Genomic DNA, 56,357 nt, shown 5'->3' on the forward strand with positions numbered 1-56,357 from the left:
CTCAGTGCATGCGGCCAAAATAAAATCAAAATAATAATATACTTTGTGTGTTCAGCTAATGTATGTGTGTAAGTGGTGTGTGTGTTAAGACTGTGACTCTGTACCGCGTCCGGTACGAGAAAAGTTTTCCAACTGACTTTATATCAGTAAGAGGGAGCAGACGGTAAAAAAAAAACAAAAAACGCTGTGTCGTCAGTGAGAGACGCGACGCCAGTCGCATTCAGCCCTAACCCCTGACCCTAACTCTGCTCAATAGCAGCGCGTCTGTTACCAACCAAGTTTAGCAGAAACTCTACTGACTATCAGTGATTACAGACCGAGGAAAGAGCGAGCTGGAAAAAACCTGAAGCGACTGAAGAGAGACGCGACTGACACCTGAGTGAGTGACAGCTGATGTTGTCCCTGTGTGTGTGTGTGTGTGAGCGGGGCACACGGCGTAGGGGAGGGGCGCTGTGTGTGACTGGCCTATCACACAGCGTGGACACAGTCAGCTACCTAATGAAGATTTTCATTCATCACGAGCACGGATATTGACTCATATTACTCGGATCATACTCATACTCGGCAAAAGTGCTATATCCGTACCGGATACTCGTTTCAGCCGAGTATCCGGCTCATCCCTAGTATTTTCCCCTGGAGTTTCCAGCATGTCATCGTGTGACTATTGTTAACTTTGTGAATTATTACCGTGACGTTATAGCTTGTTAGCGTTAGCTAGCGCTAGCATGCTAGCTAACGCGAACATGCTAGCTAATGTGTATGTGTACGGCGGCTCGCTCAACTTCGTCGGTCGCTTTGATAAGATAGCGATCTGGAAATCCCACAATCTAGTGTGTTTGAGGCGAGCAGACGATGGCGTGTTCTTAATTTTCATAATTCGTCCAGATCATCTATGTATTTTCTTTTTCTCAGACATTTAAGGTTAATTTATTTACCTGACATGTTTCTGCGTTTGACTTCCGCCTTCATCAGAGTGTCACTGGGTGTTGGTGTGACGCATCTTTATCAGCTGTTGTTTTTTGGAAGGCGTGACCAACCTGTCAAATTTTGACAGGTCGGTCACGCCTTCTGCTGACTGCTCGCCCCCTGCAGGATGCCGCTCCAGGTGTGGGAGAGCATATATGCTCCCTCGTCCCTGTTGATGGTCCTCGGGCCTCGCTTCCTGATCTCAATTGCTTCCCTGATCCAGCGCTGGTGTTTATTTTCTTCCGTGCGGATGACTCTGGCCTTCTCCCAGTCCATGACATGGTTTTCCCGTTTACAGTGATCCGTTATAGCTGATTTGTAGTTTTCTTGTTGTGCCTTTTCTTTTTTTGTTCTTGTTTGTCTTGTCGCTGTCTCCTTCTCACATTCCTTCTTGTGTTCCGTTTTCCTTGTGATGAACCTCCTCCCTGTCTCCCCGATATATGTTTTATTGCATGACTGACACGGAATTTCGTATATGGTATTGCATTTGTTTTCCGGTTGTATTCTGTCCTTGGGGTGAACCAGTGCCTGGCGGAGAGTTGTGTGTGGTTTGACCAGCGTGTTGATGTTGTGTTTTTTAAATGCTCTTTGGATGCGCTCTGTGATCCCCCTGACATACGGTAATGTGACGGCTCCTCTGTGTTCTTGTTTACTTTTTTGTTTCTTCTGCTTCTTCTGTGTTTTGCTGTTTCTGACCTGTTGTGCACCTTTTTCTATTGCCCACTGTGGATACTGGCATGTCCTCAGTGCGTGTTGTATGTGTTTTTCCTCCTGTGTTCTATCCTCCGGGTCCGTGATTATTGTTGTGCGCTCGTGTAGTGTCCTGACGACCGATAACTTGTGCACTGTGGGATGTTCTGATGTCCAGAGAAGATATTGATCAGTGTGTGTGGGTTTTCTGTGTACTTTTATTTTGATGTCTCTGTTGTCTGTGTGATGTCTGTTCAAGTACAAAAATGATATTGATTGTTTTATTTCCTTTTCGTGTGTGAATTTGATGCTGCCAGTGGTGTCTATGGTGTTGAGATGATCCGTGAGCTGTTGTGTGTGTCCTGTCTTCACTTTCTCCAGGATGTCATCCACATATCGTTTCCATAGTGATGGTTTGTATTCCTCCGGTGCTGTCGACAGTGCTTTTTGTTCCAGGTCCTTCATGAAGAAACCACACATAATGGCTGATAGTGGGTCCCCCATGGCAAAACCTTCCTTTTGACTGTAAATGGTGTTTCTGAACTGGAAATATGTGGATGTGGCGATGAAATCAAGGAGTTGAGTGATGTCCTGTACTGTTAGGTTTGTGCGTCTCTTGAGCGTTCTGTCCGCTTTGAGCCTGTCCTGTACTATCTGTATGGTGGCCTGCGTGGGTGTTTTTGTGAAGAGGGATATGACGTCGTGTGATATTAGCACTGTCAAAATTTGACAGGTTGGTCACGCCTTCCAAAAAACAACAGCTGATAAAGATGCGTCACACCAACACCCAGTGACACTCTGATGAAGGCGGAAGTCAAACGCCGAAACATGTCAGGTAAATAAATTAACCTTAAATGTCTGAGAAAAAGAAAATACATAGATGATCTAAGTAAGAGAAGACATAATGAACTCAATCAAACATAATTCGTCCAGGTTCGGAGTGCGGGCCTCACATTACACATTACAACGCGCTCAAGCGCGATTGCCCCCGGTATGTGTGTCATCACGTTGAAATACGACACATGCATGGCCCGACGTCATCATTAATCAATATAGGCCTAGTTCAAATACATTCATCATGTCTTCCTTTTATCTAAAAGACGTTTTTGTAAGCTACCTTGTAATCAGACATGGGATGTTTATTTACCTTAAGTTTCGGAGGTAACTTCCTCCTTCAGAAAGGTCCAACTGACAGCCGGAGCGGCACCTGTTAGATCCGGCAGACTTGACCTGACCGTGTGGCCGTGCACTGTGCGGTGCCAGCCAGTGCCGGCCGGCATCAGGTCTGCTGAATCTGACTGAATCTGCACCATGCACACAGACTGCCGTAGGCTACTTTCATTATAAACCGACTTTTGTTTATACGCGGTTGCAGCAGCACAGCTGACAACACAGACAACATGGTTGATTATTGATTGCGCAATGCGGCGATTCGCCAGTAATCGCACTGCGTGCATTAAACGATTTTGCGGAGGCAAGAGGAAAGTTGCATGATTTGCACCGTATCCACGTTCGCGCTGCGTACGTGACCGTGCATGTGCTAGAGCATGAACGCTTGGGCGCGGTACAAACTTTGTAATGTGAGTAGCCTCTAACTCATTCATTTCATTTATTTAGATGTAATAAAAATGTCTTAAACTTCATTAAATTTGTAATTAAAAAATTAGCTGATACCTTGTCCATTTGACATGGTACACTTTACACTTTAGCACACTAACCACTTTCTCCATTATCTATTCAGATTACCTGCCTGGCATTAGTCGGAGGGTCCAACTCGGACATGATGATCCAGCGAATGCTATCCTCTACCGTGACAAACAGTCTAGCTGTGGACTGCATGTTTGGTGAGCCTGCATCTCAAAAAACTATTGAAGTTAATTTATGTGTATTTTAAATTTGATTATCACAATTAAACAAGATTGGATGCGTTTTCCTCACCATGAAATGAAACATAATCTACATAGATAAAAGAGTCATTCCATGGTGAGGGAGATGCATCCATTCTTAAGGCCGAGTGAAAATCTAGTACAGTAAAAACTACACTGCCTCTCTCTCTCGCTCTCTCTCTCTAGATAGATATATAGACACACACACCTTTATAACAAGTCTCTTTTTTTTTTTTTAGCGGCTGTTCGCCAATTTGACCACAAGTTGCTGGAATTCTCATACAGCGAGACTGTGAAGAAGTGGCTACATTATCCACCAGAGAGGAGTGGTGGAGTACCAAGGAAAGAAAAGAATTAGTTGTTTTCCTATCTGTTTTGTTCATGTTGAACTGGGTCACATAGTTCCTAGATTACCTGTTGAGCTGCAGTGGAAGTATAGTAACAAAAAGAGGGACTATAAAAACTGTTACCTTGAAAGATATTTGGCTTGTTCAGCCCATGTCAGTTTTCATTTAGGCACTGGACTATTGCTTTAGAACTGTTTTTTGTTGTGGACTTCCGGTGGCGCCGAGCACAATATGGCAGCATAGACAACGAGCTCCAGCAGTGGCCTAGCAAAATCCCCCCAATTCAAGAAATAACACTTTGAAACAGCTTGATACTGCACAGAAATGACCGGGGGGAAACGAGGAAAAGGTAGTCAAACACGAAGAAGGGACCCAGAGCGAGATACGGAGGGAGAAATGGACTCGGATGAAAGTGACACACGTAAAGATGGCGACCATGGCGGAAAAAACACTTCACTCGATTCCATTCGGATGGTAATGGACGAAGTCATGTCTAAAGGGATGTGTAAACTCCAGTCTGAGGTGAAGAAGGAACTCGCTGAACTCCGCTCGAGTTTCTGTGATGATATGAGAAAACAAATGGAAGAACTATCCTCCGACATCAACCAGAAACTACAAGAAGCGACTGGACAAATCGAGGGAGCGATCGAGTGCTTGGGAGAGGTGGAGGATAGAATGGCAGATTTGGAAAAGTGGGAAACGGGTGTTAAGGATGCCCTCATTCAGCTACTGAACAACCAGCAGACTTTGCAAAACAAAATCATCGACTTGAAGGGCGCTCTAGGCGCAATAATATTCAAATCTACGGAGTGACAGAAAATGTGGAGGGCTCCTCCATCGCCAAATGGGTCGAAAATATGATAAAGACTGAGTTAGGAGACACATTGGGTCTCGGGCAGACGGACGACCTGGGCATCGAACGTGCACATCGGTCACTCGCCCCACAGCCACCCACAGGAAGGCCACCACGCTCCATCGTGGTCCGCTTTCTACAATTCTCAGTCAAAGAGAAAATCCTGAGTGCGGCCTGGAAGAGGGAGATTCGCGTTCAAGGCCAGCGTGTGTATTTCGACCACGACTACACAGAAGAGGTGATGAAAAAGAGAAAGGAGTACATCCCGATCAAAAAGAAGCTGAAGGAAAAAGGCATTCGCTTCCAAACTCCACTGACCAGGATGCCCGTCCACTTCAACACCGGAGCAGTCACCTACCACACCGCGGCACAAGCAGCAGAGGACCTAACAAAACGGGGTTTTACCTTTGATGAGTCCTTCCACCCGAAAAAGACGTCGGACATAACAGAGGAAACCCTGCATAATCTCATGCAATGGAACACAGTAGGAGCAAGCAGACGCGAGAGCAGGAAAGATCGCCAGGAACAAATTCGAGAGAAGCTCAGGGGATTCCGCAGGGCAGCTCAAACCGACGACACAATGGATGGGTAAAATATTCCCCCCTCCTCACTAGTGGGACCTGAGTAAGTTATGTAATCATTAATCTGGCACTGAGACTTATTCTGTTAACATCTTCAAAGGAAAGAACTACCTTTCTCTAATGGATAGTTTGTAGCCATAAAGAGGCCATTGCTTACAGAAAGTGTGCCACAACCTTTTTTTTTTTTTTCTTCACATTCTTCTTGCTGAGGGGCCCCACTTAGTGGCCTGTTCCCCTCATTACAAAAGGTGAAATGTCAACTTTTACATTGGAAGTTCTGTTTGATACAGTTGTTCACTTATTGTATTATAGTTCATGTAGTTTCTTTGTTCCATTTGATGTTTACTTTCTGAGGTCAGGATTTGGATGTCAAAGACACAGTGTTCTTGGAGTGGGTTGAATGCACGGTCTATATTACAATATACTTTCATTGAACGTTAATGGGCTAAATAATCCAATTAAGAGGAGCAAAATGATAGCAAAAATGAAAAAGGAAAAGATAGATATTGTACTCTGGCAAGAAACACATCTGCCTCCGACCGAACATGAGAAACTGAAGAAATTGGGCTTTAGAAATGCTTTTTTCTCTTCTTATAAAAATGGCAAAAAGAGAGGAGTTGCCATACTGATTTCAAATTCCCTCAATTTTGAATGCGTATCGGAGATAAAAGATAAAGATGGCAGATTTGTTCTTGTTAAGGGTAAGCTGGAACATAAAGAGGTAACCTTTCTTAATGTATATGCCCCTCCCCCTGGAAATGATGTGGCTTTTTTAAAAAAGGTGTTTGACTTAAGAGCATCAGAAACCTATGGTACCCTAATTTGTGCAGGAGACTTCAACATGCTTCTTAACCCTAGACTCGATACAACTAATAAGAACAGGAAAAAGAACTCTGCAGAGAAAATGGTTGTCAAGATTCTTCAGGACCTGGGATTAATAGATGTATGGCGAAACATACACAGATGTGAAATGGGGTATACTTTTCATTCAACTCGTCACGGGGCTTACTCCAGGATTGATTATTTTTTTTATGTATAACAGAGATCTACATAGAGTAAAGAATTGTAGAATAGGCCAAAGGGATGTCTCAGACCACTCGGGGTGTATTTGACCTTAGATTTAGAAAACAAACAGAAAAACACAGTATGGAGGTTAAATACCAGCCTGTTAAATGACCAAACATTTATAAAGGAAATGACCACACAGTTTAATCTATATATACAGGAAAATGACAAAGGAGATGTAAATCCAACCATACTTTGGGACGCTGCCAAGGCAGTACTTAGAAGATCCATTATAGCTAAGACATCACTCCAAAAGAAACAAAAGAACAAAAAGTTATTTGATTTACAAGAACAGCTTAGGAATTTAGAACAGATACACAGTAGTAGGAGGGATTCTATTACCCTAGCAAAAATGAAACCAATCAGGCAGGAAATTGATAAAATACTTAGTGAAGAAATAGAGAAAAAATTAAAGTTTATGAAACAGAGGTTTTACAAGGCAGGCCCAAAAGCTACAAAATTACTAGCCTGGAGACTTAGAAAGCAACAGGCGGAGAGGGCAATTTATAAAATTAAAGACGCTGTTACTAATAAGATAACAAATACTCTAGATGGGATCCAGAGGGCCTTTGAAACTTATTACAAATCTTTATACACACAATTAGACAAAACTAACAGAGACACAATTGAAAAATTTCTAAATTCATTAGATCTTCCTTCACTTGGTGTTGAACAAAACAAGGTGCTTACCTCCAGAATCACACTCGAAGAAATTGACAAAGCAATCTCAAGTCTTAATAGTAACAAAACACCAGGCACCGATGGGTTCCCACCCGAGTGGTACAAGGCTATGAGGAAAACACTGTTACCTCTACTTGAGACCTGTTTTAACTATATTCTGAAAGAGGGTGCCTTGCCTCCATCTTGGAGTGAAGCTTTTATATCGGTCATTCCAAAAGAGGGTAAGGATAGGACTGATTGTTCAGGGTATAGACCTATCAGTGTTTTGAACACTGACTGTAAACTCTATGCCTCCATATTGTCTAAAAGGCTGGAAGCTGTGATGCCTTTCTTAATCGATGAAGACCAGACAGGTTTCATAAAACACAGGCAAACCCACGATAATATAAGGAGAGCCCTTCACGCTATTCACCAAATTAGAAAAAGAAAAATCTGTTCAATTATGCTTAGTTTAGATGCTGAAAAGGCTTTTGACTCGGTGGGGTGGGAATTTTTATTTTTAGTTATGAATAGATTTGGTTTTAGTAAAGATTTTATACGCTCAATACAAACACTCTACACTTCCCCTACAGCAAGAATCAAGGTCAATGGTAGTCTATCTAACCCCATATCCATACAACGTGGCTGTAGACAAGGCTGCCCAGTCAGCCCTCTCCTTTTCAATCTTTTCATAGAACCGTTGGCCCAAGCAATTAGACAAGAAACATCATTAGAGGGTATTTATATAGGAGGTGAAGAGTATAAAATTTCATTGTATGCGGATGATGTGCTGGTCACAGTCAAGGATCCTGGCTCCAGTGTACCGTTGTTGATGGATATTTTGAAAACATATGGGCAATATTCAGGATATGTCATTAATATGCACAAAACACAAGCTTTGATATTTCACTTTACCCCCACACAAGAACTCATACACTATATTACCAAAAGTATTCGCTCACCTGCCTTTACTCATACTATGAACTGAAGTGCCATCCCATTCCTAACCCATAGAGTTCAATATGATGTCGGTCCACCTTTTGCAGCTATTACAGCTTCAACTCTTCTGGGAAGACTGTCCACAAGGTTGAGGAGAGTGTTTATAGGAATTTTTGACCATTCTTCCAAAAGCGCATTGGTGAGGTCACACACTGATGTTGGTCGAGAAGGCCTGGCTCTCAGTCTCCGCTCTAATTCATCCCAAAGGTGTTCTATCGGGTTCAGGTCAGGACTCTGTGCAGGCCAGTCAAGTTCATCCATACCAGACTCTGTCATCCATGTCTTTATGGACCTTGCTTTGTGCACTGGTGCACAGTCATGTTGGAAGAGGAAGGGGCCCGCTCCAAACTGTTCCCACAAGGTTGGGAGCATGGAATTGTCCAAAATGTTTTGGTATCCTGAAGCATTCAAAGTTCCTTTCACTGGAACTAAGGGGCCAAGCCCAGCTCCTGAAAAACAACCCCACACCATAATTCCTCCTCCACCAAATTTCACAGTCGGCACAATGCAGTCTGAAATGTACCGTTCTCCTGGCAACCTCCAAACCCAGACTCGTCCATCAGATTGCCAGATGGAAAAGCGTGATTCATCACTCCAGAGAACGCGTCTCCACTGCTCTAGAGGCCAGTGGCGGCGTGCTTTACACCATTGCATCCGACGCTTTGCATTGCACTTGGTGATGTGTGGCTTGGCTGCAGCTGCTCGGCCATGGAAACCCATTCCATGAAGCTCTCTGCGTACTGTACTTGGGCTAATCTGAAGGTTACATGACGTTTGTAGCTCTGTAGCAATTGACTGTGCAGAAAGTCGGCGACCTCTTTGCACTATGCGCTTCAGCATCCGCTGACCCCTCTCCGTCACTTTACGTGGCCTACCACTTCGTGGCTGAGTTGCTGTTGTTCCCAAACGCTTCCATTTTGTTATAATAGAGCTGACAGTTGACTGTGGAATATTTAGGAGCGAGGAAATTTCACGACTGGATTTGTTGCACAGGTGGCATCCTATGACAGTTCCACGCTGGAATTCACTGAGCTCCTGAGAGCGGCCCATTCTTTCACAAATGTCTTGTTTCACAGTCTGCATGCCTGAGTGCTTGATTTTATACACCTGTGGCCAGGCCAAGTGATTAGGACACCTGATTCTGATCATTTGAATGGGTGAGCGAATACTTTTGGTAATATAGTGTAGATAAATATAATTTTAATTGGAACTCATCACACATTAAGTATTTAGGTATTAACATACCAAAAAACATTTCATCACTATACAGCATTAACTATAATTATATCAACCAAAAAATACGTAATGATCTCACTAGATGGAGCCCGCGTACACTTGACTTTGGCAGCAGAATCAGAGCAGTTAAGATGAACATCCTGCCACGAGTGTTGTACTTGTTCCTATCCCTCCCAGTAGAGATTCCTCTAAAACAATTCAGAGAGTGGGACAAGCATATATCTCGTTTTATCTGGAATAATAAGAAACCCAGGGTGAAATATTCAACACTTCAGTTACAAAAAGAGAAGGGAGGTCTGGCCCTTCCTTACTTAAGGGATTACTATTTGTCAGCCCAGTTGAGACCTTTGGTAAACTGGTGTAATCCTACTTATGTGGCCAAATGGAAGAGCATTGAAACATCTTTAATAGACATACCAATACAGTCATTACTTAGCTGCTCTAGAGATAAAGACGAGTTGTCATTGAGTTTAAACCCAGGGATTAATTTTTCACTTAAAGTGTGGAGGGAAGTAGTTAAGAGATTCCAGATCCAAAAGGAAATAAAGTTGCTTAGCTGGCCAGCTTATGATCCAGATTTCACTCCAGCATCTCAAGACTCTAGGTATAAGCAATGGTCTCAAAATGGAATTACAGCATTCTGCAGAATTGTTACAAATTGGAACCTAGACAGCTTTCAAAATCTATGTCAGATATATGAGTTAGATAAAACTGATTTCTATAGATACTTACAGCTCCGTAGCTATTTTTGGAAGGAGGTAAAAGGTTCAAATCCAAAAGAACTATCAACACTTACCACAATATTTGTTGATGCCTATAATTCAGGAAATAACAAGGGCATAATAAGTAGGTTGTATTCTGGTTTTTTATCACTGAATAAACATTCAACAGAGTACATAAAACAAAGGTGGGAGAAGGAAATGCAAATAGAGCTAACTGAAGAGATGTGGACTGATATCTGGGAAACCCAACTTTCTTCCACAAACTCGCTATCTTGGAGAGATTTTTGTTGGAAGAGCGTGGTACGTTGCTTTATCACCCCTAAACAGAAATCGAAACAAACCAGGACTCCATTGCCATGTTGGAGGGACTGTGGGTCAACTATGGTGGACCATGTCTTTTCTCTTCCTTTACCTTGGACTCATTCTGAAGGATTTAAATGCAAGTGATATTTATCTCATAAAGATCTTCATGGCTGCCAGCAAGAAAACCATCACAAGACATTGGCTCCAGAAACATTGCCCCCCAGTGGACACTTTTATAAACATTGTGAACCAGCTGCATCAAATGGAGCAGTTGACTTATAACCTGAGATTACAAAAAGAAAGAGGAGAAAAACTCTGGGGAAAATGGGTACTTTTCTTAGCTCACAAGGACTGATGCATTTTTCTTAGCTCACATGGACTTGCAAATACCCTACTCTAAGATTAATGTGGATTCAATTGTTGTTGTGTGTACTGTGGCCTCTCTGACCTCATGTTCGGTGTTTTTTTTTTTTTTTTTTTTACTCTTTTTCCCTTGTAAAAATTACACATAAAAATAAAGTATTAAAAAAAAGAACTGATTTTTGTTTGGTAAATTTGGAACATTTCTAAACATTTCTTGTTGAGAAATTGCAGAGAGCCCAGTATTTGTAGCTGTTTGGTGAGGCAGCAAAAATGACTTTCAAATTAAAGTACTAAATAAATAGTAATAAAAAGAATGGTCTTTTCTTTTCATTCATCGAGAATGCAGTAAAGCAGCGGTTCTCAACCTGATGTTCAGCAAACCAAATGTGGTCGCAGAGAGGTGCCAGTTGCAAGTGTGGGGTCCCCCAAAAAAATGTCCTTGTAAAATGGGGTCCTGGTATAAAAAGGTTGAGAACCACTGCAGTAAATCATACTTAAAGGCCCATTTCAGCACATTTCAACCTTCATCTGTATGTTTTTAATATGCCTCATTCAAGCCAAAAACAATCACTTTATTTTTTTGGTTGTTGTTAGTTCTGTAGGGGTTGCTCCAAACTTGTCGACCAGTGAAATCAAGCTCACTAATTCTAATAACTGCCATATGTTTGAACCGTAGTGATGTCACTGGTACACAAGTTTTGAGCAACCCCTGCAGAACTATATAACACCCAAAAGAGTAAAGTGATTATTTTGGGCTTGAATGAGGCATATTTAAAACCTACAGATGAAGGTTGAAAAGTGATGTAATGGTCCTTTAATAATAACACTGTTGCAATGTAGAATCAATGTAATTTCAATGCATTTATAGATGAATCAATATTGATTCAATGTTCGGATTGATTGACAATTCTACATTATTTCAATGTTGAACATAATGTAGTTGAATAAATATTGAATAAGTGTTGAGACTGATTGAAAATTCAACATTATTTCAATGTTGAACATAATGTAGTTGAATAAATATTGAATCAATGTTGAGACTGATTGAAAATTCAACATTATTTCAATGTTGATCATAACGAGCGCTTTCAATGTTATTTTCAACGTCTGACATCAACATTGATTCAATCTTAAGCCATGACCATATCTCAATGTTGATTCAATGGATTTTTGCTTTCTGGGGTGAGTACAAGAGAAAGGTGGAGGAGAAGCTGTCTGGAGGAAATGCCAGGGAGGCATGGAAAGGTCTCAACATGATGATGGGCAGAGCACAAGAAAAACACAGTATACAACATAATGATCCCATTAAATTTGCAAATGAACTCAATTCCCTCTTCGGGCGCTTTGACCAACGGCAACACACAACAGCACAATTCAACACAACTGCGAATGGAAATGAATCAGTTCAAATAACAACAACTGAGGTGGTGGCTGCTCTTAAGAGGGTGAACCCACACAAGGCTAAAGGACCTGATGGACTAGAAGGGAGAATTCTTAAAGACTGTGCGGAACAGCTGGGTAATGCAATGACTAGACTCTTCCAGCTGTTTATGGACACACAAGCTCAGTTCCAACAATTTGGAAAACATATACAATAATCCCTATTCCTAAGAAATCAGGAGCCAAAGAACTGCAAGAGGAGGATGCCAGCTTGACTTTAATACAAGCAGTAACTGAACATTTGGATAAACCGAAAGCTTGTGCATGGATTTTATTCATGGACTTCTCCTCCGCATTTAATAGTGTAAATACAGACATTCTGTCATGTCTTTCTACTCTGCAGGTAAATTCAGCTATTTTCTTCTGGATAGAAGAATTTCTATATAGCCGACCACAAAAAGTTAAGGTGAATGATTTCATGTCTGACAGTCTTGTTCTAAATACTGGAGTCCCCCAGGGTTGCATTTTGTCACCGATTTTATTTTCAGTTTATACAAATGAAATTAAATGCGACATTGAAAATTTAACATTAGTTAAATATGCAGACAATATGGCCTTGGTGCCACGCCTTACAAATGTACAATAATTAAATGTGTATGTTAGCTATGTAGCAGAACTCACAACACGGTTTGATGACAGCCATCTTCTGCTGAATGTAACAAAACTAAAGAAATGTGTCTAGATGGTAACAGGAGCAACAAACTGTCAAACACTCTTTTTAAACCCATTACAATTAAGGGCCAGGAGGTGGAGCAAGTGAGTTCCTTTAAATATCTGGAGACTGTGCTGGACCAATCTTTCACTTTTACAGAGCACGTGGACTACATCTATAAAAAAGCACAGCAAAGACTTTTTCTGCTGCGTAAATTAAGAAGCTTTGAGGTCAGCCAGTGCACCTTAAAAAGAGTATACCAATCTTTAATTGAAAATATACTCACATTCAATATTGTGACTTGGTTTGAGAATCTGACTGTCAAAAACAAGACAAAGCTCTCTAAAGTAGTTAAGCTGGGCAGCAAAATCACAGGCTGCAAACAAATTCAACTGTCCCATCACTATGACAGAGCAGTGCAACGGTTGAGTAACAAAATTTTAGATGATTGCAGCCATCCTTTACATTATTGTTTTCAGTTACTCCCGTTAGAGCAGAGGTATAGAGTCCCCAGTGCAAAGAAAAACATTATGAAAAATCATTTGTTCCAGTTGCCATAAAACATCTCAATCAGTAAGAATAACCACCTTTAATATACAACATTCTATGTAAATCCCACCTCAGCACAATGCACTTTATATATATACAGTATTATATTTATTTGAAGCCAGCCTGCTACCCCAGTATGGAACATCTTATTTAAATCCTACCTCAGCACAATGCACTATATACTTACAAGAGTTCAGTTCTTACCATCAAGCTCTTGGCGCTATTTAATGTTGCTCTATTATGATTTATGTTACTTTTTTTAAATGTGTCTTGTGATGTACTTAGTATGTTTATGTAAATTTGTTTTTAATGTATGCAAGTCGAAGACAAATTTCTGCCCTCTGCACGCAAAAGGTAGACAATAAAGTATTTCTATTCTATTCTATAGTGAACTAAATGGTTTATAATGGTGTCTGGTGTGCTGTTGGTCACATTTACAAGGATACAAGGATACAAGGAAGTTTATTTGTCATTATACAACAGGTTGAATAATGAAATTCAAGTGTGGTTCCCTCTTGATTGATTAATTGATTGTATAGAAAATAAAATTATTAAACATGGAGGAGTGCAGATGGTGCATTTAGTAGTCTCACAGCCTGAGGGAAGAAGCTGCTCTGTAGTCTGGTTGTACGGCAGCGAATACTTAGTGAAAGACTTTAGTGAAAGTTATCACCACAGATTGATAAGACATGGTGTTACAATAGAATGTACTCGTTCATTCTCAACGTCAAGACGTCAAGACGCCAAAAACAACAGTACAGTGCTGACGGGTGCAGAGCAGCGCGCATGTGCGTAATAATTGTATGACTATACTGCATTATCTTTGCAAGAGTAGTGCATATCAAATGATGTAAGAAAGAGTAAGCTTTGGACTTTAAATTAAAACAAAAATCAGATTTTTTAAGACATTCCCACATGCAGTTATGGGCCAATGAAAATGTGACCTGAAAACTTTTTTTTGGATTTGGAGAAGCTGCCATCCAGAAACCGATGCATATATCTGACGAATCATTAATGCTTTGAACAGTCCATGTATGTATCTCAAAGCTCTGAAAAAAATCAAGAAGCTGGGGCAAATACAAAGTTGTTTTCTGAAGGCCCAAACATGGCCGACCACAAAACCTTTTTCCATTTTTGAGATGCTGGCATGCCTACCAGTTATAATGTATGACTGATGTTTTTGTATATTCTGAGAGAGTAGGTGGAAGTGTATTATCGTACCAAATTTCAGTTTCCTATGTGGTGTAGTTCCTGAGATACTGACACCTGAAAATGGAGGAAAAATAAGGATGCGCCAAAATCGCACCAAAATCGACACATACTCCCCTCACTAAATTGGCCGTATCTCAAAAAGTATTCATCCGAGCAAACTAAAATTTTACAGTGTGCCTATTGGATAAATAAGGAACAACTGGTGAATTTTTCAGAATTTTTTGAGACCCAAGTGCGTGGGATGTCCTGAAAATTTGGTGAAATGACCCATATATATATATTGTTTATTGTTGTTTTTATTTGATATGGACATCACAAATACATTGACACTGTCGCAGTGGACAGACCAGATGCTTTGCTTGGGTGATTATAGCACACGTGCTCATTTTCAACACCAGTCCATAGGCGGCTTTTCTAAAACACACAGAGCATATGATCAGCAATAATAAAAACAGAATTCATGTTCGCAACAGTGATATGTATATATATATATATATATATATATATATACAGATATAGAGAGAGAGGGCTATAGTATAATATATAATAGAATAGAATATAAGATTATATAGAGATGTGAATATGATATGTAATTATCATTTTATAGTGTTACGATAGAGATATGCTATTATATAATATATATACAGTACAGGCCAAAAGTTTGGACACACCTTCTCATTCAATGCGTTTTCTTTATTTTCATGACTATTTACATTGTAGATTCTCACTGAAGGAATCAAAACTATGAATGAACACATGTGGAGTTATGTACTTAACAAAAAAAGGTGAAATAACTGAAAACATGTTTTATATTCTAGTTTCTTCAAAATAGCCACCCTTTGCTCTGATTACTGCTTTGCACACTCTTGGCATTCTCTCCATGAGCTTCAAGAGGTAGTCACCTGAAATGGTTTTCACTTCACTTCAGGTGTGCCTTATCAAGGGTAATTAGTGGAATTTCTTGCTTTATCAATGGGGTTGGGACCATCAGTTGTGTTGTGCAGAAGTCAGGTTACTACACAGCCGACAGCCCTATTGGACAACTGTTAAAATTCATATTATGGCAAGAACCAATCAGCTAACTAAAGAAAAACCAGTGGCCATCATTACTTTAAGAAATGAAGGTCAGTCAGTCCGGAAAATTGCCAAAACTTTAAATGTGTCCCCAAGTGGAGTCGCAAAAACCATCAAGCACTACAACGAAACTGGCACACATGAGGACCGACCCAGGAAAGGAAGACCAAGAGTCACCTCTGCTTCTGAGGACAAGTTCATCTGAGTCACCAGCCTCAGAAATCGCAAGTTAACAGCAGCTCAGATCAGAGAGCAGATAAATGCCACACAGAGTTCTAGCAGCAGACCCATCTCTAGAACAACTATTAAGAGGAGACTGTGCGAATCAGGCCTTCATGGTCAAATAGCTGCTAGGAAACCACTGCTAAGGAGAGGCAACAAGCAGAAGAGATTTGTTTGGGCCAAGAAACACAAGGAATGGACATTAGACCAGTGGAAATCTGAGCTTTGGTCTGTCCAAATTTGAGATCTTTGTTCCAACCGCCGTGTCTGTGAGACGCAGAAAAGGTGAACGGATGGATTCCACATGCCTGGTTCCCACTGTGAAGCATGGAGGAGGAGGTGTGATGGTGTGGGGGTGTTTTGCTGGTGACACTGTTGGGGATTTATTCAAAATTGAAGGCACACTGAACCAGCATGGCTACCACAGCATCCTGCAGCGACATGCCATCCCATCCGGTTTGCGTTTAGTTGGACGATCATTTATTTTTCAACAGGACAATGACCCCAAACACACCTCCAGGCTCTGTAAGGGCTATCTGACCAAGAAGGAGAGTGATGGAGTGCTGCGGCAGATGACCTGGCCTCCACAGTCACCGGACCTGAACCCAGTCGAGATGGTCTGGGGTGAGCTGGACCGCAGAGTGAAGGCAAAGGGACCAACAAGTGCTAAACACCTCTGGGAACTCCTTCAAGACTGTTGGAAAACCATTTCAGGTGACTGCCTCTTGAAGCTCATCGAGAGAATGCCAAGAGTGTGCAAAGCAGTAATCAGAGCAAAGGGTGGCTATTTTGAAGAAACTAGAATATAAAACATGTTTTCAGTTATTTCACCTTTTTTTGTTAAGTACATAACTCCACATGTGTTCATTCATAGTTTTGATTCCTTCAGTTAGAATCTACAATGTAAATAGTCATGAAAATAAAGAAAACGCATTGAATGAGAAGGTGTGTCCAAACTTTTGGCCTGTACTGTATAATATATAATAATCCATTGTTAGTATTCAGTATCTATGAATGATTCATGCTGGCCTTCTGTTTGTTTTCAGCATCTCATATTCACAAGTTGCAGGGCAGTCTAGTCACGTTCATGCACATTCGGCAATGGGATTACATACAAATGATCAACTTCAACCAAAACACATTTCTTCTGAACCATATTTGGCCAGATCGCACAAATATTACCAGTCTTCTCAACAACATGGATGAAACTACTCACTACCCCAACTTGCGGGTCTTTACACACTGGCCTTCTGTTTGTTTTCAGCATCTCAACTAAAATACAACAATTTTTCTCACACTCACAAGTTGCAGGGCTTTGATGTTCACAGCTGCTTTTAAAAACCACAAGGTCGCCAAGCAGGCAAAATGTGCCATCATTCAAGCGTGCTGCATTGTTAGATCTTTTTTTTTGCCTTTCATACCTTTCACTGTGGTACAGCACTCCATCAATCAAAAAACGTCTATATGACCAAAAGCAGTCACCAACAGTAAAGTGGTTACCCAAAGATCGACACAAGTTTTGTATAGCATGCCTATTTGTCACATTTGCTCTCACAGGGGGGTGCCCAAACCCTGTAACACTTTCATTCAGTACCTCGCATTTTTCAGTTCTTCGTTCATTAAAGTGCATTTTTTCGACAAAGGACTGAAACTTTGGACATCTTATCTGTTTGAACCTTTTTGGCAACTCTCTCCACAAGAGGAACTTAGAAGCAATTTGGGAGGGGACATATTGGGTTCCGTGAAAATACTTTAGCAGAGTGCCCAAATTAGATTCAAATACAAATGTCGACGTAGCCCATAATGGACCCCAATGTCTTACACTCTGGTGGACATGTGTTAGCAAATGTATGTTGAATGACATGTTGTGTTCGCCATAGAGTCTCTGGAATTGTATCACAAATTTCTTTAGAGACAGTTCAGACATGAATGTACAGCTAGACTTGACCTGATCTTGTAGTAGTGTATACATGCTAAAAACGAGTAAGAAAAAATGGTTCCAAAACCGGGCAGGGAGTATGCCTTTTAAAGCAGGCAGAGCATAAAAGAGGAGAAACGCTCGCCACTCCGAAGCTTTCCAAAATTTCCTCTCATTAAGCGATCTTGGGGTCCTTGTTACCTCAACAGGAGGTTTTATTTGTTTCAGTCGTCAATTCACTTCCTCTATTTGTCTGCCGGTATACCAGGGCCTCTCGTGGTTTTCAGTATCAAACCACAATGAAGCTATCTGACGAGTGACTCCCAAGCACACATTGTGTTGGTACTCTGGGACAAAACCATTTATCAACTGAAAATGCTCAAGCTTCATTAAAGGAGATGGCCCTTTGACTCCATACACTGGGGTTTTCTCTGTACCAACCATTGCATGCCTGTAATGATCTTTTTCATTTCTAAGTTTAGGTTCTGGTACGGATAGTTTTTACCGCCTTCATGGTAACAAAAGTCACAACCATAGCGACCATTGAACTGCCTTGTGTTACGTAGCATCGGACGAGCAACCGAGTCACAGCTCGAGATTAGAACAAACACTTTTGAGATGCGATTGTTTCCCTGAACATCTTGCCATTCAACACCTTTCTTCTCCAACAGTGAGGCCTCTTTAACAAAGGGTGTTAGTAATGTAAATACAGATGGTTTACCTGGCCCAAACCACAACGCTGACACCAAAACATGTTATTTCCTCACTTCTGGTTTTAGCTCTATTATCTGACACTGGATGGGCCAAATGCTACATTTGGAACTCTTGAAGACTGGTGCACCATCACAGTTCCAAATAAGAGACAAATCATCCTTTCTGAGAACTCCAGTGTCACATAGTTTTTGATATTCTTGACCAGACTCTGTGTCAGAAAAAACCCCAGTGGTTGTAGTTTTCTCATTAAGAGTTACATCATGTACTTCTAACAGTTGCTTTATCTGTCCATAAAGTGGCAAAACAATTAAGTAAATGCCCTTCTTTAAATTTGCTTCAGCGTCAAAAACTGTGTTGCATGAGTTACACTGAGAAGGGCAGTCTGCTCTAATGCCAAAGTATGTCAGACAGTTTTCACAATAGAAGTGAACATCAAAATCAGAGTAACTACCAAATTCTTTGTTGAAGAGGTAATGTGATGCCAGGATAAGACCTGGGAACATTATGTTAAACATTTCCAATAAGTGACTTACTGCTTCGCTGGTTAAATTATGCCGTAACACATAAGACATCAGCATCAATACAGTCTCTTTTTTTGTAAAACTTGCCCCAGGAAACAACAGATCATCTGTTGGTTTGTCTTCTGAAGACACAGGCATGCTGTCCGCATCAGCTTCAACTTGAATCAAATCTTCCTCGGCTCCTTGACTTCCAGCAATCACACCATCATCAGACAGGTTCTCTCCAGGATCTGATGGATCGTCCTCATTCTGCATGTTGACAAAGAAAAAAAAAGATTTAGTTTTATTCTTTATTTAATAACTCTATTTCTGAAAAAGGCTGTATAGCCAAGAGATGTTTATTCACATGAGATACCTCTCCACTCAGCTATTTTATTCAAGTAAGGCTATGCTAACTCAGTGGCCTAGTGGTAGAGTGTCCGCCCTGAGACTGGGAGGTTGGGGGTTTAATCCCTGGCCGGGTCATACCAAAGACTCTAAAAATGCTACCCATTGCCTCCCTGCTTGGCACTCGGTATTTGGGGTTGGAATTGGGGGGTTAGATCACCAAATGATTCCCGGGCGCGGCACCGCTGCTGCCCACCGCTCCCTCAGGGGATGGGTCAAATGCGGAGAACAAATTTTGCGTCCTTTGGGATGTGACCATCAGATGGACTTCAACCTTTTTAAGATTACATAATAGAACATTTTGGCTCTACTACTGAATGACTGCGTTGAAATGTAAGCCAACTGATGTGATTAAGATTGTGAAATCCACATTTTTAATCCTGTGGCCTTCTAATGGCTTTCCTATGTCTCCATACCATATATGTTTGTTCAGAAATTGTGTTATATTCTGCTTTGTTAAAAGGCATTTTCATCTGAACTGTGTCTGTCACTGTCTGATTTCTCTATGCATAGGGAGGGAAACTGAAAACTGCACGCCTAGCGGTTTCGTTCCTGCTGTCAGACACATTTCGGATAAAAATGCATTTTATTACATTACGTAGTAATTAGTACATTACATTGATTTGAGCGTTTATCCAGACATAAGTCTGGGAAAACCCGTAATCTAACACAAGAACATGAGTAGCTGTGCCAGGCTAGGAAATTTTCTCCAACAGATATTAGGTCTCACAGACAGTCTCACAGACAGTAAGACAGTCTCACAAGCAACAATGATGACACTAACACTAACACACTAACACTATTACACACTACCAAGGCTATTGAAGCCAAATATAAGTACATACCACTGAAGGCCCAGTCATGCTTTCTTCATCTGAATCTCCCTGCGTCAAGTCTCTACTGGCTCCTTCGTTTTCACCGCCCGTGCCCTCAAGATTCTCCTCATCAGCCTGGCTCTCCTCAAAACGAGATGCCTCTTCCTCACTCTGAGGGTTAAAACAGAAAACAATATGATTTACCGGTAGTTTTGTTCCATTTCATTTCTAAGCTCTCGAGTTAGTCTCAATAAGGTTATCTTTCTATGTTACCGGCTTACTTTACATGAGATATTGTTATAAACCGAGTCGAACCTGCCCGTCCAAAAGAATCTGATAAATCATGCATGTAATAAATAGGGATGGGCACCTAATAGAAGGGATGGTACCGAAAGTACAGATTCAAATAGATACTACCTAGTATTGATTCACTTATGATAGAAAAGGTGCCTTATTTATGTACCTACGATGACTGAGAGTGCATGAAAACGAGTAAGTATGAACGGAGTTGGGGTCCTTTTTATTATCCAAACAGATAATAAAAGTGTATGATTACAGGTAATACAAGTATCATGAGTGAAATTTGAACGTGGCTGACAATACTATTATACTACTGAAGCAAAATCTAAGTACATACCATTGAAGGCCCAGGCATGCTGTCTTCATCAGAATCTCCTTGCATCAAGTCTCTACTAGGTCCTGTGTTTTCACCGCTCATGCCCTCTTCAGGATCAGATGCATTTTCCTTTGCCTGCAGATAAACATACAAAAATATCACATTTTATATTCCATTTCAACACCAGCTGTTCTAGTCTATGCAGGATTATCTTTTTGCGTAGTAGTTGACAATATGTTTTTTTTAAGTATTTTTTTTGGCTTTTTGCCTTTATTTGATAGTAGACAGTGGACAAGAAAGGGGGAGGCAGAGAGAGAGGGAATGACATGCAGGAAAGGGCTGTCCGACGCGGGATTCGAACCGGGGCGACCTGCAGTGAGGACTGCAGCCTCTACATGGGGCGGCTACTCTGCTCACGGCACCACTTGCTGACCTGACAATATGTTTTTGTCATGGTATCTATTTTTAACTTGGAACAACGTGGAGAACACAAAGTTAACCTACCCTTTTGGAAACTGTATTCTATTTACCAAAATCATTGCACAGCTTTAATCCCCCACATTGCATAGCTCACAGTTATGTTTTCTTAACAAAAATATTATAAGGCAGGTGTAAGAAATAGAGCCAGATATAACCCTATATGACATAGAAGACATAGAGCTGATGTGATTTGGATACTAATGAGCTCTGTTCAACCAGCTGGGCAGCTGTAGGAACATAGGCTAAGCGCATAACTGCAGTCCCGTTCACTACTTCCTGGACGAGGCGTACACATTGGTTTCCTGTGAAATACTATTGGATGAAGTGATTAATCAGATGTGGTACAAAACCCTGAAATAAATCACTTCATCCAATAGTAACCAAAGTGAGCTTCCTCCTTGAAGTACTGGAGCTGGACTACAGTTATGCCGTAGTCTAATTAGTCTAACCATACAGCTGGTTAAAACTCATTCCTTAGATCAAATGTTCTTTGGAGGAGCTGGTCACCTCCAAGTCGGAGGTGCACGACTGAAGTATGTAAGCACTAACAAGATACACTGTGAAGGTGTCTGAATTGTAACAGATTGACAACATACCTTTGAAGATCCAGGCATTGCAACCCTGGAACCCTTGCCCAGGTTTTCTTGGGAATGCGCCAAGTCCTCCTCTCTCTTTCTCTACAGGTTTACCAGTGAAAAGAAAATGAGTTAAAGAAGGTCACTTAATTACAAGGGCATATGAATGGCAAATACAGAATCCTACCTTGCTATACTAGCTTGAAGCTACCTTACTTAATTCAGTTAGCTGGGAAATTTATCATTTTCATTTATTGACAAGACACTTGCCAACTGGTACTACTTTCGAATAGAAAGTTCTGGAATAAAATATATTAGGGCCATGGGTGCAAAAATGCAAACCCATCACCTGTGAAAAAGGTGACAAAGAGCCCTTACACACGGATCAAATTAATTTGGATTTAAAAAGTTTATTTTCACCAAAAGGTGACAAATTTGCACCCCTGCATATTCAATGGAGACCAATATGTCCTTTTCAGCCAAAGTCCTAGCCATTTTAGTCACATAGTATGAAATGAATTGATAAAATGGTGTTCTTTGCAGTACTTAGAGAAATGCACAAATTCTTGTATTTACATCAGCAATCACACCATTTGATGAGTAGATGACATACAGCTGATTGTGTATTCATTTGTGTGTCTGGATTGGCTAGGTGTTTGTATGTTATAGGTTACCGATACTGATGTGAGATGTGTTGAGGTAACATTAGTAAGAATCCCCGGTTTGTTTGTCTACTACAGTGACATATTCTCAACCATTTCAGGCCGTGAACCCCCAAAATCATATTTGAACTTGGGATCCCCCCAATTTGTTTTACTATTTTCCACAGATAAATATTGTGAAAATAGCAGATCTACAGGCTCACAACGCCTCGTGTTGCATGGCATTGTGAGCCTGCAGATCAGCTATTTTCAATTTTTGCCATCATTATAATATTATTAAAATCATTATTATTATTATTATTGTTATTATTACTACTACTACTACAATTTGGCCAATGTTTTTAGCAGTTTGTTGATTGCTTAATCACTTTTGAAGCAGTATTTTTCTTTGAGGGTCTTACAAGTCCCTAATTTCCCTGCTAGAAAAACCAGCATAGACCAGCAAGGCTGGTCACCAGCAAAACCAGCATGGGGTATGCTGGTTATACCAGCAAAACCAGCATATGTTGTGTTTTGGTGCTGGTGACCAGCATCCCATGCTGGTTATGCTGGTCACCAGCATTCCATGCTGGTTATGCTGGTCCAGCATCCCATGCTGGTGACCAGCATAACCAGCATGGGATGCTGGTGACCAGCATAACCAGCATGGGATGCTAGCCCAGCATAACCAGCATGGAATGCTGGTCACCAGCACCAAAACACAACATATGCTGGTTTTGCTGGTGACCAGCATCCTGTGCTGGTTATGCTGGTCCAGCATCCCATGCTGGCGACCAGCATAACCAGCACAGGATGCTGGTCACCAGCACCAAAACACAACATATGCTGGTTTTGCTGGTGACCAGCATCCTGTGCTGGTTATGCTGGTCCAGCATCCCATGCTGGTGACCAGCATAACCAGCATGGGATGCCGGCCCAGCAAACAGGCCTGCAGTGGCCCTTTACAAGCCCACTTAGGGCAGCCTTAAGGGCCCCCAGTGGGCTGCCCGCGCAGGTCCCCTGAGAATTTGCTCATTGGCAAAATGTTGGCCCCTCAGTGCTGGTCCCACATGGGCAGCCCTCATTAACCCCTAAGGAAGCCTGCACTGGCCCACTTAGGGCTGGCTAGAGGGCGCCCTCGCTAGGCCCACACTGATTTTGCAGTTAAATCCCCCTAATAATCTAAAACAATAAATCAGTTCCACACATAAATGTATTTCAGCTAGTAGTGTAGTTTCTTTTGGGAGTTCCATACATCTGAAATGGATGTGGTCATTGATGTATGCATTGTCAAAAATGTACAATAGTCAAAAGGATTCCAATCAATTCATTTATTAAATACAAACACATTACACTGAATGAAAAATGCTCTACTCTGCACATTGCAGCCTTATTCATTTAAGACAGGGTTGTCAAACTGGTGCCATGGAGGGCCAAGAGGCTGCAGGTTTTCATTCCAACCGAAACCTCCACCAGGTGATTTCACTGATTGGTTCCTCCTTTCTGATACAAGGTGAGGTAATCAGTGAAATCACCTGGTGATCTATTGATATCTATTGTTCGTGACCCCCTAGCTCTTCCTACTAAACATGGTCAACGGAACATGAGAGGAACTGCAGTCAAAATTCAAATATGAATGATTCAAATTCAGTTACTAGTGACACATTTTTCAGCCCATACTTCAAACAAAGAAAAAGCAAAAACTGCAAAAACTCTGACCTCTGATGCTGAAAATATATTCTTGTGTGCTGCTAACATGTCCATACTTCAATTGAGGTGATGTATTGATTGGCAAAGCTCACTCTTCCCCCAAAGTCTCTTGCTAGCGCTCCATTCGTCCACCCGCTGTCTCTTGAATTCCGTAGCCACACCTTAATCTCATCCTCAACTTCAGAATCCTGAGGACTTGGCTGGAGGGAGCATTTTCTTACAGCCTCTGAAACATAAAAGTAAAGGGGCCTATATAAAATAATGTGTGTAGTGAGCAGTATCTATATGCTATTTCTAATACCAGTGTTACCAAACAGTCATTTATTTTTGGCGGGCCGCCACAATATCAACACTGTCCTCCACATATTAATTTTCTATTTCCAGAGTTGCGCACCATGTTCAATCACTTAGACAGCGTAGCAGTGAATATCATGTTAAATATGCTGACAGAGTGGATGTATTCCTTCTTTGTGTGTGTGTGCTTGAGTGAGAGAGAGATATACCTTAATCTCTCTACTCTGTGTCACAAACCAGGAAGTCAAGATCAACTCCTCTTCTGTCTGTACTTCTTGGTTTTCTGTCTCTGTTCTGGAAGAGAGTGTAGGGTGGGAACAAAGAGGGAGAGAAACAGAGGGATGGAGTGAGAGAGAAGGAGAGTAGAGAAAGAAGGCCAAGACGTGGGTAATTTTCCTTGTGAAAGACAATAAAAGCACATTACAGTATCTGTTTATTCTAGAATTCACATTGTTTGTTTGAAGATAACATTTGACATTATGAGCATATTTGGGTGTGTCATTTGTTGTCATTTGTTGTACAGGGCTCCAGACTGCGACCAAATGGTCGCTTTTTGCAGCGACCCTTGAGACAGCGCAAGCATATTTGGCAACCACTTGCACGTGTGCAACTTGTAAATTTGCCGACATTTTTTTTATGTCTAAAAATGTCCAGGAACTAGCGGTTATGAAAGGAAGGAGTTTTAGGGAGGTGTCGTTCGGACCTGATCACATCTGGATCAGCTGTCAGTCAGTTCAATAGCTGTTTGTGTCTGAGCACATCAGTGCTGTAATATTAGGCTCACAGCCATCTGAGTTTCTCTCTCTGTACTGTTACCTGATCAACAAACATCTGCACTGAATAAAAACCTGCATGCAGTATTTAAACTGTGCACTGTGTCAGGCAGAGGCACACAAATAAGTTTTACTGAAAAGAAACGTTCATATTTTTGATTATTAGTATTGTCTGTTTTCACTGATGTCCTGATTTTAAAGTCACGGTTTAATAACCCATAATTTTATAAAAGTGTCTTTTGTTCATCACACTTTATTGAGGCTAAATGCTTCAGGAAATTTTTTCTTTTATCACTTTTATCAGCGCTCAATGGTCAGCCTGACAAGTGTTTTTTTTCCCCCTAGCAAACAGACTCATCTACTCTCTCTGACTTAAGTCCATAAAAATAATCCAAATCCATAACAGTTCACATGGGAAGTAGCTACTGATGAAAAGAAAACTATTTCTGATTAATGCAGTCATTTAAAAACTGACTGGTAGTTCTGGAAAAAAAAAAACAGCTGCTTGGTAATATTATCTCTGCTAATACTGACCACCATGCTGCCCATTACAAGTCACTTACACGCATCAGACACCGGCCTCCAAGTATCACTTCATTTTTAGCCAGAAAAAAAGCTGTGTACGTTAAGCCTTGACTTCTAATAGTCTATTTTAACGTACAGTAGCCTTTAACGTACAGTAGCCTACTTGGTACACAATACATTTCTCTCGCTGAGTTTCTCCACTGTGCTTGCCTCCTCACTCTTACACGTACTGAACTCCGTTTTACACTGTGGACCCTCCACGACTAGCATGAGTAAACCGTGAAGTGCCGTGAGGATGCGCAAACCGGCGCAAACAAAGTGGACTTGAGTAAGTAGAGGGTGTAAGGCCATGTTTAACAAATGCCCCCTCTGTCTCCTATCCGCAAAAACATAGTACATACGGAGAGAGTGTGACGTTAGCTGAAAAAGGCAGACCCACACCGAGGAGTGTAGGTGGTGTGACCCACGCAGCTGACAAATTATTCCCGGACCCTCAGCCTTCCTCACGCACACACTCAGACAGGTGAACTCTCTCCCCCTCAACATGGATTATTAAAATTATAGTAAAAGAAAAACGTCGGCAAATTCCACGCACAACGACGCGCGTGCTTTGCTAGAGAAGCTGTGAAAATATTGGCGCTGTCTCAAAAACGGCAAAATGCCACGATCTGGTCTCAGTTTGGAGCCCCGACTGTTGTCAGAAAATTAAATACTCTCGCAGGCCACTGTGGTAATCGGACATGAGGAATATGAGAAACAGGATGATAGGGACCACTAGCCCAACCTTATATTTATTTTTCGCTGAGTGAAGTTTAAGCTAAGCCAACCGTCAACGTCAAGGTTTGCTAGCTGACAAAGATAGCTAACATTCGTCAACGTTCGAAAAAATGGCTAATGGTCTGAATTAACTAAAACCATACTCAAATACAATCCCAGGTGAACACACACTATGACAATATTTGCTGTAACATTAAACTTTAAGATGAAACATTACAATTAAAACTTACCTCGGGAAAACACCACCTTCAGCCAGAAGAAGTAACGGTCGCGCTCTGTTCCGGTGGGGCATGTGAAGAGGCTCAAGTGCGTAGTGATATATGGCACCTCTTCAGCAGAAAATAGTTCCAAGCACGGACGTAATTTGGGGAGGGGGCAGGGAGGACATGTCCCCTCCACTTTTTCAAAAGGCAGTTTTGGTCCCCTGCAGTTTTTACTGTCCAAAAACAATGTTACGCTATATTAAATGGAGACCGGTCAAGCACTGGGACCCAGCGGAAAACGGCCGCTCAAGCTGAAGCCTGTTTCCCTTGAGACCGCCCACAAGCTCTTCGATTGGCTCTGCCGTTTCTTGCTAATGTGTGATTGGCCGTTCCCGCTGCCACTCACTGGTTGTAAACAGCGCCTGGACTTGCTCTCCGGTGAAAAAAGGGGAAAAAAGCGATGCGCATCACCGGTGTTTAGCTCGTTAGCCAGGAGTCCGTCTTCATCTGCCACTGTAAGTCCAATGATCGACGACACTATGTGTTTGGAAGCTTTGGCTAAATTGATTATGTTAAATGTTAATAGTTAACTATTCTTTGGTCTTTGAGTCAAACTGACCCGTGTTCACTTTTCTTTTATATTTAAAATTATATTTTCTTCCATATAACTGCCTGAAAATGGCAGATGGTTCTCTGTTACACTCACTTCAAATAAAATTGATGATCACTACTTGCATTGAATTATGGATATATATATATATATATATATATATATATATATATATATATATATAATTTATTTATATATATATTTTTTTTTTTCAGTTTCTCCCCTCCTGTGATATTCCCTGGTCAATTTGATCTGCCCATCACTGGGTGGTGCTGGGTGGTGGTCCAAACACTTGAAATGATTTCATTTCATTTTCACATATACCAGTCTGCGATAATCCATCCATTTATATGCCTGAGTTTAACTATTGTCAAAATAATTCAGAATTTCTGCTTTTTTTTTTTTTTTTTTTTTTACTAAAAAATGAGGTATAATTTTATGTAAATGAGGTCTATTGACCAAAAAAATGGTAAACTGTTCATTTTGAACCCTGCTAAACCTTTTAAAACATCTATTATCTATTATATTATCTATTAAAAATTATAGGCTTTTCTTGTTAAAAACAAAAAATAATATTTGTTGATGAGTTTTTAAGTGATCATGTGTAGACACAATCCAATTCAAATAATGGATTTTTTATGCATTCTGTGCAGAGGCTATAAATGCAGTCTCTCTCTGAATTTCAAATTACATTTAAAAAAGGGCTGCCTGCACAAAACCAGCATGGGCCCAAAGGTACAAAACTTGCTCTGGACCCAAATGGGCTGGCCCACACTGGGCCAACATGGGCTTTCTGTGGGCAATCCACTATTATGGGCTGCTTACGGAGAGCCCGTGGTGAGCTCAGAGCTCTGGGCCTTGCCTGGGCAAGCCAGCACTGGGCCGGTGTAGGTTTGGTCTGGGCTGGCCCTAGCCCACAGTGCCCACAAAAAGCCTGCGTGGGCCCCACTGGGGCATGTTTGCTGGGGGATGCTGGTCACCAGCATGGGATGCTGGTCCAACAACATGCCATGCTGGTCCAACAACATCCCATGCTGGTCCAACAACATCCCATGCTGGTCCACCAGCATCCACCAGCATTTCCATGCTGGTCCACCAGCTACACCAGCATCAGACCAGCACTAACCAGCATTAACCAGCATAGACCAGCAAAGAATCCATGCTGGTCTATGCTGGTTTTTTTTAGCAGGGTTATCAGTTCACTGTCATCTGGGGACCCACCCATAATTCTGTGGCGACCACCCTGGGAGTCCAGACCCACAGGTTGAGAACCACAGTACGTCCTTTTCAATGTTGGTTTTCTCCGGAAAATAAACTTAGCTCACAAAATGTGGCACAGGTCGCTGGCACTAGCTGGCTAGTAATAACAGACAAAAACGACTGGGTTTTGTAATGAAAATAATGTTTGATCGTTGACACCGATTTTATAGGATACCACACTTTGGCATAAGACCAGGCCGGCGCTTTCGGACGGTGTGTGTGTGTGTGTGTGTGTGTGTGTGAGAGAGAGAGAGAGAGAGAGAGAGAGAGAGAGAGAGAGAGAGAGAGAGGAAACACACACTCTGATCTATCGGTCATGTCACCTGAGTATTATCTACGTAACTTACCTGTCTTTTCCATCTGTACTTGGTTCTCCTTGGAATCTCGTCTGATTCGCTCTCCAAATACTTCTGATAACCTCCACGTTTTTGAGCCATAATAAACTGCTCTAGTAGGCTAGGCTGATACATCTACGGCTAGGCGAGATCTGCGTGCCTGGTCTTGTGCACTGCGCATGCGCGCAGGGCGTGCCGCGTCCCCACGCATCCCAGAGTCCTTTGCTACGAAGACGGTTATCTTCTAGCAAACGCGCCAACTAACGTTAGCTAGTTCAAACGTGAGCAGTCATGGAGTATGCGCTGTTTTATTTCAAAGTCGACAAGACTGTGGAGGTCGGACCAGTAAAATCCATCAAGGATGAGGATATGAGTAGTGGTGGGCAGGTGAAGCCTCATGAAGCACTGAGGCTTTCCTAACAATTGTGCCGAAAAAGATTCAAAGCTTCAAGGCTTCAGTGACGGTGACATCTGGTGGACAACTGAAGCCATAGCAACCTCTCAAGAGCACGACTGAAGCACTGACACTGTTTCAATCCCGTGTCAGCAATTAAAGTTCAGAAAAAAACTGCGTGGTCATTCAAGTGTTTTGTTCATTCATACCAAATAATGATTACATCGTCATTATACATAAGTGCAACTAACATCTTTATTAAAAGGAAAAAAAATATGCAGACACTCTCACCCTTATTCTAAAACACATTCCAGATTAACCCAAAGAATAAATCTAAATGATATGAAGGGTTAAATGTTGGTTAAGGATTTATTTAAAGCTTTAAGCTTTATTTAAAAACTGTACATAACAGGATCAGAGATCCTTCCTACTTTGCAAATGATCATGGTGTTTGAACTCAGAAACATTGTTGTTTTTTTTAACTGTTTTATTCCAGTGTTTTTAAGGAATACCTTTAAAAATAATGGTTTGTCATTTGGGGACTTGTATGGTCGATTTGGAATGATTATTCACAGAAGCACACAAGTTATTTGTCTTCACAGATTTTTATTTAGAAATAAGAGTTTTTCCACTGTGGCAGGCTTCAGTCTGCTCCTCTTCTGGCTCACCAGCTCCCCAGCTTTGGAAAAAATCCTTTCGCAGGGAACAGATGATGCTGGGATGCACAGATATTTGCACGCAAGTTTCCACAGCGTAGGATATAAGGTCCTGCGTGCCACCCAGTATTTCAGGGGATCTTCTGCTCTTGCCAGAATTTGTTCTTTCAAATACCTATGACACAAGAAGACAAGAATGACTAAGACATTGAATGACTGAATAAAACAACTGATGTTTCAGCAGTAATCAACATGCATATCTCTGGATCTCCACTGTAGCGCTGGCAGATGCACTGCTGGTGCGTTGCTGAGACTCTACATAGTTGTCCAGTAAAGCCCACAAGTTGTACTGGTCTTCACCAGCACTGGCAGATGTTGTTGCAGTCTCCACTGGCACATCTTCTGCTGACCCATCAATAAGACTGGCACACTCTCGTGTCAGCCTTTCAACAGCAGCCTGAGCATTGCTTGGATTTGTAAAGCCAGCCTGTTTGAACCGTGGATCCAAGATGGTGGCCACACACAGGGAGTTCACCTTTTCCAAGCCACTGAATTTTTCACTCAGATTATTTCTCAGGTGGTTAGCAAGAGTGGCACCAACACAAGGAGCCATTTGGGCACATTCAGCAGAAATTACATGTCTCAGCATTTTGGCAATAGGAATCGCCTTTGACCCTGACACTCTCCTTTCCTCAGACAGCTCAACAGTTGCCTGGTAGAATGGCCTTAAAACTGTCAGGCACTGGTTAATTGCTGCATAGTCATCAGCAGTGAAAGGCACTATGTCAGTGCTAAGGGATGCTAGGGCTGCCCCTAATGGTTCTCTCTGCTCATAAAGCCTATGAAGCATGGCATAAGTGCTGTTCCATCTTGTTTCCACCTCTTGGACAAGCTTTTTTTGTGGCATGCCCATATTTACCTGAATAGAGCACAACTTTTCTTTCGCTTTTGAACTGGACTTGAAGTGTCCCACTATTTTGCGGGCCCTACTGCGCATGTTTTCCAGCTCAGAAGTCTGACAGAGTGATTTTTTAACAATCAGATTCAGCATGTGGGCAAAGCAATAAATATGTCTAACATTCAACTGACTAACACTTGCCACAATATTGTGAGCCCCATCAGTAACCATCCCACAGACCTTTTCAGTGATTCCCCACTCAGTCATCAAATTTGCAATAGCATCTGCAATATTAGCTGCTGTGTGGGTCAGAGGAAAATACTGCACACCTAAAAGCACAGTAGCCAGATCTAGGCTGTCTGACACATAATGGCAAGTGACACCAAGGTATGCATCCATGTTGACTGATGTCCACATGTCAGCAGTCAAACTCACAGCTGAAGCCTGCTTAATTTCTGCCAAGGCCTTCTCTTTGGTTACGGTGTACCTTGCTTCCACCATTGCCTTTACAGTTTTGCGGCTTGGAATGGAGTAGGATGGGTCCAGGATTTGAATTAAATTTCTGAACCCTTCATCCTCAACGATAGAAAAAGGCTGACTATCTTTAACTATCATGTCCACCAAGGCCTCATCCAGCTTCTGTTTTCTGGACACTGTGTGGGAGAAAGGTTGCTATATGAACATGATACACAACATCTACAGTAAACAGACACACACAAACAGTATATTAGCTTACTGTCAGGATTTCTAGTGTTGACAGGGTCACTGGTTTGCTGGGCATGACTGTCATCATGCCTGGCACGCAAGTGTCTCAGCATAGATGAGGTGTTGTTGCTATAAGACAACTCTTGTGTGCAGAGCAAACACCGCACCTACAAGCAGGGGCGGACTGGGACAAAAAATCGGCCCGGGCATTTTGGACCAGACCGGCCCACCACATTCGATAACGCACACCTTTCCGGTCTTTTTGCTCTCTTAAATGTGTATACCAACTGTGCAACTCTTTAAAACCATAATGCCATGCAATTAGTTAGCTGTCATCAGCAGTGTTGGGCACGTTACTTTGAAAAAGTAATTAATTATAGTTACTAGTTACTTCTACTAAAAAGTAATTAATTACCAGGAAAAGTAACTATTACGTTACTTTTTAAAAAATTGTTCAAATATGTCAAATTACTTGGCTGCCCCAATCATACTGGACTATAGTACTATAGTGGAACAATAAAATACAATAGATGAATAGGAATTGAACTTTTTTATTCTATTGAACAGGCCACAACTGGCCAACACCTTTTGGGCATCTATTTCAGATCAGTAAGTGCAGGTGCCTGTCAACATGAATGGAGAATGAGCCCAAACTGCACATAGGAAGGTCATGGCGACAAACAAAGTATACCACACAAATCCTTTAAATCTGAATCTGATTCGATTGGTATATATATCTCCCCATAAAGTTAGAACAAGGCATTAAAAAAGGCAAAAAAAAAAAAAAAAAAAAAAAAAAAAAAACCAAAACAAAACAAGGCAAAATAATAATAACAATAATAATAATAATGATAATAATAATAATAATAATAATAATTTAGCACCTGGGTTACAAATTCACAAAAAGAGTACAGAAATGAAAATTACAGAAACCCTAAATGCCACTGTGTGTGTCATCTAGCCAGTGACAGGCAGAATGATAAGAATCACTTCACTGTCATGGTTAACAACAAAGTGAGGTAATAAAGTAAAATCCGACTTTTGTCCGGGTGGGGAATTGAACCGAAGATCTCCTGCATGGCAGACGGGGGCACTATCCGCTCTACCATCGGGAATTGTGTTCCTCTGGTATTGTTTGGGCTTGTTCTTCATTCATGTTGATAAATTACGAAAAGGCGAAAAAGTCCGATCGGTTTGAAAATTGACAGCCGCTTTTTTTCTCGCAGTTTCTCTGCGCCACTTTTGCGTTTTCTCTCCATCTCAGTAGATCCTATGAGATAACGTTCGACTCGCGTTGCACTGCACACCGGCTCACCGAGCCACAGGCTCGTGATATGATTGGGCCAGCCCCGTGTCGGTGAAGAAAAATAACCAATGGGCTGCAGAGCAGCGTGTCTCAGGGGCCGGCCCGGTGCTGAGTAAACAAACTCTTGCAATGACTTTATTTACCGAAATCATTATGCAGGCGGGACCAAACTACGCAAAAGGGGTTGTTTAGCAATGTGATTGGGCCAGCCCAGTGTCAATCGGGCCGCTGATCTACTGATCTTACGGTCAGCTATTTCAATAATAATTAAAAAAAAAAAAAAAACTGAATGGGACTGTCGGCCCACTTAGCACATCGGCCCACCGGGCAAATGCCCGGTGTGCCCGATGGCCAGTCCACCCCTGCCTACAAGTAATTGTAATTTTGAGACCCATTTAAAAATGAAAAATACAATTCAATAATGGAAACATAAAATGTAGGCCATAAACTGCAATATACCTTATTTGGTGGTATGAGATCAAAATGATCCCAAACTTTTGAACGTCGTTTTCTACTCGCCATGAAAACTGCCAAAATACATCAAATTCTCTCCAAACACTCTCCAAATTTCTATCTCCTCACAACCCCATTTTGAAGAATAATGATCCATCTTATATAGCTGGCATGGCGCCAAACCATTCAAATCTGTCAAACCTGTCAAGCTGTCATTGGCTCAGAATGCATTGAAACACTATGAGTCACTGAAACGTACTGAAAGACTATGAGCCAATGAAAAGCTTCGAAACATTTTGAAGCAACGAAAGCGCGAAGTGATGCAGCGATGACGTTCGAAGCTTCAAACGTCATCGGTCACGTGCCACTAGTGTTTGATACAAGCTCCGACACAGCTGCTCGAATCACTTCGCTTCAGGAGGAGTGACACAAGCTCCGAAGCCTCGGTATCATTTGCCCATCACTAGATATGAGTAAAGTTGACACATCAGAAACTATAAAAGAATGCCCTGATCTGACGGATGATGAAGGGTGGATAAATGTTAAGTGGACCAGCAAGGGGAAAAAGAAGAAGAAGAAGGAAGAATATTTTCTTGCCAAGGTCTTGCTGTTCAGTGGTAAGTAACTGAATATCGAATATTATCTGACTTAACTTATCGTACTAGGGTGACGAAAAAGCTTTAGCTAGCTAAAACGCTTAGCTAGCTAAGTGTTTTTTTTTGTTGTTGTTTTTTTTGTTTTTTTTTAATACATTGTGTTCTCCCTGCTCTTCTCGAGAGTGGGGCAACGTCGAATTAAAGCTGCAAGCAGCGTTGGACGGGCCCTCGCACCTGTGCCCCGCGTCCCCCTTGTGCCCGTCGGGAACAGTTGTGGACACTCTGACTTTGAGGCCTTCTAAAACGGTTCAATTAATAATTTGAGTGAAATTCATGGACATTTCAGTATTTTTTTTTTTTTTTTTAATTTGTGATGCAAAGAGATTATTCAATGAAATGACATTTATTGCAATTGAGTCAGGGAGAACTTACAAACAAGGTGGCGCCACATTCAGTTCACTTCGAAGCAGCCTTTTGCCCCCTGGCCGCACGTGCAGGTCCAATTGTTTGTAACGTTACACAAGAAATCCGTCTATTGGGTCCTTCTTCTTTTTTGAAGCAAGTCTTAGTTCTATGGTGTTACTTTCCACGTCCAGCATCTCCATCAGCTCCACTGCCCTCTCTGCCCACACTGAGAGTGAATGCCTCCTGAGTCTCTTGGGCTGTGTTCAGACTGCAGGCGAATCTGATTCAAATCAGAGTCCTTCTCAAATCCGATTTTTAGGGCTGACTGTCCACACTGTTTTTAGCAAGTGTCCAAATCGGATCTGGCTCTGTTCAGACTGGGCCACATCATTGAAAGAGTCCGCTTGATGACTGGTTAGTCGGATCTGCATGCTGCATTTGGATTTAATAACTCTTTTCTTCCATCCAGATGACTACAGTGACCTTTGTAAAAAGAGGGAAGACTGGTGCCAAAGCGGCGCAGATATATGGGCAACCCGTAAAAGAAAAATAACCCCCCCCCCAACAAGTTGGCTGACCAGGAGGACAGACCAGCGGAAAAAAAGGTGATATACACTGTAAAAACTGCTGGGTTAAAAACAACTCAATTTGGGTTATTTTGGTAACCCAGTGCTGGGTCAAAAAGGGACCGACCCAGCACTGGGTTGTTATAACACAGCACAGTTGGGTTATTGGTCTGACCGAGCATGTTGGGTTATGTTTTCTACCCAAAAAATGGGTAGAAATGACTATATTGATGGGTTAAACTTACCAAAGAGTGGGTTGAAAAATACAACCCAAATTCTGGGTTATCGGTATTATTTAGGTTAAAATGACTTTTTTCACATTCACACACACAGTCATACCTAGGACCAACTTAGCTTTTCCAATTCACCTAACCTGCATGTCTTTGGACGGTGGGAGGAAACCGGAGTGCCCGGCGGAAACCCACGCAGACAAGGGGAGAACATGCAAACTCCACACACAAAGGATCTTGGGTGGGAATCGAACCCAGGACCTTCTCACTGTGAGGCCACAGTGCTAACCACTACACCACCGTGCCACCCTCATTTCACATTAACGATCCTCATACCAAACTTTCTTTTGGCAAACAATTGTACATTGCAAATTAAAAAAAAAAAAAAAAAGTTTTCAGTAACGTTCATGGACTAATTATTTTTTCCACTTTAAAATCATGAAAACTTGAACCATTGAGCCAGAGGTAGCTGAAATCTTTGTAGCTTGTTTAGCTCACATAATAAACACTTTAACCATCAAACCTAGTAGTCTAGCCTAGGGGGCTGTGCATCCACAGCATAGACATACAAAATGTTTGTTTGTTTGGTAGATTTTTTTTTTTTTTTTTTTTTTTTTTAGCTCACTTTGACAGTTGTAGTTTCACTATCTAACCGTTTTCAGTTACATCCCGGACCCGGAGCAATGCTGCTGCGTGCTGCTTGGTCAAGTCGTGTCGTCCTCTGCTCAAAAAAGGCTGGCTGGCTGCAAGCATCTCCAACCCATTGCGTTGGGTCACCATTTTTAGATTTGAAACAGTGACCCTTTGGTCTATCATCTTCATCTACCTTCATCTACTATCTTCATCTACCCGGTTTATAATATTGGATTATGTGATTGATAAGGCACTTTCAAAATAATCCAATCCAAATGTCTTTCTATAGCAGCTGAAGGTGTTTAAACACCCCATGCATTTTTTGAAACACAGTTTCAAAAAATCCTAGAGGAAACCCTGCCACAGGTGATACTATAGCACCCAATTGAGAACTTTAAATAAACATGTTTCAGGCTCTTTTTGACCTACCGTCATGATATTTTTGCACGCATAGTACATTGCCTCCAGGGGAACAAATATGCATCATAGCAGAAACCACAACCACCCTCAATTCTGATTGGTCCACACGTTTTGCTCAATATCTGCAGACCTTTTTCTAGTTATTGTTGTTATGGTGTAGTCCATTAGGGAAGAGGATTCTGAGATGCAAGACCTCCCCGTGGAAGACATCTCCATGTCAGATGATGACCTGGAGCCTGACCTGAACTCTCACCCTACCTTCCGGACCTGGGGCACAGCGATGCTCGAAATAAGACAACTTAAAGAGGAGAACAAGAGGCTGCGGGAGGAGAACTTGATCATGAAGGGGGAATTACTGGATGCAGTGACCCGTAATATTTCGATTATACATTTTCCAGCTTTCCCAGCATGGTAGACTGGCTTGGTATAGGCAGAGTCATTTTATGCAAGTCAGCCCAATCAGCTAGGGGTGTCCCATGTCAGATTTTGAGTATCTACCGATCTGCCGACTCCCGATCTGATACTTCTGTATTTTTTCATATTGGATAATCCAATCAAAAGCGACCATTTGTATGTGTAAAGGAAGCATTGTGAGCAGTTTTCAAACTAAAGGTATCAGGCTAAAAGCACATAGAAGGTCATGCATCTTATTATGGTTTTCTTTTTTACATGGATTTTATTTTGTGCCACTGCCACTGACTGAAAAGGTTGGTGGCAACTGTGCCACCAGTGTAAAATGTTCGAGCTCTGGCAAGGATTTTCTATGTCGCCGTCTGAGCCGTTTAATGGCAGTCGTGCTTTTCCATAGCCAGTGAACCACAAGGGTGTGTTCAGGTTAGCCGCAAACGTTTGTTGTGCTCTATGGAAAATAGTTTGTAAATTTAATGTTCACTGTGTTGCTGAAGTTGAAAGCACCCCAGCTGTTTGTGAAAGAGGTTGGGATATCTGCCATCTTTTAGCGTTACATTGCTCTCTATTGTACTGGACCATCTCCCATTATGATACTCTCTGGTACAGGTGAAACTGAAGCCTCATCACTTTACCCTCCTGTATATTCATAGATTCTAGAGTAGGCCTACTCTAGAATCTATCAGTATACATACAGTCATGGTTTTGCACCCTTATCTCATAATTTACAATTTTCACTGTCTGAACAGAGCTCTCCGGGGTTGCGCGGCAGCTAAAGAAGGTTTTGCACGGAACTGCTTCCACAACAAATCACCCAAGGTATGGATTGTGAGGCAGCATGCTTCTACTGATTGTATTGATGGGAGAAATGATGGCAGGAAAAGTTACTATCAAACCACAAAAAAATTTAAGAAACAATAACAGGCTGGTTGGGCTGGTAGTCTGGCAGCCGAGGGGGTGAACCTTGTTTAGTCAGAGTTTTTTTTTCCTGCTGTTTCTTGTAGCTTTGGGGTCCTTCTTCAAAATCCTAAAGGGTGTCCGGTAGAGAGACCACCTAAGGGATCAAAACGACCCCATGCTGTCTGTCCTCTATAAACCCCGAAAATGCTAACCGGGCACTGTCCAAGATTATGAAGAGGGACCCCCAAGCTAAGATTTCCTAATGAGATGACTCACAATGTCGCGGTTTGCACCATCCTCCCAAATTGATTTGGAGAAATGGGTTACTGATGAAGTGTTCTGATTTCTCCAGCACTCCTATGCGGCCCGCCTCAAGGCCCACAACATCTGACATACCAGCACTGCAGGACACTCCCCCAAGACCACCATCTGAAGGACTAGAGTCTGAGATGACAGTAAGTATCACATGTACAGTATTCCCCTCATTAGGGTAACAATTTTAAATTGTCTTCATGGGAGCAATATGAATTTGAAAAGTGGTTTTGAATGTTGCATTGTTTGTACAAAGAGTGTAGCTGTTTACAATTAAAATAAATTGGTAAATATTAAAAATGTATGAGGCTGGAGTTTGGCCAAATTATTCAAATTGCATGAACTTTTATGTTTCACAAATAATATTAAAAAAAAAAAAAATTAGCTTTACATGTGCACTCTTTTAGAATGCACCATGCAGAAGATGGGTAATTGTTATACCTTTTGTAGACAGAGCTCTTCCTTCTTACAGACTGAATGTCCGTTCCTAAAAAGGGGCTCTGAAAGTGCAGCTGCCTCCACTGACCGAAAGGATTGCCTTTAGTGTTGTGTGTATAGGATTCCCCTTGGTAGGGAATCCTTGCATTAAACAGGTCTGCTTATCAAGTCATTAAGGGATGGTCCTATGACAGTATAAGTGGAGCGATTAATAGTTGCCCTTCCCTACCGGCGTCTAAGGTCATGACTGCACTGACACTGATGCTGACTCTTAGAGGTCTGTGACGACTGTGTTTGCAAGAATATGGACTCTGTTCTGTAAGGAGATACCTATTGCATATCTATCAGCATAGTACATTCTACAAAGAGTGCACATGTAAAGCTAGAATTATGCATTTTCATTATTTGTGAAACAAAAGTTCATGCAATTTGTGACGAATAATTCTGCCGACGCCAACCTAATACGTTTGTAATATTTTACTTTAAACTTTAAAATTGTCAATGTAATTAATAATTACAGACACTGCAGCTCAACACACATAACTGTACGCACCTATCCTTTAATGTTTTTAGAAGTACAGTACTAATCTAGAAGCACAAATTGGAGACCTGTTACTTCACACTCCTTCCCCACCTCTAATCCTCCGCCACCTCTAACCTTTCCGTCACCACTTGACATACAGTACATGTACATACTGCACGTGTGTAGAGTATCTAAATTTTATACATTTTTTACATTGTTTTGCAGGTCGATCTTGTTCCGGGCTCCGGGGTTCGAGTTCCCAAGTGCAAGTTAAGTGCCCTTAGGACAAGCACTCCTGCCACCTACATCGGGGACCTTGCCATCCTCGTTTTTGGAAAAGAAACTCTTTCAGAGTCGAGCTTGACCGGGAAGCAGTCTGGCGCCCACAAAGATGTGGCGTCAAAGCGACCACTGGATGAAAAGAAGCTTGAGGTCATAATTGGTGAGCTCTTCAGTTGTGATTTATAGCCCAGCTTGCTTCACATCAATTAGTTAATTGCTCTCTTGAAAGGATTTTTGGTTAATCTGGCTCAAATTTGTGTGTGTGTGTGTGTGTGTGTGTGTTTAACAGGGCATGTTAGGTCCAAATACCCAAACACCAGCGTCCAGGAGGTCAGAAGGGTAATCCGGAAGAAGATAAACAACATCAGCTACAACTCTAAGAAAAACTAAAGATAGAGCCATTTCGAAAAATGTTGCACTGGCTGGGCACTTTATTTTGATTTTTTGATATTTATTTTAAGTTTTATGCCCCCTGATCTGATGCCCGGGGATGTCTTACCCCCTCTGTCCTGATGAAGACCATGTAGGTATAAAAATAAAAACCTCCTCGTTCTTAACTGAGTGCCCGGGTCTCCCTATTTTTCTGTTTTATAGTGTTCAAGGTCAAAGTTGTTCAAAATTCAAGTTGTTCTAAATTTATTGTATTTTTGACACAGATTAATTAAATGGTAATTGTGTATGAAGGTTCAATGTCTGCATTTGAATATCTTAAAAGGTAAACAATCAGACTTGTGGACTAGTATTAAGATGTTAATTTGCTGTATATGAGTACTCTGCATTCAAGTAAATTGTAAGTAAAGGAGTAGTGTACTATAATTACTGTAGCAGTATTTATTGCTAGTATAAGAATAGCGCAATTCAAGTGCATTGTAAGTAAGCGGGCGTAGTATATTTTGAGTATATAAATGGTATGCTTCAAGTATGACAACAGTTTAATTCAAGTATGGTTGTAGTATGCATCAAGTATAAGTAAAGTATATTTCAAGTACATTGCAGGTAAAAGTAGTGTACTTATAAGTTTATAAAAGTGCAATGTAAGTAAAGCAATAGTGTACTTCAAGTACAACTCAAGTACAACTCAAGTACATGAAATAGTATAATTTAAGTATACTTATATATACTTCATTAATACTTAAGGAAGTCTTCAGTAGTGTACTTCAAGTACACTAATGAGTATACGAATGGTTTACTTTAAGTACAACTCAAGTACATGAAATAGTATAATTTAAGTATACTTATATATACTTCATTAATACTTAAGAAAGTCTTCAGTAGTGTACTTCAAGTACACTAATGAGTATATGAATGGTTTACTTTAAGTACAACTCAAGTACAACTCAAGTACATGAAATAGTATAATTTAAGTATACTTATATATACTTCATTAATACTTAAGGAAGTCTTCAGTAGTGTACTTCAAGTTCTTTGTAAAAGAACTTGAAGTAAAAGTGGGCCAAATCAGGGTACTTTTAGTAAAAGTATACTATAGTAAGTATACTAACTAGTACATATGTAAGTACACTACTAGTACATAAATACAAGTATACTTGGTAATGAAAGTATACTTGATAAAGTATACTCAAACTCCACTTAAGTATACTTGGAAAGGTAAACTAGAAGTTTACTTCTTTTGGGTAAGGGGAGCTCTGGGAGCTTTCCTTAAGGAGTTATGGCTGTTTCTTTCCCTGCGCTCACAAAATGGCTCTGTTCCATAAGCAAATGGTGTAATAAGGGGCCTTTTGGGCTGTTGGTCACGTGTGGGGAAAGTGCTCACTGCAGGTTGATCACACATGAGTTTTAATACCTACTTTAGTATTTCTACGTCCTTACCCCAAAATATTCCTGATAGTTTCACATTACCTGTGTGACATCCTCACTGTCAACATGATGCCAACTTATCACAATATTCTCCTCATCACCAAGGTCATCTTCCGCATCCCACTGAACTGTATGTGCCTTGTCTACTTCTGTATCTTCAAAAGTTCCATAGGTGTACTCAGTTTCGGAGGTAACTTCCTCCGTCTTCAGAAAGGTCCAACTGACAGCCGGAGCGGCACCTGTCAGATCCGGCAGACCGGGTGACCGGGTGGCGTGGCCAGTGCCGGCCGGTGCTGACGCGGTGCCGGCCAGCACCAGGTCTGCCGGATCTCCGCACACAGACTGCTGTACTTTCATTATAAACCGACTTTTGTTTATACGCGGTTGCAGCAGCACAACGGACAATGACAGACAACATGGTTGATTATTGATTGCGCAACGCGGCCATTCGCCAGTAATCAAGCTGCCCACATTAAACAATTTTCAGTGTTGTAATGTAACAAAGTATAAATACTTCGTTACTGTACTTAAGTAGAATTTTCACATATCTGTACTTTACTTTGTTATTTATATTTCTGACAACTTTTACTTTTACTCCACTACATTTCCGAAATAAAATGTGTACTTTTACTCCGATACATTTCTCTTAACCACCTTCGTTACTCGTTACTTCAAAATAAAAGTTGAGTTGGTGACGTAATTCCTGTTTGTTATCGTTGGTTTCAACCGCGGCCGCCAAGTGCGAAGAAGAAGCTCCGCCACCGGACACAGTGGGTAAACGGCTGCCCATATATGAATCGCCACAGGCTTTCTATGTTTTTTCGGCAGCATCTTTGTGATTTTTTGTGCATTCGTTCGTGAGTGCTGAAGGAGTCGGTCTTTAATTTGCGGTTGCCCTCGTTCGCCCTGCGTCCCATATGAAGCTGCACGTCAAACCAGACTTTACAGACAAGCCCCCAAGGTGTGTTTGAACTTGGTGCCTGAAAGTGCTTCATCTTCTGGCAGTCTGCCTCGGTTATGGCTTGGTGGTGGGAAGATTTGTCACGTCCTTCTCGGCGGAGTTTCTTTACCACACCGGCGAAAACACTGTTGCTGGTGGTGAATTCAGCATCATTTAACAGACACCAAGCACCTCCTCCAACCACTCATCCAGGCTCAGGCCACCCAGCAAATCAAAATTCACCACAAAGTCTGACATTTTGTTCACAAAAGTCTTGAAACAAATGTGATCTAACGAGTAAGTGGAACGCAGAGTAGTTGTTTGCTAGGCAACGCTATGACCGTTTACACTGGCGCAGGGATATTTTGTGCTGCGGTCTGCCAGTGGGTTACCCTGATTTTACAACGGCATGGAACGCGGCTCAGCCAATCACATTTAAGGATGGGAAGCACCCGTTTTATAATTTCAAATAAGAACTCGCGGTCGTGACAGTTGTTGCCAGTTGCCAAGTTCAGTTTGTCCAAACAGGGAGGCTGAGTGACAGAGAGCTGTTGATGGTGACAGAAGTTTAACAGTAATGTTAAAAAGTTGAAGCTTTTTTCTCCTGTACCCGGGTTGCTTTTACTGTAAGGAAGCCACAATAAATTCATTATCAAAATTCTAACCGCTCACTTTGTTTAAATACTTTTACTTTTACTTCTAATATTTAAGTACAGAAAATATCAGAAAATTACTTTTGATACTTAAGTACAATAAATGTCAGGTACTTTAAGACTTTTACTCAAGTAATATTCTAAAAGGTGACTAACTTCTACCAAAGTCATTTTCTGGTGAGATACTTGTACTTTTACTCAAGTATCGCTTTCAAATACTTTATACAAGACAATTTTGCAGAGGCAGGAGGAAAGTTGCATGATTTACGTCCGCGCACTGCGTGCGTGACCGTGCATGTGCTCGTGTATGCGCCCGTACCGCGCTGAAGCACACCCCCTCCAACCGTGCCAGAGCGGGGGAAGTGTGCTGTATTCAAGCACAATACGGAGCGATCACACTGGTCAAAGAATCCGGATTTTAGGGGCAATCGTGCTTGGGCGCGGATCAAACTTGCCAGTGTGAGTGGCCTCTCAGACACTGGTCTTTGTCTTTTGGATCTATGTTGCATCTGTAAACAAATGAAAATCAGAAGGGTTGTTGTCAGCAGTAAAAAATTAAAATCATAGCAAGAAACTCTTTTGCCACATGTAATATTAAATGGTGTGCAAAAAACATATGGCTCAGTCACTCCACTAAAGTCGATTAAATGAGTAAAGCCTGTACAAATACAGTGACCCAAAACTTTGATAAAAAAAAAAAAAAAATTTAAAAAATTGTGCATTATCTGTTTATTAAGTTAGCACCTGACATGTGATCTTCAAGCTAATTCTTTCCATCTTCCCCAGTCATTATCATAATTTTATTCATTAGAATTATATTTGCTGCTGCCACAAACCTGATTTCTTTTGTCACTGTCAGATGACTGTCTACAATCCTGCAGATCTGTGATCAAATCTTCTGTATGAATGTGAGATCCACCTTCAGTCAGCTGTGAATCTGCTCCTTCAGCGATGCTGAAAGATTAATCCTCAGATAACGATATTCACTACATTCGTTCAGTTCACATGAGGAGTGATCTGTTGTAGGGCTTTTTTATTTTGTGCAAATGTAAAATCTGAGCAGTTTCAGTTTTGTTTGTTCATACAGTCTGCCAACAGTATCATCTAACTGAACTTTGTTTCCTTTAAAATCACGGACGTCAAATGTAAAATCATCAGTTTGCCGCTTTGTTGAGCACCCATCTGGGAAAGACAGGTCCTTTCCCATTTCCAAAACCTGAGCAACAGTTGTTGTCCTTTCAACATTTGCATGTCTTGTTCCTCTACCATTCCTGGTCCTGACTTGCTGGTATTCATTCTTGCCATAATGAAGCCATCCAATTTAAATCTTCCTGCAAGTCTTTTCTGCTGAAGTATTTCTTCCTCTTGCCATCACTCTACTTGTGCTTTGGAACACACTTGCTGCACTAGACAGTGCTCCTTTTGTTTTTGATTTCATTTTTCTTGTTCCAATTCTCTTAGTCTCTGTAAAAGAGTCTCCTTATTGGCGCTGACCTTATCAGTGCCATTTGCTCATCCGTCATTATGCGTCATTATGCATTATGTCAACCTCCATCCATCCATCCATCATCCAAACCGCTTATCCTCACAAGGGTCACGGGGGGTTGCTGGAGCCTATCCCAGTGCGGAAGGCAGGGAAACACCCTGGACAGGTCGCCAGTCCATCGCAGGGCAGACAGACAAAAAATGACAATCACACACACATTCACAGCTACGGGCAATTTAGTATCTCCAATTCACCGAACCTGCATGTCTTTGGACTGTGGGAGGAAACTGGAGTAACCGGTGGAAACCCACGCAGAACATGCAAACTCCACACACAAAGGATCCTGGGTGGGAATCAAACCCAGGACGTTCTTACTGTGAGGTGCCAGTGCTAACCACTACACCACCGTGCCACCCCCTTGTCAACCTGTAAACATAAAATATTAGAAGAAATATTTAAGATACTTGCTTTGAACATGAATGACAAACACTGATCCAAGGTCATGACCCTCTCCTTTCAAAATAGTGTTACTGCATTGTTCCCATGCACGTGGACACAGCAGGTGTTACACTAACAACAGAGATGCAGATAGAAAGCAGAGGCCTATATCACGAAGCAAGCTCAGTTTTCCCTGGATTTGTCAGACCTATCCAGCTACACCAATCGAGATCATGGTGATCAGGGATAAGCAGTATCATGACACTGGTTATCAACTCGCTCACTTGATCCAGGTTTGCCTCATCAAGAACCGTGAATGCGCACGTATAAGGGGCGGGTTCCGAGGCAGCAGACCAATCACAAACATGAGCGGCAAGGAAAAATGCACAGTGTGTTTCACTGCGGAGGAGCAGCATATTATACTGGAAAAGTATGAGGAGGAAAAACTAAATTTACACACTAAATCGAACATCATGGCCAAGAGAAGGCAGAATGCTTGGCAATGTATTGCAGACTGCCTGTTATACAGGCTATAATAAAATAAAGTGGACGCCAAAATTCAATCACGTCAGTACATCAAGTTGATAGCCTGAATAAAATCAGATACTGAGCTGCGTTAGAACATAGCAGGAACAAAAGGTAAATATAAAGGCCTACTCGCCCTCTTGAATGAAGGGTACAAATGATCCTTTTCCACACTTGCATCAGCGAGCTGTCAATTAGGCCCATTCTCTCACCCAGGAATAATTTGCCCCCCAAAAATATTTAGAGCTAATTAATTGTGCCATTTTAAATGTCCCTAAAATGTTGTGAAACGCCTCTAAAATACTTTTAATTATCAAATTTCCTTTAATGATCTCTCATTTCTGTTTTCCTCTCCTACAGAATGTCAGCTCTGTATAGCAGGAAGCTGTTAGCCAGGCTGAGTTGTGCTGTTTCACATTAGTATTATATCCTTTCTCTCATACAGACAAAATCTAACGGATTTGATTGGTCCAGGAAAATCCTTTCACGGCGTAATACTCTCCTCACTATTTGGACTCGTTGTTCAATGGGATCTTCAATGATTGGGCAGGCCACGTTCTCGCAAACAGCTGATTGGCCACGTGGCCGTGCTTTCTGTAGGATTCAATCCTATCCTGAAAGCTAGCCTGCCTGCAGCAGGCTAGCTTTCCTATCCTGATCAGAGGTGAGCCAGCTTTGTGATACAGAAAATCTGGAGTTGAGCCTGAAGTTATCTCACTAACGCCTCAATCCCGCTTCGTGATACAGGCCTCTGGTTTACTTCACACAAAGTCCATAATATCACGGTTAAATCTGGCTACGATATAGTTTCGTGTAATATTTCATTAGACCAGCTCCCACTGTAGCCTATTCACCACTAGCCATATCTACAATTACCATGGTGAGATAAAAGAAACGTAGTTCTACAGCAAAGTAAAATGCAACACGTAAAAGCCCAACAATGTTACGTCAGGGTTGCAGCACTAGCATAACGTTGTATGGGCTCTATGATAAGGCATAATGAGTGCAAGCATTTGTGGCCGGCCCCAAAAGGCCGCACTTAAAATTACAAATAAATAAATAGGAAAAAATACTAAAAACCGACAACGCCACCTAGGGATGATTAAAAGAGCCATAGGACTCTATAAAAAAGGACTCACAGGTTCTTAAAATCAGGGGAGCAGAGTTAAAAACCAACATAGAGACGATACATCCAATTAAAACTAGATTTATTACAATAAAAAAAGTCAACCCTGCTAAAAAAACCAGCATAGACCAGCATGGATTCTTTGCTGGTCTATGCTGGTTAATGCTGGTTAGTGCTGGTCTGATGCTGGTGTAGCTGGTGTACCAGCATGGGAATACTGGTGGATGCTGGTGGACCAGCATGGGATGTTGTTGGACCAGCATGGGATGCTGTTGGACCAGCATCCCCCAGCAAACATGCCCCAGTGGGGCCCACGCAGGCTTTTTGTGGGCACTGTGGGCTAGGGCCAGCCCAGACCAAACCTACACCGGCCCAGTGCTGGCTTGCCCAGGCAAGGCCCAAAGCTCTGAGCTCACCACGGGCTCTCCGTAAGCCACAGGCTCTCCCATAATAGTGGATTGCCCACAGAAAGCCCATTTGGGTCCAGAGCAACTTTTGTACCTTTGGGCCCATGCTGGTTTTGTGCAGGCAGCCCAAAGTCATTTCCCACGCTTTGGCGGCCTTTTTTTTTTTTTTTTTCTTTTTTTTTTTTTAATGTAATTTTGAATTCAGAGAGAGACTGCATTTATAGCCTCTGCACAGAATGCATAAAAAAATCCATTATTTGAATTGGATTGTGTCTACACATGATCACTTAAAAACTCATCAACAAATATTACTTTTTGTTTTTAACAAGAAAAGCCTATAATTTTTAATAGATAATTGATGTTTTAAAAGGTTTAGCAGGGTTCAAAATTAACAGTTTACCATTTTTTTGGTCAATAAACCTCATTTACATAAAATTATACCTCATTTTTTAGTGATAAAAAAAAAAAGCAGAAATTCTGAATTATTTTGACAATAGTTAAACTCAGGCAAATAAATGGATGAATTATCGCGGACTGGTATATGTGAAAATGAAATGAAATCATTTCAAGTGTTTGGACCACCACCCAGCGTGAGCGGTGAGCGGATCAAATTGACCAGGGAATATCACAGGAGGGGAGAAACTGAAAAAAAAATAAATAAAATAATAATAATAATAATAATAATAATAATAATAATAATAATATATATATATATATATATATATATATATATATATATATATATATATAGCCATAATTCAATGCAAGTAGTGATCATCAATTTTATTTGAAGTGAGTGTAACAGAGAACCATCTGCCATTTTCAGGCAGTTATATGGAAGAAAATATAATTTTAAATATAAAAGAAAAGTGAACACGGGTCAGTTTGACTCAAAGATGTTGTATGTTATGTTGTATGTTAAATGTTAACTATTAACATTTAACATAATCAACTTAGCCAAAGCTTCCAAACACATGGTGTCGTCGATCATTGGACTTAGAGTGGCAGATGAAGATGGACTCCTGGCTAACGAGCTAAACACCGGTGATCTTTTTTCCCCTTTTTTCACCGGAGAGCAAGTCCAGGCGCTGTTTACAACCAGTGAGTGACAGCGGGCACGGCCAATCACACATTAGCAAGAAACGGCAGAGCCAATCGAAGAGCTTGTGGGCGGTCTCAAAGGAAATAGGCTTCACCTTGAGCGGCCGTTTTCCGCTGGGTCCCTGTGCTTGACCTGTCTCCATTTAATATAGCGTAACATTGTTTTTGGACTGTAAAACTGCAGGGGACCAAAACTGCCTTTTGAAAAAGTGGAGGGGATATGTCCTCCCTGCCCTCCCAAATTACGTCCGTGCTTGGAACTATTTTCTGCTGAAGAGGTGCCATATATCACTACGCACTTGAGCCTCTTCACATCCCCACCGGAACAGAGCGCGACCGTTACTTCATCTGGCTGAAGGTGGTATTTTCCCGAGGTGAGTTTTAATTGTAATGTTTCATCTTAAAGTTTAATGTTACAGCAAATATTGTCATAGTGTGTGTTCTCCTGGGATTGTATTTGAGTATGGTTTTAGTTAATTCAGACCATTAGCCATTTTTTCGAACGTTGACGAATGTTAGCTATCTTTGTCAGCTAGCAAACCGTGACGTTGACGGTTGGCTTAGCTTAAACTTCACTCAGCGAAAAATAAATATAAGGTTGGGCTAGTGGTCCCTATCATCCTGTTTCTCATATTCCTCATGTCCGATTACCACAGTGGCCTGCGAGAGTATTTAATTTTCTGACAACAGTCGGGGCTCCAAACTGAGACCAGATCGTGGCATTTGGCCGTTTTTGAGACAGCGCCAATATTTTCACAGCTTCTCTCGCAAAGCACGCGCGTCGTTGTGCGTCGAATTTGCCGACGTTTTTCTTTTACTATAACTTTAATAATCCATGTTGTATTGTATTGAGAGAGTTCACCTGTCTGAGTGTGTGCGTGAGGAAGCCTGAGGGTCCAGCTGCGTGGGTCACACCACCTACACTCCTCGGTGTGGGTCTGCCTTTTTCAGCTAACGTCACAGTCTCTCCGTATGTACTATGTTTTTGCGGACAGGAGACAGAGGGGGCATTTGTTAAACATGGCCTTACACCCTCTACTTACTCAAGTCCACTTTGTTTGCGCCGGTTTGCACATCCTCACGGCACTTCACGGTTTACTTATGCTAGTCGTGGAGGGTCCACAGTGTAAAACGGAGTTCAGTACGTGTAAGAGTGAGGAGGCAAGCACAGTGGAGAAACACAGCTAGAGAAATGTATTGTGTACCAAGTTTTAAAGGCTACTGTACGTTAAAATAGACTATTAGCAGTCAGGGCTTAACGTACACAGTATTTTTCTGGCTAAAAATGAAGTGGTACTTGGAGGCCGGTGTCTGATGCGTGTAAGTGACTTGTAATGGGCAGCATGGTGGTCAGTATTAGCAGAGATAATATTACCAAGCAGCTGTTTTTATTCCAGAACTACCAGTCAGTTTTTAAATGACTGCATTAATCAGAAATAGTTTTCTTTTCATTAGTAGCTACTTCCCATGTGAACTGTTATGGATTTGGATTATTTTTATGGACTTAAGTCAGAGAGAGTAGATGAGTCTGTTTGCTAGGGGAAAAAAAACACTTCTCAGGCTGACCATTGAGCGCTGATAAAAGTGATAAAAGAAAAATTTTCCTGAAGCATTTAGCCTCAATAAAGTGTGATGAACAAAAGACACTTTTATAAAATTCTGGGTTATTAAACCGTGACTTTAAAATCAGGACATCAGTGAAAACAGACAATACTAATAATCAAAAATATGAATGTTTCTTTTCAGTAAAACTTATTTGTGTGCCTCTGCCTGACACAGTGCACAGTTTAAATACTGCATGCTGGTTTTTATTCAGTGCAGATGTTTGTTGATCAGGTAACAGTACAGAGAGAGAAACTCATATGGCTGTGAGCCTAATATTACAGCACTGATGTGCTCAGACACAAACAGCTATTGAACTGACTGACAGCTGATCCAGATGTGATCAGGTCTGAACGACACCTCCCTAAAACTCCTTCCCTTCATAACCGCTAGTTCCTGGACATTTTTAGACATAAAAAAAATGTCGGCAAATTTACAAGTTGCACACGTGCAAGTGGCTGCCGAATATACTTGCGCTGTCTCAAGGGTCGCTGCAAAAAGCGACCATTTGGTCGCAGTCTGGAGCCCTGTACAACAAATGACACACCCAAATATGCTCATAATGTCAAATGTTATCTTCAAACAAACAATGTGAATTCTAGATTCTTGGCCTTCTTTCTCTACTCTCCTTCTCTCTCACTCCATCCCTCTGTTTCTCTCCCTCTTTGTTCCCACCCTACTCTCTCTTCCAGAACAGAGACAGAAAACCAAGAAGTACAGACAGAAGAGGAGTTGATCTTGACTTCCTGGTTCGTGACACAAAGTAGAGAGATTAAGGTATCTCTCTCTCTCACTCAAGCACACACACACACACAAAGAAGGAATACATCCACTCTGTCGGCATATTTAACATGATATTATTCACTGCTACGCTGTCTAAGTGATTGAACATGGTGCGCAACTCTGGAAATAGAAAATTAATATGTGGAGGACAGTGTTGATATTGTGGCGGCCCGCCAAAAATAAATGACTGTTTGGTAACACTGGTATTAGAAATAGCATATAGATACTGCTCACTACACACAGTATTTTATATAGGCCCCTTTACTTTTATGTTTCAGAGGCTGTAAGAAAATGCTCCCTCCAGCCAAGTCCTCAGGAGTCTGAAGTTGAGGATGAGATTAAGGTGTAGCTATGGAATTCAACAGACAGCGGGTGGACGAATGGAGCGCTAGCAAGAGACTTTGGGGGAAGAGTGAGCTTTGCCAATCAATACATCACCTCAATTGAAGTATGGACATGTTAGCAGCACACAAAAATATATTTTCAGCATCAGAGGTCAGAGTTTTTGCAGTTTTTGCTTTTTCTTTGTTTGAAGTATGGGCTGAAAAATGTGCCACTAGTAACTGAATTTGAATCATTCATATTTGAATTTTGACTGCAGTTCCTCTCATGTTCCGTTGACCATGTTTAGTAGGAAGAGCTAGGGGGTCACGAACAATAGATATCAATAGATCACCAGGTGATTTCACTGATTACCTCACCTTGTATCAGAAAGGAGGCACCAATCAGTGAAATCACCTGGTGGAGGTTTCGGTTGGAATGAAAACCTGCAGCCTCTTGGCCCTCCATGGCACCAGTTTGACAACCCTGTCTTAAATGAATAAGGCTGTAATGTGCAGAGTAGAACATTTTTCTTTCAGTGTAATGTTTTTGTATTTAATAAATGAATTGATTGGAATCCTTTTGACTATTGTACATTTTTGACAATGCATACATCAATGACCACATCCACTTCAGATGTATGGAACTCCCAAAGGAAACTACACTTCTAGCTGAAATACATTTATGTGTGGAACTGATTTATTGTTTTAGATTAATAGGGGGATTTAACTGCAAAATCAGTGTGGGCCTAGCGAGGGCAGTGAGGGCTTCCTGAAGGCTAGGTAAAGCCTGCCTGCTGTGCGCCCTCTAGCCAGCCCTAAGTGGGCCCATACAGGGCCAGTGCAGGCTTCCTTAGGGGTTAATGAGGGCTGCCCATGGGGGACCAGCACTGAGGGGCCAACATTTTGCCAATGAGCAAATTCTCAGGGGACCTGCGCGGGCAGCCCACTGGGGGACCTTAAGGCGGCCCTAAGTGGGCTTGTAAAGGGCCATTGCAGGCCTGTTTGCTGGTCACCAGCATGGGATGCTGGACCAGCATAACCAGCAATGGGATGCTGGTCACCAGCATAACCAGCATGGGATGGTGGTCACCAGCATAACCAGCATGGGATGCTGGACCAGCATAACCAGCATGGAATGCTGGTCACCAGCATAACCAGCACAGGATGCTGGTCACCAGCACCAAAACACAACATATGCTGGTTTTGCTGGTATAACCAGCATACCCCATGCTGGTTTTGCTGGTGACCAGCCTTGCTGGTCTATGCTGGTTTTTCTAACAGGGAAGGGTGGTACCACCAAAAATAATCTGCACATGTAAGTAAATACTAACAAAACAATAAAATGATAATATAAAAACAAATAAAAGGATAAAAATGCTGCTTCTCAGCAGTAAAAAAACTCAGTCCGCGGCCAGTCCACTCTACGACTCCTGTCCCGTATCCCTGCGGCTCCTCCACGTCCTTGTAGCCTCTCCGCACCAGCTGCCGGTCTCCCTCACTCCGTCCGTCCCTGCGGAAACACAGGAAACCTGGCGAGTGTGGTGCTCAACTGCAACTTAGCAACTCCACTGACGACCCTCTTCTAGCCCCCGTGTCCGCCACGAAATAAAATCGGTTATACTCACGGTTGTCCCGGGCGACAGCTAGTGGACTGCCGGCCCAGGCCTGAGTAGATTAGCGTTGGCGGACTTTGGGCTACCGCACGCCTTTCCCGGCACTACTCGGTCGTCCTCACGTTGGGGGACTGCTCCGTCAGGTTGTGGACTGCCGCTGCGTGTTCCCTCTCTCGGCCGAACCGCTCCGTGGATCTTCCATCGTCGCTCTGTCGTTCCTGTCTTCCCGCAGCTCGCTCCTCAATAAAAGAGTGTCCGTGCCTTTGTTTCCAGCGTCCCACACCTGTCGCTTGTTTGCTGATTAGTTCTTGATTGGGGGTGGGGCTTCCCAGGGGTCACAGAGTAAAAGCAGCATGCATACTTAAAAATAAATACACTCAAAACAACCAAATAGTTACCTCTCAATAGTTAAAATACGATAAAACCACAGCAAACAAAGTAAAATAACACACACACAACATGCATAATAAAAAACACAGCACTCAGATAAAATAACACAACATGCAATAAAACACAACATGCCATAATTCTGACCCTGTCACACATTAGCTTACCTTAAACTCTGTATTGCTACATTGAGTTACTGAATGAATGTTATGCCCGCATGTCTCTCTTTTGGGACCTCTCTCAAACGCAGGAAATGCTTCCAATCGTCCTCCATGACTCCCTTTTTGCGAACGTTGAACACAACTAATCAACACTGGTAAATACAACTCACTAAACTTCCCTCTCCCACTCCATGACTCCATGCCACTCCATTGTTGTGTCTGTTGTGTTTCCTGGAAGAACATGCTCTTAATGTAAACAGTTTTGCAAGATTTCGCAAAACTTTTGCGAGATCTCGCAACATGATTTGATGACAGCCATCTTCTGCTGAATGTAACAAAACTAAAGAAATGTGTCTAGATGGTAACAGGAGCAACAAACTGCCCAGGGCCAGGAGGTGGAGCAAGTGAGTTCCTTTAAATACCTGGGGACTGTGCTGGACCAATCTTTCACTTTTACAGAGCACATGGACTACATCTATAAAAAAGCACAGCAAAGACTTTTTCTGCTGTGGAAATTAAGAAGCTTTGAGGTCAGCCAGTGCACCTTAAACAGAGTATACCAATCTTTAATTGAGAATATACTCAAATTCAATATAGTGCACTAAATGGTTTATAATGGTGTCTGGTGTGCTGTTGGTCACATTTAGTGAAAGTTATCACCACAGATTGATAAGACATGGTGTTACAATAGAATGTACTCGTTCATTCTCAACGTCAACATGTCAAGAGCAGCGCGCATGTGCATAATAATTGTATGACTACACTGCATTGTCTTTGCAAGAGTAGTGCAAATCAAATGTCAGACATCTAGATTTCTAAATACGTACACTTCCACCTGATTCCAGCCTCATTCCCCCTCTCTCTCCTATTTCCATCATTGGTGTGTTAGCTGTCAGTTTCTATGATTCAAGATCTTGTGTTCAAATTTGGAGCAATGAGACAAAGTTTTTTAAGTAAGCTTTCTTATTTTCAATCAGGTAGCAGACAGTAAGGGTGCGGATGATGTAAAAACGGAAAGTCTTTTTGCATTCACTTTTATCTTGATTTTCAGTTTTTTTCTCAATTTCCTGCACAGTGAAAAGTCAATGAAAAGCCAAAGTATGTGGTGTCACTTTTCAAGACTGTTTGAAGGTTGTAGTAGCATCAAAAGACCACAAGGTGACAGCAAAAGACCATAGACGCTAGAGGGGTTAAAATCACCTCTGAATGACCCCACTGCTTATAATTTATTTATTTATTTATTTTTTGAATGAGATTGAAAGATTAAACAAACTGCATGGTGTCATAGATTCTTTTCTGCTCATAGGATTGACTTGAAATTTTGCTATGCAGAAAACCTCCCTCTAGCAGTGTGCAAAGCATCATGGCTGGCCATCTTTGTTTTCTGGAATTATGGCCAGTGACTTTTTTAATGTGTGTGTGTGTGTGTTGGAAAAGCTCTAACCCAAACTAACAGCCTTTGGCAGAGTATTGTGGTTTAGTGTTTTCCCAAAGCAAATCACCCGAGGGCACACAGGAGCACAGAGGAGCAAGGCAAACCACTGGAAGGTGCAGAGGGCCCGGAGACCCATGGGCCCCTGTTCTTCCATGGGCCATTTAGGCCATTGGGCCCAGAGACTTCACACTTGTCCAGGTTTGTTTTCCAGAATTATAGCTAGTGACCCTCATATAGTGTGTGTGTGCATGTCGACACAGGTGACATTTTGTCAAATGCTGTTATTTTAGGTTAGATCTGCAGCATATATGCCGCAGCTTTAACCAAAAAACAGCCTTTGGCAGAGTTTTGTGGTTTGGTGTTTTCCCAAGGCCAGCCACTGGAGGGCACAAAGGAGCCCTGATGATGTTAAACATATTTTGACACCCTTGAAAGCAATGTTGAGGGGAGGAGTAAGGAAGCCTATCAAATAAACAGCAACAACTCCCTAAAACGAGGTCCTGGAGGGCTAAAATAGCCATATGATGCGTGTGGCTCAGGCTTGAGAAAGAGCAGCCACTTGATGTTGAGCCATCATAATGTGTTAGTGTGGAGTGAGTGGATTTAGCAAGTGTAGCACTTGAAAGGACAATGCAGTGTGTAGTGATGTTTACAGTTCAGAGTTTGCCAAACTTTATGTATATATGAATGTATGTGTGTGTGTGTGTGTGTGTGTGTGTGTGTGTGTGTGTGTGTGCACTTGTTTTCATGACAAATGGGGACAATTTTATGATAACATACCTTCAATATCAGGACTCTCTGAAAAATGAGTACATTTTTGGCGTCCTCATTTTTCTGAGGTCACCACAGTGTTCTAGAGCCTTCCAGATGCCCTGAAACCAAAAATCTCCCATGTCCTGAAATATCACAATTTTATGACCTGAAGTGTGTAAGTGTGTTCATGGTTTTTGTTCACCTGTGGTTACGCCAACTAGTGGTCAGTTACGGTCACATTGTCATGTGACTCAGACATCCTCACATATTTTTTTCAAAAACACACTCCAACTTTTAAAGCTAGTTTTAACATTAACAATTTCCACATAATCCATGTAATCAGGAGGACCGAATAAAAACATCTCCAATTATTACTGTTGATTTAAGTCACCAGCCCACTAATCTAAACAAGTAATTCCTCGGTTAATTACTTTTTTTTAATTAGCCAGATAAGCTAATGTTAGCTAATTACCTAAAAAGAATTTAACACATGCCAAGGATCCGTGCTGCACGGAGGATTCTCCAAACAGATCTGGAAGGAATGCATGTTAATTTATTACTTTGTTTGCATTTTTTTTCAGCCACAGAGAGTTATTCTAAGTTTATGTTAAATTTAACTGTTCTTAAACACAGATTTTAGTTAAACAAGATATTTTTTCATTTTTCCTATTTTGTTTGTAGTTATTGTTAGCTTAATTGGCTAATGAGACACTGTGAGTTAGATAAATTATGATTAAGGCAGAATAATACCATTTTATTCATCCTATTTGATTCATATCAAGTATTGGTCTTTTTTGACTGTTTGTCATCTTCCCCTATACATGTTTGCTAGCTGAGGAGCACATGGCTGCTTAAATTAGACTTAGACTTCTTTTATTGTCATTGCACAAAAAAACACAGCAGTGAGATTTTGGCAACGAAATGTCGTTGCTTGGCTTCCGGATTACAGCAGAGATGGAATTGTGGGACCGTTTAAGTATATATAAATATAAATATTATACATAAATATAGTCTATATAACTGGTATGATATGGTCTATATAACTAGTGCTAAAAAACAGGAGCTAAATAGTAATGAGTGCAATTTAGAATAGCTAGATAAAACAGAATGTACAACAACAGACTAAACAGTGTAAACAACTGAATAACCAGTATAAATAATGAGTGCAATTGAGAATAACTAGATAAAAACAGAATGTAAACAACGGACTGAGGGCCTGAAGAAACCATACCTCCATAAAGATATATTGCACAGAAATGTATTGTCCATATGACAAGTTATTTGGCATTGAGCAGTCTGATGGCCAGGGGGAAGTAACTGTTTCTGAGTCTGGCTGTTCTGCAGCGGATGCTGCGGAACCGTCTGCCAGACGCCAGTCGGGAGAACAGTCCATGCTGGGGGTGGGTGGGGTCAGAAATGATCCGGTGGGCTCTGGATAGGCTGCGGCTGTCTGCTACGTCCTGGATGGGGGGGAGCGAGGTCCCGATGATCTTCTCCGCCGTCCTCACCACTCTCTGCAGAGACTTCCAGTCTGAGGCCCTACAGCTCCCAGACCAGACGGAGATGCAGCTGGTCAGCAGGCTCTCGATGGTCCCTCTGTAGAAGGTGGTTAGGATGGGAGGGGGGAGGGAGGCTCTTCTCATCCGCCGTAGGAAGTGCAGGCGCTGCTGTGCCTTCTTCGCCAGGGAGGAGGTGTGGAGTGACCAG

The 56,357-nt window shown here is 41.6% G+C and overlaps 2 protein-coding genes and 1 long non-coding RNA gene across 3 annotated transcripts; 1 reads left to right on the forward strand and 2 right to left on the reverse strand.

Moving 5' to 3' along the window:
- Positions 1-17,969: 17,969 nt before the first annotated feature.
- LOC115373561 (uncharacterized) lies at positions 17,970-29,109 on the reverse strand. The gene is made up of 6 exons (XM_030072032.1): positions 28,987-29,109; positions 21,868-21,948; positions 20,813-20,926; positions 20,206-20,346; positions 18,946-19,222; positions 17,970-18,085 (listed from the first exon to the last, which is right to left on the reverse strand). Exons 1-6 carry the CDS (start codon positions 29,107-29,109, stop codon positions 17,970-17,972), a joined length of 852 nt encoding a protein of 283 aa, XP_029927892.1.
- LOC115373307 (uncharacterized) lies at positions 23,767-26,919 on the reverse strand. Its single transcript, XR_003929523.1, has 3 exons — positions 26,797-26,919; positions 24,701-24,785; positions 23,767-24,423 (listed from the first exon to the last, which is right to left on the reverse strand). It is a non-coding gene; the product is annotated as an uncharacterized LOC115373307 (long non-coding RNA).
- Positions 29,110-36,420: 7,311 nt separating the features above from the next.
- LOC115373562 (uncharacterized) lies at positions 36,421-39,594 on the forward strand. Its single transcript, XM_030072033.1, has 5 exons — positions 36,421-36,607; positions 37,394-37,463; positions 37,897-37,999; positions 39,043-39,259; positions 39,389-39,594. The coding sequence occupies exons 1-5, from the start codon at positions 36,421-36,423 to the stop codon at positions 39,487-39,489; spliced, it is 678 nt and encodes a 225-aa protein (XP_029927893.1). The 3' UTR covers positions 39,490-39,594.
- The last annotated feature ends 16,763 nt before the right edge of the window (positions 39,595-56,357 follow it).

The sequence above is a fragment of the Myripristis murdjan genome, chromosome 16 (assembly GCF_902150065.1).
Source record: "Myripristis murdjan chromosome 16, fMyrMur1.1, whole genome shotgun sequence".
NCBI classification, from domain to species: domain Eukaryota; kingdom Metazoa; phylum Chordata; class Actinopteri; order Holocentriformes; family Holocentridae; genus Myripristis; species Myripristis murdjan.

Coding starts and splice junctions, on each gene's coding strand:
- LOC115373561 (XM_030072032.1), bottom strand. CDS start 29,109: ATGTATCAGCCTAGCCTACTAGAGCAGTTTATTATGGCTCAAAAACGT. Junction 21,949..28,986: donor AGTACAGATGGAAAAGACAG/GTAAGTTACGTA, acceptor GTAAACCTGTAG/AGAAAGAGAGAGGAGGACTT. Junction 20,347..20,812: donor GCATGCCTGGGCCTTCAATG/GTATGTACTTAG, acceptor TTTAACCCTCAG/AGTGAGGAAGAGGCATCTCG.
- LOC115373562 (XM_030072033.1), top strand. CDS start 36,421: ATGCAAGACCTCCCCGTGGAAGACATCTCCATGTCAGATGATGACCTG. Junction 37,464..37,896: donor TCCACAACAAATCACCCAAG/GTATGGATTGTG, acceptor TGATTTCTCCAG/CACTCCTATGCGGCCCGCCT. Junction 38,000..39,042: donor GACTAGAGTCTGAGATGACA/GTAAGTATCACA, acceptor ATTGTTTTGCAG/GTCGATCTTGTTCCGGGCTC.